The 72,089-nt window shown below is 46.1% G+C and overlaps 1 protein-coding gene across 1 annotated transcript; it reads right to left on the bottom strand.

Moving 5' to 3' along the window:
• Positions 1-37,261: 37,261 nt before the first annotated feature.
• LOC119186486 (3'-5' RNA nuclease TATDN2-like) lies at positions 37,262-44,458 on the bottom strand. The gene is made up of 5 exons (XM_075894607.1): positions 44,248-44,458; positions 40,678-40,847; positions 39,803-39,932; positions 38,471-38,683; positions 37,262-37,399 (listed from the first exon to the last, which is right to left on the bottom strand). The coding sequence occupies exons 1-5, from the start codon at positions 44,449-44,451 to the stop codon at positions 37,262-37,264; spliced, it is 855 nt and encodes a 284-aa protein (XP_075750722.1). The 5' UTR covers positions 44,452-44,458.
• Between the last annotated feature and the right edge of the window lie 27,631 nt (positions 44,459-72,089).

Below are 72,089 nucleotides of genomic sequence, written 5' to 3' on the forward strand. Positions count from 1 at the left end.
AGTCAGACATGGCAGTCAGGGTAACTTCTTACCCTATTAGAAAGGGTCAGTGCAGGGGAGACAGCAGTCATTCGGTCCCCGCATTATTTTGTGCTTTCCCTGGTTTCTTCGGTTTGCCAATCTCCCCAAGAGTGAACACAAAGGAACGCGAGGGGTCACCGGCACTAATCATTTTCTTGTTTCGCGCATTCCAGCAGGAGTGCATGAGGCGTTTAAACCAGTGGGTACGCGGATATGGCGGCCATGGTGATTTGTTCAAAAATTGCTCCCCGGGTACCTACAGTGACCTTTTTGGGAGGCACTCATTGGCGTGACCCCTCGAGAATGCACTATTGTGCCTTTAGCCTTGGTACTCCCGCGCGCAGCCCATCGTGGCGACTTTTGTTCTTTCTGTGAAAAGATTCATGGGCTTCCATATTCTTTTTTTACACGCCCTACCGCGGTGGTTCAGTGGCTAAGGTACTCGGCTGCTGACCGGCGGGTCGCGGGATGAAATCGCGGCTGCGGCGGCTGCATTTCCGATGCAGGCGGAAATGTAGGCCCGTGTGCTCAGATTTGGGTGCACGTTAAAGAACTCACGGTAGTCGAAATTTCGGGAGCCCTCCACTACGACGTCTCTCATAACTATATGGTGGTTTTGGGACGTTAAACCCCACAAATCAATTCTTTTTTACACTTCATGTGCAACGTTGCCGAAGCTAGCGAGACTTGTTGCAGTCGATGCGATCGGCAAAAAAGTAGTTCGATGTTCTTACCACCAATTGTTTAATTTTTCTTTCGTTATCGCGGCAAGAAGTAATGGAAATATTATGTGCTTTACAAACAAAAACGCCGTTCAATTTGTGTTATTATGTGGCTTGATTACTAACTTTTCACGTGACGCCATATACAGGCTCTCTGCTCTGGGCACGTCCTCATGACAGACACCTGGACTTTCGTGTCAGTGGAGGATAGGACACCGTGGGGTCGTTCAGTACTCGCGTTCTTTCGTGCTCACCCCACTCTTTTCTGTTCGCCAGTGGCGCCAAAGGGGAACACAAAGAAACGCGAGAGTGAACCGGCACTAATCAGATGTCACGGGAGCGACCACGAAACCCATGACCTTCGGGAGAGCAGCCGAGCACCGTATAAACCAGTGCTCCACCTCGGGGTAGTACAGCCTTTTTTTCTTTCTTTCTTGATACTTCTTCGAATAGTGACAGAATGCTGCTTTGTAATTAATTGTGGTGCTGTAATGTGCAACTATGCGTGTTTTAATAGCTTACATGACACACATATAAAAGAAACAAGCATATTGTCTGTCATGTTTAGACCAATATATCTTTTTATATCCTCCAGTCTTCAGATCACGTTTCATCAAGTTTTCGATTCTTGGTGAACCACTTCTCTGATATTGCCACAAAGCCCCATGTCCTTCTTGGCTACGACAACGACCGAAAGCAGTCAGGTCGGGGTAGACGACAACGCTTCTCGACGCCCGCTGCTCAGTATGAACACTGCCCTCGTTGGCCTGTTCTCTGTTCTTTACATTCTAAGGCCATCGCCGTTGATGAAAAACTCCTGATGACACCAACTTGAGTTTACTGCCCGTGCCGGTTTTCTATCCGCCCAATGTGCCTAACGTACGGAGACGTGTTTTGTTTTGTGTCTTTTGCGAAAAAAAGAAAGAAACAACAGGCCTGCCCGTTAACCGATGCAACAGTCGTAAAGCTAAGCCGAAACGCTCATGTAGACCAGCCAGCGAGAGCGCGTATCAGAGCTCTCATAACCAACACAGAGCAGGGCCAAATTACAGTGTAAAAAAGCTTCCATGTGGGAGCCGACGTCTTATCAACCACAAATAGAGCGCCGGGGTGCCAGTCAATGCCGTCTGAACTGGTTTAAGCGATAACGAGCATGAATTGTCAGAGCTACGTGCGCTCTGTCGCCACGAGTTCGCAAATCGTGAAAATTTCATTGCGTGCAGCAGACGTCGAACTTTTCGAGCTTCTACGTACCGCGAGTGTCCGTCGCTACCCGCAGTCATCCGATGTTCGAATACGGTGTGAGATGCCTTCGTTCAATAAAAATTTAAATGCAAACTTCTTTGCGTACGTATTGACTATTTACCCATGAGATATGGGTGACGTCATCTCGGGCTGTTATGCCAATGTTTTCTCGGTATTTCATATTGATACGGGAAGTAATTAAGCCACGTAATATTGTGTGCACGAACCCAATTGTTTTCTTGCGTATGGGTCCACCGTAACACTGTTCCTATAGTTGATTGTGTGCACGAACCCAACAGTTTTATTGCGTATAGGTCTACCGTAACACTGTTCCTATAATTTTTTAAGACGCCGAACACAAATGTTAGCAGTCTCCAATGGCGGCACCAAAACCAATTTTCAGTATAGTTTATATGGTAGATGCTAGGGGCGGTTAAACTGATAAAACAGGAGCTGGTCACACTCCTCTTTGCTTTTCGCAGAGCCTAAAGGTGTACATCAAGGAACCCCTGGGTTCCGCGGAGCACATTATGAGAAGCCATGCTTTAGCATTGGACGATCACCGATAAAAAAAAAATGTCGCTGCCCTCAGTTTATTCTATGGTGTAAACGCATGATTTCTTTTGTCATTTAACGATTGTTTTTTTTTTTCTTTTGGGGTGAACGAATTTGAAATGTGTGGCCAAATTTTCAATACAGTATTGAATAATTTCTTACATCCCAAAGGGTCATAAAGCATCCGGGCTTGTTATAACTGAATCCACACAAACACTCCAGCATTGAGTGGTCATGAGGTTTAGTCAAATATCTTGGGTTTTTAAGTTTTACCTTTCTTTTTCTTTTTTTTGTTCGACTTAATACCACAAAGCAGAAAAGTGGCCCACTTTATGGTTCGAGAGACTATAGACCAGTTCCCAGAGCTGTAATAAAAACCGCTTGTAATAAGCACATAAAACCAAAAATCGGTGTACCTCCTTCTTGTCTTTTGGCTTGGGAAACAGCCCTACGGCCACAGTCTTGTCCGAGTCCGGCAAACACCTTGAACGCTGATTACAAGACTGAGGAAACGAAGATTCTCGAATCCAAACTGGCATTTTTCTGGTTTAATCGTCAAGTCGGCTGACTGGATAGCCTGAAGAACCAAACGTAGTCGCTCTACATGCTGTTCAAACGTTGCTGAAAACACCACAACGTTGTTCAGGTAGACTAAGCACGACTGCAATTTGAGGCCTGAAAGGATGCTGTCCATCATGCGCCGGAATGTTGCAGGGGCACAACACAGGCCGAATGGAAGTGCTTTAAAGTCATACAGACCATCCGGGGTTACGAAAGCAGTCTTTTCACGGTCCCTTTCGTCCACTTCAATTTGCCAATAACCGATTTTTAAATCCAATGAAGAGAAATACTTTGCGTGCCGTAGCTGATCCAACGTATCATCAATACGTGGTAAAAAGTAGACATCCCGCTTGGTCACGCTGTTCAGTTTTCTGTAATCAACGCAGAATCTCAGCGTGTTGTCCTTTTTCCTCACAAGGACTACAGGCGACGCCCCCGGAGTATTGGATGGCTGTATGAAATCGTCCTCCAGCATCTCTTTCACTTCGCTCTTTATGATCTCTCGTTCCTTCGGTGATACTCTGTACGGATGTTGGTGTACTGGTCTTGTAGCTTCATCTGTTATTATTCGGTATTTAACAATCTGGGTCCGCCCTACTTTTGACGAGGTAGAGAAGCATCCGGCCAAGTCTCTTATGAGGTCTTGAATGATTTTCTTCTCGGCTGGTGATAGATTTTAGCTGATTGCAACTCTTGCCGCGACATCGGGTGCAGGTTCCGAAGCAGGGGGTCCTGACACCAGACCACATATGTCCGTCACTGTTTAAAAACCGCGCAGGAAGGCGATGTCAGTGTCCTTTGTAACATGCTGAATTTCTTTTCCGAAATTCGTGAGCAATACATCGGCACATCCACCACGTAATTGGACCATGCCTCGAGCTACACAAATACCTTTCTTGAGCAGTAGTTCAATGTTTGCATCCGCTATAACTTCAGAGTAAACGAATGCTTCATTTCTTACACTGACTATTACGCTGCATCGTGGCGGCACGGTGACATCACAATCTATAACACGTGATGCAGTGTACTCTGGCTCATTTGTGTCTATGGCCAGTTTCTTCGAAAAAAAAAGACACTAGAATTCTGCAGGTTGATTATAGCTCTGCTTGCTAGCAGAAAATCCATTCCGAGTAATAAATCTCTAGAGCATTCCGGAAGTACGACAAAGTCCGTAACGTAAGTAGCGCCTTGAATTCCGATTCTTGCGGTACATTTTCCCAGAGGTGTAATGAGATGACCCCCAGCCGTGCGTATTTGGGGTCAACTCCAAGGCGTCATAACTTCCTTTAAATCCATTGCGGCAGCGTAACTGACAACCGAATAATTAGCAGCTGTGTCAACTACAACGTTAAATTCAAATCCGTCTACGATAACACGTAAGTCTGAATAAATTTTGTCTTTACCTAACCTAGTTGTAGTGTTCCGCTCGTCGTTGCTGCACTGGGACCTTGACGATATTCAGTTGGTCGGACACCAGCGGCCTTGCCTCCACAGGTCACTGGCTTCAGTTTTCCTGATGGGGACTGATTGAACGACGGAGTGTTGAAGTTGAAGGTGGAGAATGTCAACTAAATCGTCGAGGGCTTGGTGATCAATAGCGAGTAGGCGCTGGTGATCTAGGCTGATGCTGAAAAACAGATGTTGGAAACATATAGCCGGACAAGTAATCTTCGATTTGAACGAGTCTTTCGCTATTCCGGGAGCATGGCGCGTTTAGAGAAAATTATCGGAGACCAACCCGTCGATATGGGCACATTCTGTACAGGTGTCTAGCTTCGCCGCAGTGAAAACAGAGCGGCGTCCTGTCGGGTGTGCGTCACACGTTGTTTTTCCGTGGCCTCGACTTAGCTGGATAGTTTGAGCCACGCGAAGCTGGTCAGTAGCCACGGGGAGCTGCAAACGAAGCAGTATACACGGCTGGCAGGCGCACAGCATCAGCGTAAGTCGGTACGAGGCGTTCCTGCAATTGCTGTTCAAGTCGAACAGGTTGCGCCTCGAATTTCGCTTGTAGAATGTCGCGGCGAACTTCATCTCTGATCAGGGTTGTGAGAGACGACACTGGCGTTGCGACTTGTCGACGTAGCAGCTTCTGGAGCTCTTCCTTCGCAATGGATCGCACCATTTCCCTCAATGCTTCACTGCTGCTGCCCAGGTTTGCTGAGAGGACATCCACAGGAACAATACTCGTATGATGACTGTAGTGACGGGAGCGCTGCTGCAATGCCCGCTCTATGGAAGTGGCCTCGGTGCGGAATTCAGCAGTTGTACGAGGAGGGTTGCGTACCAAACCGGCAAATAACGCCTGTTTGACACCTCGCATCAAGTGACGAAGCTTTTTTCTTCTAGGTCATCTAGGGGTCAGCGCGTTTGAAAAGGCGGGACATATTCTCAATATACATGCAAACGCTTTCGTTCGTGCGCTGGTTTCTGGACAGTAGAGTATTCTCCGCCTTCTCCCGAAGATCAGTGCTGGCATATGTAGCTACTATTTGTCGTCGAAATTCGTCCCATGTCGGTATGAACGCTTCGTGGTTTTCATACCACGTCCTCGCTGCATCCTCCAATGCAAAGTACACGTGACGCAGTTTCCTTGCTTCAGCTCAGCCGTTGGTCTTCGCAACCCGCTCGAAGTGTTCTAACAATCTTCTACATCTTCGAACGTGTCACCGTGGAAGGGCTCAGGCAAGCACGTTGGGGACAGAATGAGTTCCGACAACGTCCCTAGAGGCGTTGGTTCCGATGATGTCACATGGCAAGCCATCGTTCCGTTGTCTATGGACGCTGCTTGCGTTGCTGGAGCACTGGGGAGTGGTGCGAATCTAGGCGGCTCTCCTCGAAGGCGGTGGCTTGAACGCTGGCGTACCGGAGTCTGTTCACCAGGTTCCAATCGTGGAGGATCGGGGCTTCGCTTTTTTGCGCCAAGGAGGCTTCCAATCATACCTAGCACCGTCCACCAGAATGTAGCGGGTTCAAGAGAAAAAACACCAAAAAACTAGTTTGTTATGGGCGAACTTGTGCCCTGCAAATTATGGGCAAGAAAAATGGAAGAGTGCGCTAGAGCGTTCCAAAACAAAAACTGTTCATCAGCCAACTAGCCTTCTTCTTCGCTGCTTCAACCCAACTGACCCGTGCCCGTAAACAAGAGGCATAAGCCGTGCGGCCACAAGCAGGTGGGCGCACAAGACTGTGGACGCTGATTCTTCATATTATCGGATAGTGTAATTAGTCTCTGTGGCAATGTGGCAGCAAGATAATGAACGTCGTAACTACAAAATACATGCACGTTAGACAGTCTCGTGAGCATGGGTTGTATTCATATGAAAAGGGAGATAGGTAGTTATTTAAGTCAAGATTTTGCATTATCAGAAAGCCTTGGTTACAGCTTTTGATAGTCCGGGGAAAGAAAAAAGTTCATGAAAAGATCAGTGCGTGCAAAGTAAAGAGTGTGAAGATGTGCATGCCTAGTTTAAATTAGTCGCGAAATACGGTGCCTTGGAAAAATGTCAAATTTACGAAAACAAAGTGAGTGTGGCAATTTCAGCCTATGAAGAGCTCTTCAGTGCTGTAATGTAGGGATGTTGTTAATGGTTATTAGCATTGCTAGTCAGTCATTTATGTTTGCACAAAACCGCTTTCCTTGCTTTGTCTCAACTTCCCAACAATTTTATTTAAATGTGGGTTCCAAACAACAATAGCTTAATTCAACTTAGCTTTTATAAACAATTGTAGACCATCGGTTTGTTTCCTGATCATTCGGCTTTTGATTGGTGCTTCAAAGCTTAAAGTTCTTAAAACCAGAAGAGCTTATTTTATTAATTTGATTTACCGCATTAGGCAATGTGTTATTGTGACATTTGCATATTTACATCTGCCAACCTCATTCAAATGGCAGTTGTTAGGTGTATGCGTATGATCAGAAAAGTGTTTTTTTTATTATCTTGAAAACTCATTGGTCACTGTTTGATTCCATTGGACAGTTTTCAAGACATTTAGAAATGACACAGGTTGGATAGCAGACATTTCTGGTCATTCGTAGCAGTAACTGTGAGATAAAGTATACAGCCATGTGCAAAATGCCTTAGATATATATTTGTGATGCATCGCGTGAACTACTAATGGCATATACACTAAGAAGAGAACAGGTCCCAAAACAAACGGTAGCGCCCGCTCAAATTGTCACAATTCAGACGTCAGACGCAACGTTACTGTGGCAACGAGGTGAACATTACGTCTCAAATGGCAAGTAACACATGCGCGAGCTTCGTCTCGGTAGGAGCTTCTAGTTCATTTCATTGGAGGAGTCATCCGTCATAACCGGGTAGCTTGGCGCGAGTAAAGTGTGGTCAAGTCACCCCACGAAAATCATTGTGACGGTAAGTTTTTATTATGTATTTTGAATTTGCTAACTCGAATAACGTATACAGGACTACGTGTTATCACTGCCGTCCTTGCTGCATTATTCTTTCTGTACTTCAGTTTACATGACCGAAGAATAAAAAAAAAATGCGAGTTTGAATGGCATTGGAGGCACTCGTTAGGTAGGCATAGACAAGACTACGCATGGCCTAGATTTTGTGGTTGGTCGTGGATAGTTCACGATGGCGGCTACCTTAATTTCTGAAGGTCTACGCTGGCTACGCCCCGCAACGTGTTCCAAGTAAGACACCTCGCCGCACTCTAAGTGAAATTTAGTAGGTTTCACGGTAAGAGCGGCTTCTTTCAACCTGTTCAGATGACTCGTAAACGCTTGACATGTTCTTCCCAGTTGTTTGAGAAGATGGCGACATCGTCAAGATACGGCAGAGTGAACTCAGAGAGGCCTTTAAGAACGTGGTCTATTAAGCCTGAAAAACAAAAGGGCGAATTTTTCAATCCAAAGCTCAGCTTAAGTGGACGATACGTTCCGAATAGAGAAACAAATGTGGCATAGCGGCTAGCGCACTCCGTAAGGGGGACTTGCCAATACCGTCGCACGAGGTCTAACGTGGAAATATAGCTAGACTGTGACACAGTTTCTACCCTCTCCTCTATAGGTTTGGTATCGGGTAAATGTTGGTCTCGAGTTATGGCGTTAAGACGCCGATAATCGATGCATGGCCTTGGTTGTTTTCCCGGCACTTGAACCAATATTAGAAGGGATGCATAGTCACTCACGCCCGGTACTATGACTCCCAACTCCAGCATTGTATCGATCTCCTCTTTCATGATCTGCTTTTGCACAGGGGAACATCGATACGGCTTGCTACGGATTGGCTCCTCACAAGTCCGCTCGATATCTTCTTCAATCACCGTCTTGTTTCTGGGACGGTCCCAAAACACGTCTTTAAACTCGGAAACAATACTTCTCAGGTCCTCCTTCTTGACTTCACTTAACCTAGGCGCTAGGTTCAGCTGCTCCAAGATTACATCACTAGAGGTCACAATTTCTGCTCCCTCTTCCTCTGAAGAATTCAAAAACAGATTTATGACCACATGATGTTAAACGCATGGGTTCATCAAGTTACTGTGGTAAATTTTGTTCGGCCGTCTTCCTAATTTCACTTCAGAATTGGTATCAGAAAGCTTCGATATTACTTTGGCGGGCCCTTCCCAATGAACCTCAAGCTTGTTCTTTTTAGACGGCCGCAGCAGGATTACCTGACTACCTACTTCGAAGGTGCGCTTCTTCACCAATTTTTCGTAGTACTCCTTCGACAACACTTGTGCAGTCTTTGTGTGGCTTTCTACAAGATCTTTTGTTTTTCTAAGCCTCTGAAGAAGGTCTAGAGCATATGCAACTACGTTAGGATCCTCATCAAATCCGTCCCAGGACTCACGTAGCATTCGCAATGGTGTTCTCAAACTCCTGCCATACACATGTTCTGCAGGGCTAAAACCAGAGCTATTATGAGGAGCTGATCTCAAAGCAAACATAGCGGGACGAATACACGCTTCCCTGTCGCATTTGCGCTCGTAGCAAAGAGCTCTCAGTATCTGCTTCAGAACGGAATGCATACGCTCCACCGGATTAGATGGCGGGTGATGGATTGAGCTGTGCACTGCTTTTATCCCACAATTATCCAAAAAGGTAGAGGTAAGGCAGCTGGTGAAGACACTACCATTGTCGCATTGGATTTCAGAAGGAAATCCGACGCGTGCAAATATAGATAGCAGTGCATCCACGTCATGAGAGGAATTGAGCTCTTTAAATGGTATCGTTTCCGGAAATTTTGTGGCTACACAGAGGGCCATCAGGATGTACCGACAGCCCTGCCTTGACTCTGGCAATGGCCTGACGATATCAATTACTAGGCACCGAAAAGGTTCTGCAATAATTGGCACAAGCTTCATGGGTGCCTTCCACGTGTCCGTGGATTTCCCCGCTCTCTGACAAGTGTCGCATGAGCGTACAAAGTCTATGATATTCTTGCAGCATTTCAGCCAATAAAATTCAAGGGAAACTCTAGCCTTGGTCTTTTTTATGCCGAGATGCCCTGCCCACGCGTTTTCATGCGCCAGTTCTAATAGTTGGTGACGATAATTTTGTGGCACCAAGAGCTGCTCATACTTGCGTCCTTGCGCAGTTGTGTAGTTCCGATGCAGGAGCCCTGTTTTCTCAAAAAAGAAAACATTCTTTTTTCTTTTTTTTCCAAGTTTACGCTTTCCATTAGCGCTTTAATCGAGAGGTCCTCACGCACATCTCGAATGAGCGTTTCTCGATCAACCTTTGACAGCTCACTCCACCTTTCCGCTACAAGCGAGAGCATTGCACCCCTCTTGCTCTGGCTGAATGGCGCCATGTAATCTCCTCCGCAAACAGACACCGCGCCAGTCGCTTCGGCGAAGGGCCGCTCGAGTGACTGCTCAAATGACTCACACGGAGAATTTCCTGTCTGGGGTTCCGTCGACTCGCCGCCAAGGTAACACAGATCAGCAGCCCTTGCAGGTGGTGTTAGACCACACTGAACAAGATCAAGTGCCTGCGAAAGCTTCCGCGCTTGCGATCGCGTGAAGGCAATGTGAGCTTAGTTGGAGAAGAACAATTTACCCTGCTCTTTGAGAAGCAGCTCTGAGTTATTAGAGAAAAGATAAATAAACGATCGGGAATCGCGGCAGACACAGCCGCTTCGGTGCGAAGCTTAACGAACAGGCATTTAATGGCAACCGTAGAGATTGGTAAGCAAGCACTCTGCTCCTCGGCGGCTTGCGCAGAAGTTACAAGGGTCCCGTACTGGGGACTCCTCCTAGAGCTTGTAAATGGTGGGATCTTAAGGTCGTCTCTTTCTCTCATATGTAAATAGTCTCAGTAAATGTTTTTCACCCCCACCACCACCACCTGATTCACGCGCATTCTCCTGTGAAGTCATCCGGAGACACCAACGAAGGATGGACAACGTCCATGGCTGTCACTGAGTCTCCAAGTGCTCGACACGTTCTCCCATTCACACGAATTTCTTGGAGATATGGCTCTAACAACCGCATGTTCATTTCCGATTCTCGGATTGTTGCGAAAGCAAACTTTTGCTAACAGCTTATCGCGATGTGCCCTTCCTTTTTGCAGTTGTAGCAGATTAGAGGCTTGCGTGATTCAAACGCCCGTGTGGTAACAGTGCGTTGTTTAAAAGCCTCACTTGATTTCGCCACTTCAGTTTTCTCTTCCCCTACAGTGTTCTTCGTTAGAGACGGGTCCTTCCTGAAATTACGGTGCGGAGCGGGTTTCCGTTGGTCAGGTTTCTTGGAAAAGCCCTCTTTCCTTTCATCCTTTTCAACGCGCAGTGCCCTGCTACGCCACTTTCGGCGAGTATAATACTCCTCAGCTAACTCTGCCGCCTTGTTTAGCTGTACTTCACCAAGTTTGTCCTGCCGCCAAAGCTTGGCATCCTCCTCGATGCAGCGGTAGAATTGCTCCAATGCAACGCATTCCACCACAATATCGCGGTCGTCATAAACACCTTCGCCCTTGAGCCATTCAATTAAATCGCCTTTAAGACGAAACGCGAAGTCAACGTGTGACTGATTTCGCTTTTTAGCATACCAGAACCTTTGCCTGAAAGCCTTGGGTGACAACTTATAACGTATCCAGAGCCTTTCCTTAACCTCGTCATAGCCCTCAAACGCTTCCCTCGACAAGCACATTATCACGTCGGACACTTCGCCGGGAAAAAGAAGTAACAGTTTCGGCGCCAAAGAGACCACTCCAAAGCATTTCGCTCACAGACGTGTGTCACGAAACGAGCGCTCAAAAAGGGCGCGCCGCCAAATTTTCGCGACGAAGCGCCGGAGAGACGCCTTGAGGTCAACGATAAAGAAGAAAAGCAAGCATCCAAAGACTCCCCGGGCGCTCGTCTCTCTCCCCTCGGAAGCGTGGGTTCGCCGACGAACCTCCTCTCATCGACGGCCGAGCAAGCCCTGGAAAGTTCTCGATGGAAAGGGGCGTGGGGATGCAGGGTTGCGTCATCTGTCGCGGACGGCCCTCGAACCGTCTCGCTCTTTCCCCAGCCTCGGCAGCGCATGGCGCCGATGGAAACGATGAGAATTTTCTGGAATCTAGCACGAAGGGCATTTAACCGAGCAGCAGAGATGGGAGATGAGGAGAAGAAGGAAGTTAGCGCCAGTGTGCGTGGGGTTATTCCGCCGCGTCTGTCGGTGAAGGTTTTGTCCTTAGTGACAAAGCAGGAGAAGAAGTGTCTTTAAGTGTCTTGGTTGTTGGATGCATGCGACTGCATTGTAGTGCGTCTTGTTGTATGTGTCCGTTGTTTCGAGTGTGGCTGATTGTATTTTGTAGTACGTTATTTGATTGGTGACATATTGCATTCAACTATTGTCGAGTGTGCATACTTATGTATCATTTTGATCTGCCATAATTGAGAATATAATTTTGTTTCGTTTATCAACTCTCGGCTCTGACTTGTTCTTTGGGCCACAGCCGGCGTCCACTGGCGCGCCAAATAGAACCACTTCTAAATTGTCCACGCTTTCGTGGTGCGGTTCGGGGGGCCGATACTTCGGCCCTTGGAATTAGCCCGGCGATCGCCTCATTAATTAACGGGACCCGTGACAATTAATCTGGCGTCCGCGACAAGGACCTTTTGGTGCACAGTGTGTCCAAAGTAGTGAGAAAGAGCCTCTAGTTGTTGAAAGTGCTATCGGAACAATTTTGTGTGTTGCTCAGTGTTCTCGTTAACGAGTGCAGGGGAGTGTTCCGATAGTCTGACTTAGGCAGATACTTTTCGCACGCGGCATGACTTCATTTGCGAGACACAATAGATCTTGAAAAACTTGTAGCTCTTGGTGAAAAGATGGGTCTTTCTGGCGCCGAACTACGGAAGTGGGTAAGCCAGAAGGAGAAAAAGGCGGAGGAGAGAGAGAGGTTGGCAGGTGAGAGGGCCAAGGAAGAAAAAGCAGCTGAGTTGGAAAGAGAGAGGTTGGCAGCTGAGAGAGCCAAGGAAGAAAAAACAGCTGAGTTGGAACGAGAGAGGTTGGCAGCTGAGAGGGCCAAGGAAGAAAGAGAGCAACAATTGAAGTTGGAGTTGGAGAGAGAAAAGCTGGCAGCTGAAAGGGGAAAGAAGAAAGAGAGCAGCAATTGAGGTTGAAGCTGGAGAGAGAAAGACTGGCAGCTGAGAGGGCGAAAGAAGAAAGAGAAGCGGAGATGGCTGAAAGGGAACGGCAGCGGCAGCACGAGATGGAACTCGAGCGGCTCCATTTGCAACAGCGAAGTGAAACTCCGGTCGAAGCTAGAGTTGAAAGCAGCGAACTGGAGGACGAGGGCTTCCGCTTGAACCCAAGCAAGCTGCTCGTAGCGTTTGATGAAAGGAAGGACGACCTTGACGCATACCTTCACAGATTTGCGACGATTGCAAGGAGCCAGAACAGGCCGGAACATCAATGGGCAACTGTTTCGAGTACCTGATTGAGTGGCAAAGCGCTCAGTGTGCATTGTAGGCTGACGCCGACCGATGCAGCCAACTATGCAAAGGTGAAAGTTGCTTTACTGAAGCGATTTAGATTTACTGTGTAAGGTTTCCGGGACAGATTTCGGACAGGAAAGCCAGCTGATGGTGAGACGGCTACGCAGTATGCCACCCGACTTTGCCATTATTTCGACAGATGGATTGAACTTTCAGGGACAGCGCAGGAGTAGGATGAGCTTAGAGAGCTCATTAGAGAGCAATTTCTGACTAGTTGCCACCCAAGCCTGTCGCTGTACTTGAAAGAGAGAAAGGCTGAGTCACTTGAAGGCGTGCTTGAAATGGCCGACCAATTCTTGGAAGCGCAAGGTTGCACAAATTTGGCCAAAGTCAAGGAGTGTTCCGAAGACTCGAGAAATTCGGCCCCCGAACAAAAGAAGCGTGCACCGGAGAGTGTTCCGCGATGTTTTCTGTGTAACCGAGTGGGTCATCGCGCGAACAGCTGTCGTACTAACTTTACGAGCCCTACGGTAGTAAAATGTTTCAAGTGTGGTCAGACTGGGCACAAAGCAGACGCATGTCGTAACGGAGCGAGTCAAACTCACCAGGTATTCTGTGTGCTAGCAGCACCGAAATCCGATAGTGATGCCGTCACCGATGGATTCGTAGAGTTGAAAAATGGGGAGAAACTTCCTATTGTGGGTGCGGTAATGACAAGTCAGCCAACCGGTGTTACGAAGGGAATGCCAGCGCTGCCTGGAAAAGTTGTGGGCAAGAAGGTTACGGTGTTAAGAGAAGCCGGTAGCTCCACGGGTATTGTGCGGAGAAATTTGGTACGGGAAAGTGAGTTAACAGGCAAAACGAAACCAGTTTGCCGAATTGACAGTACGGTTCGGATGCTTACCGAAGCAGAAATTGAGGTTGAAACCCCGTACTTCAGTGGAAAGTTACTGCTCTATGCATGACGACCCCCCTGTACGATATCGTCATCGGAAACATCGACGGGGCGCGAGGGCCGAATGATTCAGAACGTTTGAGAGAAGACCCTAAGATAGAGCCCTCACCAACCCAGCGACAGCGAGATACAGTGGAGGAGCATCCCGTGACGGATCTCACTCGAGCCCAAGGTGAAGCCGCGTTGCAAGAGACAGTGAATGAGGAGATGATCGTGTTGAATGTGTTCACGTGCGGGGCAGCTGAACTTACGTCGGCACGACCTCAACTGACCGACAGTGTAAAGGAGACGGAATCGGCCAGCCAGGCCCAATGTCGTGACATGGAACAAGCGGGTGAATAACCGAACAGGATAGGTTGAACGTTAATACCCGTCAACAGTGTCGGAAGTGACAACGATGGCTGAGACGCCGCCTCAGATACCGTCGTTGGAGAGGGCTCGCCGGAACAAAACGAGGAAAAACAAGGAGAGATCGAGCGAGCACCGCAAGAAAGGGCGCAAGCGCCGCTCAAAGTACACAGGATAAGTGCTGAGGTCGAATAGGAATGTGTTGGACAGTACTGAGTGCAATATGTTGTGTTAGTGCGGTTGTTATCCTGTGCCACAACTGTATGTCGAGCGAGTCAAAATGTTTGTTACGGTGATGTGATGTATAGTATTGTACAATTGTTGTAATGACAGATCTTTGTACATCTGTATTGCTTGAAGTATGTGACGAAGTGTTGTATTCCTGTACCTGTGGCTATATTCTATGTGTTGTGAGATTGAATTGCAATGTACATTCGTATTGAGTGTCCTAGTGTCCTATTAGTATTGTGACGCGCCATGAGCGATGGACTATGTTACAGCCTTCACGTATGTGGGGACTGTTCCCACTCATTTGTGTGGTTTTGAATATTATGAGATGATATTCTTAAAGGGGGGGGGGGCAGTGTCACACAACGAGAGCTCAAAAAGGGTGCGCCGCCAAATTCTCGCGACGGAGCGCCGGAGAGATGCGTCGAGGTCAACGATAAAGAAGAAAAGCAAGCATCCAAAGACTCCCCGGGCGCTTGTCTCTCTCCCCTCGGAAGCGTGGGTTCGCCGACGAACCTCCTGTCATCGGCGGCCGAGCAAGCCCTGGAAGTTCTCAATGGAAAGGGGCGTGGTGATGCAGGGTTGCGTCATCTGTCGCGGACGGCCCTCGAACCGTCTCGCTCTTTCCCCAGCCTCGGCAGTGCATCGCGCCGACGGAAACAATGGGAATTTTCTGGAATCTTGTGCTAAGGGTATTTAACCGAGCAGCAGAGATGGGAGATGAGGAGAAGAAGGAAGTTAGCGCCAGTGTGCGTGAGGTTATTCCGCCGCGTCTGTCGGTGAAGGATTTGTCCTTAGTGACAAAGCAGGAGAAGAAGGAATCTTGCGCCAGAGTGCGTAGGGTGTTCCGCCTTGTCGGCAAAGCCTTTTGTCGTCAGTGACAAAGGAGGAGAAGGAGAGCTACAGGCAAGAGTGTGTGCCTACCGCCAGCGAGCGAAGACGCGTGGCAACAGCTGCGTGTGGGAAGCTGACGTGTTACCGGCGAAGAAGTTTGGAGCCTGGAGAGCGGTCAATTGAAGATGCGAGGTTTCCTGGAAGAAAAAACTTCGGGGGCAGCGGAACGACAACAACACTGGACTTTGAGTGAATAATTCTCGGAAGAGTATCATACAGACTTTTGTTCCAAGAACTTTGGACTAAATAAGTTTTCTACCTCTTTAGTCTTTAAGTGTCTTGGTTGTTCGATGCATGCGACTGCATTGTAGTGCGTCTTGTTGTCTGTGTCCGTTGTTTCGAGTGTGGCTGATTGTATTGTGTAGTACGTTGTTTGATTGGTGACATGTTGTATTCAACTATTGTCGAGTGTGCATACTTTTGTATCGTTTTGATCTGCCATAATTGAGAATATAATTTTGTTTCCTTTATCAACTCTCGGCTCTGACTTGTTCTTTGGGCCACAGCTAGCGCCCGCTGGCGCGCCGAATAGGACCACTTCTAAATTGTCCACGCTTTCGTGGTGCGGTTCGGGGGGCCGATACTTCGGCCCTTGAAATTAGCCCGGCGATCGCCTCCCTAATGAACGGGACACGTGACAATGTGTTCAAACTTGACGAGGTGCTTCGCCATGTCCTCGCCTACTACGAACGGTGGCAGTTGGTCCCGAATTTTATAACTGCGGACCTGAACTGTCGCAGAAGCTATGCTAGGTGCCTGCGAACACTGTAGGATTGCCAATTCTATTCGTTTCAACTCGAGACGCTCCTGTCTCTCGGCCTTCTCACGCGACGTTCGCGCCTTTCAGCTTCTTCGCGTTCGCGAACTTCTACTTCTCGCCTTTCATCCTCCTCGCGGCGTGCTTTGATATCCGCCCAGGCCTCATCGACTTCCTCAGCCGACACTCCTTCATACTTCACGATCTAAACAATCACTTGCTTTCGTTTCGCATGGCCCAAATTAAGGCCACATTTCTCACAAATTTCGATGAATTCTTTCACTTTAAGGTTCTCCATCGTTCACACTAGCCTCTTGGTGTTTGCCCCTGTGAAGAATCTACTTACCGTACCATTATAGGTCTGCGAACAAGACGAGCAAGCAATTTTTAACACTGCCGTGTTCACACCCCCCGCATTAACATTGGTTTCAAAGCGTTTCGACTTGGCTTGAAACGATCGAAGCTTACTCTAATGTTTCACACTGCCCTTCTCTAAACTACCATAACCTGTGCTAGAGTAGTCTGGTGAACTGTGTGCAAAACATCAGGCACTCACCGCATCGATGTCGCTGACGCCGGCCGATCCCACAGCTGCCAACCACTGTTACCAAGGCGAGACGCCAACACGGTCCTGAAGGCGCCACTGCTCCGAAATCCGTCGACACGGTCACCAGCCGTTATGTAGCGTGTGTTGCTCAGCTCGCGACTGCTTCTGCGCAGAGCTGACAGACGAGCGGACGAGACGACGGTGAGTTAGGGCAAGGTTTATGTACAGCATAGAAATAGAGGTCTTACAAATTTCGCACTGGGGCCGACAGCTTAGGGACTCGAACAGCCGAGATGTCGTCTCTGACACATAGGTCTACTGCTGGTGACGCGCCGCAGGGCTTTTTTTATGGGCACCGGGTGGATTCTTTAAGTAACCAAATGTCCAACCAGAAGCGCCGCTGGCCGTGATATCGGAATCCTCCATTGGGGCCCGCCACTGCACGTGGTTGCATCAAGGACGCGTGATGTTCCCACGCATTGCGGAAGACTCGCCAGACTGGAAGGCGCCGATTGCTTCAACGGGCTCGCTGCTGAGGGAGCTCGCGGTGCGTTGCGTGACAGACCGTCGCCGTCGCTTGATGCCGTCGTTGAGTTGATCGTGTCAGGCGGGCTCGATTGCTGGCCTTGACACAGATTGCCTTTTGCAGAGGCATTGACGTTCGATGTGGACCCGCAGGCGTATCAATGCCGATCACACTAACGTTTTCTTCTCAGGAAGGCAATTGCACAGCATTTTTAAACAAGCCAACACCTGGCAACAAAGATTAGATATGTGGCTTATGCATATAATATTCAATTAGACGTAAGTAAAACAAAATACTTGCTCTTTAAATCAAAGGGAACGAACACGGCTTGTCATCCTCAGCTACAGTTTCAAAAAGTAAATATTAAACAGTCAAGCACGGCGAAATTCCTGGGAGTTGTATTCCACGAGAACATGTCCTGGTCACCACATATCGATTCTCTCAGAATTAGTATTGCCCGCGCTGTAGGTGCATTAAACGGGCTGCGATATTTACTACCAACAAGCGTGAATCACCATATCTACAACGCACTTATACATTCCCGTTTAACGTCCTGTCTTCTAGTTTGGTCGATTACAAGACAGTATATTTTAGGATCACTTCAGATGCTTCAAAACCGTGCGCTATGTGGAATAGAAAATTTAGGAGATATGAGAAGTACTCAAATATAATAATCCAAAAATAAAATAATAAAGGTGCCGAAACTACACATTCTATCTTTGTTTTTCTTGAAATTATGCGGCAATTTAAGTCTGACAAACATTTTTCCCAGAGTAAGTACAGTGTGAAAACTACAAGCTAAAATTCAGAAATAGTTCCGTATTTATTCCACATAGCAGAACAAATTATGGGGAACAAAAACTTGCTGTTCGAATTCCTAATGTCCTCAATCACTAACCGTTACCATAGATCTCCTCAAATCCAAATTGAGGAAGCAAGCGTATCAAAAAAAATAACAAAAGCATTATTATTTTCAGAGGTATAATGCAAATAAAAGAATACTATGGTTCTGTATGAATGTTATGTATTGTTTTGATCTTGCCCCGCCACGGTGGTCTAGTGGCTAAGGTACTCGGCTGCTGACCCGCAGGTCGCGGGATCAAATCCCGGCTGTGGCGGCTGCATTTCCGATGGAGGCGGAGATGTTGTAGGCCCATGTACTCAGATTTGGGTGCACGTTAGAGAACCCCAGGTGGTCGAAATTTCCGGAGCCCTCCACTACGGCGTCTCTCATAATCATATGGTGGTTTTGGGACGTTAAACCCCACAAATCAGTCAATGTTTTGATCTTCTTTTTCTCTTGCCACGTGTGGATTGCGAGCCCCGCCGCGGTAGTCTAGTGGCTAAGGTACTCGGCCGCTGACCCGCAGGGCGCGGGTTTGAATCCCGGCTGCGGCGGCTGCATTTCCGATGGAGGCGGAAATGTTGTAGGCCCGTGTGCTCAGATTTGGGTGCACGTTAAAGAACCCCAGGTGGACTAAATTTCCAAAGCCCTCCACTACGGCGTCTCTGATAATCATATAGTGGTTTTGGGACGTTAAACCCCACATATCAATCAATCAATCGTGTGGATTGCGAGCCCTACATGTGTTTCCTTGTTTTTTTTTTATGTGTAGATGAGTACAATGCGATTTTCTATTTCTGCTCGAGAGTTGTGCGTGCAAATTTTCTTGGTAAAATTGTACTTATGTTTTCTTCTCTTTTTTATTGCTATATGACTAACATTGATTAGAGGTGTAGTATTTGATTTTCATGTACCCTTTTATATTCGTGAATGTATTTTACTGCTGCTGCTGCTGCTCTATGTGTGGCACGGCCCCGTCAGGCAATGTCTGCCTTTAGCCATGTCTCCTTGGACAATTCGCAATTGTTTTTAATAAAATGATAAAGAAAGAAAGAAAGTTAAAATTTGATAAGAATGCAGCGTATCGTTTATAAAACTATTTTTCATCCTTGATGCGTTGAACTGATGTTCATCTAGTGCTACTTTCCTATAATGTATTAATATTATTTTCAGAATTGTTCTGTCCTAAGACCAAAAAGTGGGGTTAAAAAGTGATTGACAAAAAAGCGCTATGCAAAAAATAAAAAATAACACAATAAAAAAGATTACGTATTAAAATTCATGTAGTCAAATAGCAGCAAGATAATGAACATACTAACTGCAGAAATTCATGCACGTGAGAGAGTCTCTTGAGCATGTTGATTTGATTGATTGATACGTGGGGTTTAACGTCCCAAAACCACCATATGATTATGAGAGACGCCGTAGTGGAGGGCTCCGGAAATTTCGACCACCTGGGGTTCTTTAACGTGCACCCAAATCTGACAACACGGGCCTACAACTTTTCCGCCTCCATCGAAAATGCAGCCGCCGCAGCCGGGATTCGATCCCGCGACCTGCGGGTCAGCAGCCGAGTACCTTAGCCACTGGACCACCATGGCGGGGCGAGTCTCGTGAACATGTGTTGTATTCATATGAAGAGAAAGATAGGCAGCTATTAAAGTCAGAATTTCCATTATCAGAAAGGCTTTGTTGCAGATTTTGATGATCCGGGTAAAGAAAGTGTTCATCACAAGATTTGTGCGTGCACCACGTAAAAGTAAAGCGTGTTAAGATGTGTATGTCTAGTTTAAATTAGTCTTGACTTTCGGTGCCTTGCACTAATGTTAAATTTACGAAAATAAAGTGAGTGACGCAATTTCAGCCTAACAACAGCTCTTCAGTACTGTAATGTAGAGATTTTGTTAATGGTTATTAGCATAGCTAGTTAGACATTTATGTTGCACGAAACCATTTCCCTTGCAGTATCTCAACTTCTCTACATTTTTATTTAATTGTGGGTTCCCAACGCAATAGCCTAATTTAACTTAGCTCTAATAAAAAATTGTAGACTGTTGGTTTGTTTTCTGATCATTCGGCTTTTGATTGGTGCCTCAAAAATTAAAGTTCCTAGAGCCAGATGAGCTGGTTAAAATAATTTGATTTACCGTGTTAGGTGATGTGTAATTGTGACATATATATATATATATATATATATATATATATATATATATATATATATATATATATATATATATATATATATATATGTGTGTGTGTGTGTGTGTGTGTGTGTTTGTATGTGTCACAATTACACATCACCTAACACGGTAAATCAAATTATTATAACAAGCTCATCTGGCTCTAAGAACTTTAATTTTTGAAGCACCAATCACTATATATATATATATATATATATATATATATATATATATATATATATATATATATATATATATATATATATATATATATATTAGAGACCCGTAGTAGAGGGCTCCGGAAATTTCGAACACCTGGGGTTCTTTAACGTGCACCAAAATCTGAGCACATGGGCCTACAAATGCAGCCGCCGCAGCCGGGATTCGATCCCGCGACCTGCGGGTCAGCAGCCGAGTGCCTTAGCCCCTAGACCATGGTGACCGGGAAAGTCAAGTAACGATTTTGTCAAGCAACGCTTGTTGTGACATGAATAAAAGGAAGGTGGTAACATAGCCGGTTGCCACGGACCCGAGCTAACGGGGGAGTTTCTACTCCCTGCAGAAGCGTACGCATTTGGGCTGGTTGGTTCATGTTCACAGAAGTTAAAAAACAGCGCTAAAAAGACGGGACAAGAAGAAAGTCCTGTTGTCCTTTCCAGTCCAGCTAGAGTGAAAGCAGCTAGAAAACTTCGTCACATCGCGCATAATGCCACAATTGCGCACTGGAATTCCACACTTAACTCCAATCATCACCCTAAGAACCTTAAGTCATTACTTCAGAAACAACTGCCATCCAAGATTTCTCGACGTGACGCTACAATGCTGTGCCGGCTGTGGACTGTGGTAGCGTTTACTAAGTCTCATTCAGCCATCGCATTGGCTTGGCAGATTCATCCATGTGTGAAATCTGCAACTGTATAGAGACTATTGAACATCTCTTGTGCTACTGTGCCCAATTTGATGAAGATCGCCGGACTCTCCAGTGTGCCCTAAATAGACTCGATGACCGGCCATTTAATGAAGCTGTGGCAAAGCCTTCGAACAGTGGGTCGTCCTCTCGAGTGCCTTCTAGTGAGTCGCCCTTTTCATAACAAGAAGAAGAGCTCGTGCAGAGAGTCGGTCCCCGCATTGACTGTCGCTGTCGTGAATCATCAACGACTGTCCGCCAATAAACGTCTTAACAATTTGGTGGAGGGTGCTGTCCCCTTCAAACATCTTTGGTTCGCATTCGATGCCCTTCGAGCTTCGATCCCGTACCGTGCCTTCTACCATGCACCAGGACGCCGCTCAGCAAACGCTCCCTCCTACACCGACGCCATATCCCGGTGTCCCCCGCATCCGCGACCCTCCTGTCTTCACCGGCGCGGATGGCACCGACGTCGAGGACTGGCTTGCCAGGTACGAACGTGTGAGCGTCCCCAATCATTGGGATGAGGCAGCTAAACTCGGTAACCTGTTCTTCTACCTTGCGGGTGTGGCCGGAATGTGGTACAATAACCACGCATCTGATTTTCTGACTTGGTCCGCTTTTAAGACCGCTGTCGTTGACGTGTTCGGCTGCCCTGCCGTTCGTAAACTGCAAGCCGAACAGCGTTTACGTGAACGAGCACAGCAGCCTGGCGAGTCCTTCACAAGTTACATCGAGGACATCCTTGACTTGTGCAAGAAAGTCGACCTGAACATGTCAGAGGCTGACAAAATCACGAATGTTCTAAAAGGCATCGCCGACGATGCCTTCACCATGCTCCTGGCCAAGAACCCTCATACTGTGGCAGAAATCATTACATTATGCCATAGTTACGACGAGCTGTGGCGGCAGCGCTTGATGACCCGTCGATCGCCACCACGTGACGCTGGTCTCTCGGCTTTGTCAGCGGTTCCTGACCACACAACCTTGCTCGCCGAAATCAAGTCATTCGTGCGTGAGGAAGTTGCCCGCCAGGTCTCTTTACTGGCTTTTGCTCCGCCGCAACATGCTCAGCAGCCATCAAGTACACTTGTACCTCCGCTCCGCCGAGCCATTCAGCAGGAAATCGCGCAGGTCGTTCCAGAATACCACCAGCCGCCTCCTGTATCTGCGCCACTCAGCTACGCCCAAGTTGTAGCCAGGCCGCCCCCACCGATTTCTGTGGATTGCCCTCTAAGTTACACCGAAACCACCGCGAGGCCCCAGGCCTTCGGAGAAACTGTGTCGCCTACATACGCCGACGTCACCCACGTGCCCCGAGTGCCGCCCACCATGCACTCATATCAGCAGCCGGCTCGCCCAACGCGTTCTGCGACATGGATGGGACCCGCGAACAGATGGCGCACTGCTGACAATCGCCCCATCGGCTTTGCTTGTGGTCGCGTCGGTCATGTAGCACGCTATTGCAATCGTGTGCAGCAACCGCAGGTCGCCTCGAACTTTCCCAGCCAATCAAGCCGCTCTTATGACCAACCGCCACCTATGTCACCGTCATCCCGCCCCGCTCCGTCTACCCGCCGTTCACCATCTCTAAGACGTCGCTCACTGTCGCCGATGCGGCCACGTCCACTCGAGGGCGACCAGGAAAACTAGTCGTCGCAGTCCACGAGGCAAGGGCTGCGACGCTGTCGAACTGCGGAAGCCCTCAGGAAAGCCCATCGAACGTGATAGACGTACTTGTGGATGGCGTTCGTGCATCTGCCCTTGTAGATACTGGAGCCGCCGTATCCGTCATGGACGCAAAACTTAGCCGATTACTGCGCAAAGTGACCACGCCACTCTCCGGGCTCTCCCTCCGTACAGCCAGCGCCCAAAGCATTCACCCTACGGCGATGTGCACAGCCCGCCTTATGATTCAGGACGTGATGGATGCGGTCGAATTCATCATAATTCCTTCATGCCCTCACGACGTCATCCTAGGATGGGATTTTCTCTCCCGCCATGACGCCGTCATTCATTGCGCACCAGCAGAAATAGAACTCACCCAATTCTCTTCTTTGACGCCGGCCGACAGTCCATCTGCTGCAAGCAAGTTACTCGTCAGAGATGACACCCAAGTGCCTGCAAACTCGACTGCGACGGTGTTGGTCTACTGCGCAAGCCTTTCTGACACCGCTGCACTCCTCTCGCGATCTCATCGTGTTTTCATCAGAAAAGGCTTGCTGGTTTCTTTCGCGACCGTGCAACTCACGGCAGCACCACTATTTTTGTAGTGAACTCATCCCCGTACAGCGTTACGTTGGTGCGAGGGGAATGTCTCGGCAGCGTGGAACCCATAGAAGACGAACAAGTTATGGAACAAGTTATGGATCAACCCGATGACATGCACTGCTCAAGTTCCAGTACGCTTAGTGCTGTTTCGACATATGCTTCATCATGCGACGATGTATTCGGTCCCCCCATTCCCGACAACCTTACGCCAGGCCAGCGTTCCCAGCTTCTGGGCCTGTTGGAAGAATTCCGGTCTTCTTTTGATGTCGCCCAACCTTCTCTCGGCCGCACATCCACCATTACGCATCGCATCGACACAGACACACAGCCACCACTGAGACAGCGTCCATATCGCGTATCTCCCACAGAACGCCATGTAATCAACGAGCATGTCGACGACATGCTTCGCCGTGATGTTATTCGACCCTCTAGCAGCCCCTGGGCGTCTCCTGTCGTTCTCGTCACGAAGAAGGCCGGTTCTGTGCGGTTCTGTGTGGACTACCGACGCCTCAACAAGATCACTCGTAAGGACGTGTACCCACTACCGCGGGTAGATGACGCTATTGACAGCCTGCAAGGAGCAGAATTCTTTTCATCCCTCGATTTGCGCTCAGGGTACTGGCAAGTACCTATGGCTGAGGACGCTCGACCGAAGACCGCTTTTGTCACCCCCGACGGCTTGTACGAATTCAACGTCATGCCGTTTGGGCTGTGCAATGCGCCCGCCACCTTTGAGCGCATGATGGATACTGTTCTGCGTGACCTGAAATGGCACACGTGCCTGTGCTACCTCGATGACGTCGTCGTTTTCGCTACGGACTTCTCGACGCATCTTCAGCGCCTACGGCATGTTTTAACGCGTCTGAGTGACGCCAGTCTGCAACTGAACCTAAAGAAGTGCAGATTTGCAGCTCGGCAGCTGACAATACTCGGCTACGTCGTGTCCAAGGACGGAATTCTCCCTGATCCAGCTAAGCTTCGGGCCGTGGCCGAGTTCCCCAAGCCGACATCCGTCAAGGAACTGCGAAGTTTCGTAGGGCTGTGTTCCTACTTTCGGCGCTTCATTCGAAACTTCGCGACTATCATATCGCCGCTGACGAAGCTCCTTGGAAGTAACGGGCCTCTCCATTCGTGGTCATCACAGTGCGACGACGCTTTCACAACGCTCCGTCGTTTGTTGACGTCGCCTCCCATACTCCGCCACTACGACCCTACGGCCCCTACAGAGGTACACACGGATGCCAGTGGTGTCGGCCTTGGCGCTGTCCTTGCGCAGCGCAAACCAGGGTTTCCGGAACATGTCGTGGCGTATGCAAGCCGTACGCTTACAAAAGCCGAGACTAATTACACCGTCACCGAGAAGGAATGTTTGGCAATCGTCTGGGCCCTTACAAAGTTCCGACCTTATTTGTATGGTCGCCCATTTGATGTCGTCACCGACCATCACGCACTATGCTGGTTGTCGTCATTGAAAGATCCCTCAGGCCGTCTCACCCGGTGGGCACTTCGCCTGCAAGACTATGATATCCGCGTGCTGTACCGCAATGGAAGGCAACATGCTGACGCCGACGCCCTGTCACGCTCTCCCTTGCCTGATGACAATGCCCACAACTCCGCGTCTCACCATGCCATTTCTTCCATTAGCATTCATACAATCGCTACTGAACAGCGCAAGGATCAATGGATCGCCTCACTGATCGACTTGTTGGCTGATCCTTCCACTCCATCCACTCGCGCGTTGCGTCGTCAAGCCCACCATTTCGCCATTCGCGACGACCTCCTCCACAGGCGCAATTACAACGGTGACGGCCGCCAGTGGCTACTAGTCATACCTCGCAGTATGCGCTCGGACATATGCGAGTTATTTCATTCCGATCCGCAATGTGCGCACTCCGGGGTATCGAAGACTTACCACCGCATTCGCCAACGGTACTTTTGGCGCGGCATGTACCGCTACGTGCAGAAATTCGTTCGCTCCTGCATAGATTGTCAGCGCCGAAAAGCTTCAACGCACCTATCACCGGTAAGTCTGCAACCTCTACCTTGCCCTGCCAGGCCCTTTGGGCGCGTTGGCATCGATTTGTATGGGCCACTTCCACTGACGTCGGCTGGCAACCGCTGGGCCATTGTCGCTGTGGACCACCTCACGCGATACGCCGAAACGGCCGCTCTCCCCGCGGCTACAGCGAGCGATGTGGCCTCCTTTCTGCTCCACCGATTCATTTTGCAACACGGTCCACCCCAGGAACTGCTCAGTGACCGAGGCCGTGTCTTCCTGTCTGAAGTCGTTGAAGCCATTCTTAAAGAGTGCAACGTTGTTCACCGCAAAACTGCCGCTTACCACCCGCAGACGAATGGCCTCACCGAACGCTTCAATCGTACGCTCGGCGACATGCTCTCCAAGTACGTCGCCGCCGATCACACAAATTGGGATTCAATTCTACCCTTTGTCACCTACGCATATAATACCGCCCCTCAGAGCACTACTGGCTTTTCACCTTTCTTTTTATTATATGGAAGGCACCCGTCGCACACCATCGACACGATACTTCCGTACAGGCCAGATCCGTCTGAGTGGGCGCCTATTTCTGCTACAGCCAAGCTTGCTGAAGAGTGTCGAGAGCTTGCAAAGACCTTTACTGCGCACAATCAAGAGCGGCAAAAAGCAATCGCGCTGACGCCAGCACTACAGCGCCCACGTTCCTCCCTGGAGCGCTCGTTTGGCTCTCGATCCCTACCACTGCAACTGGCCTATCTTCAAAACTATTGCCCAAATACGAAGGCCCCTACCGTGTCGTCAAACGCACTTCCCCTGTCAACTACTTGATTGAACCAATCGAACCATCTTCGGACATGCGCCGTCGAGGACGCGACATTGTTAACGTGGAGCGCCTCAAGGCCTACCATGACCCGCTCATTGTAACCACCTGTTAGGTCGCCAGGCGGCTCTCTTTTCGTACCCGGGGTAGTTGTGGCAAAGCCTTCGAACAGTGGGTCGTCCTCTCGAGTGCCTTCTAGTGGGTCGCCCTTTTCATAAGAAGAAGAGCAGCTCGTGCAGAGAGTCGGTCCCCGCATTGACTGTCGCTGTCGTGAATCATCAACGACTGTCCGCCAATAAACGTCTTAACAAAGCAAAGATCTTAGGAGCCTGGTCGCGATGCACATCAGCACAAAAAGCCACACGAGCCCTCCTGACATACTTGACAGCAACTTCATTGAGGGACCGCCTGTGAAACTCGGCATTTTGTGTGTGATGTGACTTGTGTCTATCCTTCTCTCTTTTTTTACTCCCAACTCCCCCTCCCCATGTGTAGAGTAGCCAACGGGACGCATAGTCTAGTTAACCTTCTTACCTTTCCTACACTCCTTCTCTCTCCCTCTCTCCCCTCCCTCTCTCTCTCTCTGTGTTTGCCTGACTTCTGATGAAGTGTGTTGCGTTAACGTCACCGGTGATGATTTCATGCACTAAAGAAGAAAAAAAAGCACCGACGTAGCTCAGTGGTAGAATACTGGGCTGGCACCCAGTGTACCCGAGTTCGAGTTTCACTATGTCATTGGTGCTAGGTTTTTTTTCCCTAAATTCACGCGATACGGTTACGGACACTAGTGGCGGCGGACAACTGCGCGGAACCCGAGTTGTGGTCTCATAACAGCTTTCACTGTAAAAGAAAAGAGGAAGCAATTCGGCACACGAGTGAAGCCAAGTATAAGTAAAGCCCACCGTGTCAGCGCAACACGTGACCGAAACGTTAGAGCGCGCGGTAGGTTTTTGTATTCTTGGTTGTGGTGCGTTCTTGAACCACATGCGTGAGCCGGCTCCTCTGCGCACAGATAAAAGCTACGGGGTGCCCCGCTCTGAAGTCGCGGTAAATCTCTTTGCTTGCTTGATCATGACGCAAAAGTTCAGGTGTTGGGCACACCCTGCTGTAACGGGTTGGCTTGCAAAGGCTAGTCACGACACGCTCCCTCATTTCTTTTTCTTCCTCCATGGCGAATGTACCACCGGGGGTCCAGGCGTCTCGGTGTGAGATAGGCTTGATCTTGTACACATTACTATGAAAAATGAGAGATAGAGCATGGTTCTCTGCCATGGATGTGTCGGGGACGTTTTGTGGACTGCTGAAAGTGATGGGAGACCCCTTGCAGTCGAAAAGAGGATAAATTAACACAACTGAAGCGTGAAACGGGTGCTTTTTATTGCTACCAAGATCATCAAACAAACCTTCCACATCACTTGATTTTGGACAGTTCATCAATACGTGGCACTGTCACGCTTAAAGAAAAATGCGGGTGAGGGTTTTGCGGATCATATAGAATGGCTTCGCGGACCCTCGTTTGAGAACCACTGGACTAGAGCATTGTAACAAAGCACGAGATCACCGGTTGGATTCGTCAGCAGCATTCACGTGCAAAACTAAAAGTAAGCACAGTGGCGGACTTCGATTTAGGCGCACGTTAATGTACCTCAAATGGATAGGAAACAATTTGTGGACTTTCCTACATTGCTCTGATGACGCATAAGGAACGGCAACAAAATAGAAAACTTTTTGACGCTCTGTTCTCTGACAAGCAGGTATTCTTCTGGACTGCTACTAAAATGCCCCTATAGGAATCTCTCCTCACACAGTCGACAGTTTGGTCGTCATTGCATCGCTGGATGAAATCCTACAGAAAATTTTGTAATGGCACATTTTCCTTCCATCTAATAATCCGGTATTTGAACACATATGATGCATACGTGTTCTCGCACGATCATGCGACATTATTGGATACCTTTTATGTCATATGAAAGCTTTCCATAGGTTTATAGATGGTCGCACTTCAACGCAGAACACTAAAGCGTGTTAACCTGAATGAATACAAACTGAATAACAGCAACATTCGACTCTTTTAGATCAAACAGCATAGATATGAAACACGTATCAACAGGCGATAACAAATCGCGTACAGAATGTCTCCATGATACCTGAATGGATTCACGATAAAGCATGTTTTAAATTAGCACTGCTTAAAGAAAGCCATCGTACCTCCTTCAGGATTTGCAGTTTCGAGCGATGCATCCCTCCAATTGTTTACGAGGGGGAGCTTGCCCAGGCGACCAAAGCTTGCCTGCTGCCTGAAAGCTCGTTGCTGCCACATGTGGTCGCACTCGTTGCTGCAACGGACAAATGTTCATCTTAAAGTGATGCAAGGAATAAGAATTCAGGAACGAAATGCGAGAATGTCTGGTCAAAAAAGAGGCACACTTCGAATAAACCGATATGTCTTAACTGGACCTAAATGGCGCGGCGCAAAGGGCTAGAATATAAGCGCTCCCCCTTTCCCGAAGTCGTGATCAAGCGATAACTGCGCATTTGTTCGATGTGAACATGCTGCGACGATAGTTTTGAAAATAATTACTGCAATAAAGATGTTACAGGCTACGAATCGACCCGCTTCTGTTCATTTTGGCTCTTCGCTTGGTCTCCCCATCTTTCTCGGCAAGTGGGCGTTGCCGAAATGACGAAAGAAGGTGTACGAAAAAATAACTTGCCACCGGGAGAATCCGAACCTGCAACATTCGAATAACGCGTCCGACATGACCACTGAGCTATAGTGGCGATCATCCCCCCCCCCCCCCCCAGTCCACTTTAGAGGGTGTAAATGTTCATTTAAACGTGTGAGTGTCCGGAAGCACCAACTGTTGCCATTACGATTAGTGTGGAAGACTTTTTAGCTTGTTTGACGTGACGTAGTACGTGATCTTATTACGAGAAGGCAGCTCACGAATAACCTGACGCATACCACCTCAAGGCATCAAGTTTGCCACAACAAGACCCTTGCTACGAATGAAAGAAAGTGTAAATTTAGGGGTTTTTTATTGTTGGACACAATATTTACGAAAACTAACGAATAATTTCACCAAGAAATGTAGAGGCCATGTTATCAGAAGTTATCTTTGCATCACTTTTTTTTCCACATTTACATTACGATTGGGTATTGTAAAAAAAAACGCAATTGTGCTATTCCTCTATGTATGTCGCCATCCCTTGCAAATAGCGCTGTGCCATGTTTTTTCTTCTTTATTTCTGTGCAGAACTTCCACTTTCTGGTGTATAAATTCTTAATGATAGTCACAACCCTGTTGGACAGTGCTTGGGTGGTAAGGTGCATTGGCAGGCTGTTGATTCTGCCTTTAGCCGTCCCGTACTTCGACATGTAATTTGTTGAAAACAAACGATCCAATTCAATTCAAGTACTTCTAATAACATCCCCTTTATTTCTTTTGGCATAACGGTCTGTTAGTTCTCAATCTGCGATTAGTTCTTTCAACTTTCGTGCTGAGTTGACAGATTTTGGTATTGAATTCAGAACTTGAAATTAATACTTGAGTATTGTACTCTGTGCCTTTGTATTGCCTTTTCTGTGTTTTTATTATGACATGACGACACTTTTGCAAAAACAGAGTAGCTGGCTCCACGCACTGACAGTACCTCGCATGCGAATCGGAACTGTGGCCAGTGACTGCGCGGCCTTTATGACGGTCGATGTGGTCAGTGCCCGCATTTCACAACTCACCGACACAGCACAATGCGTGCGTGTGACTGACGAGCCCGCACCTCGTAAGCCATACCGAGTTAAATATTGTGCAGCGGGTCACTCCTCTCCAAAATGAAGCTGCATTTTGTCAGTCTGAGCCATGAAAGTACCAACACGCCCACGCGTGGCGCAACGAAACCACACATGCACCAAACATTAAAAAAAAAAGATACGCACAAACTCGACATGCAAAAATAAAGACGCGGCCGACGTCTACCGTGCAATTCCTACGGGCGTAAGCATGAACCAGGTTGGGCACCCGCTATGGTTATTGGGGTTGCCGAGTCCCGTTTGTAGTGAAAGCAAATGAGACAGAGGCCTCGAATAACAACAATTGAACACCATCGAGCTTTTCACTCACGTCGAAAGTCCGTGCCAGCGTCAGCCGTAACAACCACTGGAACATGACCGGCATGGCGGCAGCGTCCCAGCATCAGAGCAGCCACAATCCGAGTCCCCCTACGCAGCGCGCTGGCAACCGTTCCTGAATCGTGCCGCGCAACGCAACCGCGCACTTTGTGGCGCTATCTCGATTGTTCATTGATGCTATATACAGACAGACAGTGCGCGGGGTTGCCACGAGTTTAAACCCTAATCGTCCTCAGTATTTCCCGCGTGAGGCGCAAACGCACCTTCCAATTATGCGTGCGAAACACGCAGTGTCTATTAGCATATGTGGTTAGAAGCACCCAAATAAAGGTGAATGTTAATGTCATGGACAGACAGAAAGACAGACAGACGCGGCCAGCGGAGGATTCACGGTTTACCGATAATACCCTTCGAAGTTTTGCCCCACACATCTTCAGTCAGTGCATGGATATGCTGTGATTTTTTTTCTTTTTGCACTTGCGGGCTCTGGCGTTTGGTGAGAGCACTAGTTTGTTACGTAGTCGTGACGTACTTCCTGAAGCCAGACTTTGCGGATAGTCTTCTCTTAACTTTTTCTTTCTCTGTCATCACACCCATAGTTTTGGGTAAGACGAAATTTGTGTTGAATTGATTGATTGATATGTCGGGTTTAACGTCCCAAAACCGATATTCGTATAGGAGGGTAAGATGGTACACGAATACGACTCGCTACCTCTGACGTGAAAAATGACGTCGTCAAACCCTTTCTGCCAGGCAAGTATGGAACATACCCATGCACCACGGCTCAGTATATGTGCCACAGGCGGGATTAGGAACTCGCAGTACTTCGTTTCGGTTTTATGCCTTCGATTAACGGAAAATTTATTTATTTTACATTTCTGTTCCGGAATGAAAAGCCCACATGCTCCGTAACGGTTTGTAACATTTTAATATTTCTACAAGGTAATTCGAAATAATGATGATGATATTGAATTTTCTGTGTAGGTACTTGCGCCACTCGTCAGAAAGTAGGACAGGGATACAACACTTCCCTAAAGGGGGGCTGCAACACTTTTTGAACATTGTCAAAAAATGCTGCTGATTTGTAGTAGAGGCTCTCAAGAACACACGAGTCAAATATAATAGCGCTGCACGTGGCCTGGAATTATCAATAAATATGAAAGTTAGCTAAAAATTGCTTTTTTTCTCTTGACAGATGACAGAAGACGTTCGGAAATTCTTCGTAGGAAGTCCATCTATCAGCCATTGGCTGGTTTGAACATGGCGCGCTCGGTCGTTACAGATATCGCCGCAGGAGGTGACTTGTCCACGCGTGCGCGTGCGATCACGCTGATAAAGCCACGCATTCAAAGAAAAAAAGAAAAAAAAACATGCTCAAGGTCACGAGGCGTGGGTAGCGTAGTTTCTTTGCCCCTACCATCCCTCCCTGCTTAGCTTCCAGCGTTTTCGTCGCGACGAGAGAAGATGCATTTGCGGCATGCAATAAATCTTCGTAACTCCACTCGCGCTGGAACGATTCTTGAAAATTGCGGCGTTGAATTCGTAAGAAATATGCTCTTCCAATGAATTCATTCCATGGTTACTAGAAAATTGTTTCAGGGCCCTTTTAACAGGATTGGAAATAACTGTACGGTGATTTTCTACAAATCAGCCCCACCGCGGTGGTCTATTGGCTAAGGTACTCGGCTGCTACCTTGCAGGGCGTGGGTCATTTTCCGGCCTATGGGGCTGCATTTTCGATGGAGGCGAAAAGGCTGTAGGCAAATGTGCTTGAATTTGGGGGTATGTTAAAGAGCCCGAGGTGATCTATATTTCTGGAGTCCTCCACAACGGCGCCTCTGAAAATCTTATGGCTTTGGGACGTTGAACGCCACATATCAATCATTTTCTACAAATCAGCGCAAAGCAAGTAACTAAGTTTTGTTATTTCTTCCCTAAAAAAAGAATTCCAGAAAGGCCTTGTGGAAAGGCATTACTATTGGGTCATGTATAGCGCCGCCTCCTATGACATCTTTCTGACAATTGTAGGTCGTAAATTGTTTTTCAATTGTCACAGATTGCTCTGTCTGAAAAATTTAGGCGTTCATTAACAATATTACCATTTCTTTAGATTGTGAACCTACTTATTTCTAAGCTTCTGCTAGACATGTGTTGGAAATGTTTAGTTCATGCGCGTAGTGACTTGACTGGCCTTGCGAATACCTTTGTGACAATTCAAGTTTGCTTCTTGACTTATGCAAATAAAGGAATGTGAGAGGCCTGTGTTCGCAGGATGAACCTGGGTACAAATACCTGTCCTGTTCTACCACAGTACGCATTTGATGCTGGTGAATAGAAAAATCACGAAATTGTGTATGTTTGATGTGCTTAAAAAGTAATGTAATCACTGCAAAAATAATATTTTAGAAGCTTAAGGGATGGTGTGAAGAATTAATAACACCGGTCATCCCCACATCACTGATGTGCCCATAGCTAAAAAGATATTGAAAGAGATTAGGTACAGCAAGGCTACTTCACACATACAAAAAAAAGAAACATAAAAAGTGTCCTAAAGCACATCTGCTTCGAGCGCACCTAGGAGCCTGTCCAAGATGTGTAGTAAGGTAAGCAACCGCCCATATGTCGGCGCTCAATAGAAAAACACACGTAGGTCACTGGTAAATGTGTTGCAAACGTTGTATACAGAATAACTTTCACATGTGGGAAAGATTGTGTGAACCGTACTGGCCGCTGTTGCAATGAGATGCGTCGCGAACGCAGGTACAATGAAACAAGAGCCATCAGCAGCCATCTTGGAATTCACGGCAAACCGTGGGGCTGCAGTCAGGAATTCAGTAAATGTGACGTCTTAGCTACTGACTGGAACCAATTGACGATTGAAATAATCGATGCCCGCAGGATTGCAGTGTCACAAGATAGATGCATGTCTGGTGCATCCTTCGTTTCATTATCCGACAAAAAAATTGTGCATCTTTCTAATGACAAATCATGTTAGCTACTTCTATCAAGCGCTTAACTGATGCTTGCATCGGTGTCCATATATCTTGCCCTTCGTTTTTTTTCCTGTTCATCATATTGACAAAGGTTTGAGCTGGCAGTCCGCGCTACGTGTTGATGCATGCGAATTTTTACTGTCCTTGTCCTTCCAGTTGTTTCGCCTACCTGCTGGAAAAGGCCGCCTGTTCTCAAAGTTTAGCCTCGGGTGTAGGAGAACGCGGTTCTTATAAAACGAACTTCAGCGCCGAGATTGTTCTCTGTATTCGTTGGCACGCGTGACCGTCTCACAGAAAACCACTTGCGTTAATATAAACAACTCTGTTTGCCACTTTTCTTGTTTTAACGCAATTTCAGTACATCTTTAATACAGAATTCCTGCCTGAAATTCGTCCTAGCACTGTCTGCTCAGATATACCTTAGTGCTCACGTTGCTTGACCTTGGCTTTTCTGGATAGCTATGTTCTCACGTGAACCGTAAAACAATTACCTACATTGCTTTGAGTCCAGAACGAAGTATCATATATGAAGTGTCCGTTACGTTTTCGTTAGGTAAATTTCTTTTTCGTTTTCTGTCAGTTCTGACACACTGCCACAGGTATGCTGGTATGTGCCACAGGACATTAACAGTTTTTCTACCTAGGGATGGCCAGAACAGCCATTGCAAATATTAACTCTAGAACGTTAAAAGCTGACATCGGCAGCGTTGACCCGACGAATTCAAAGAGTAAATAAATATCAATACCCCAGCTGTAACCAAACACGAGAATTCTACATGGTAATTAAGTATTCTACAACACATTCATGACAGGTTCAAACACTCTCTAGAAAAATACACCATTGTTGCGTAATTGATGTTGGTTAAACCGTAAATTGTGTGCAGTGCAGGTTGTACAATTTTATAGACAATACTTACGTACTCCCATGATACAGCCGTCAAGTCAGGATAATGTCTTTAAAGTTAAGCGCCATACACAGACATTAATTTATGTGGGATCAACCAGGAGGCGCAAGCATTACATATCCTAGAGATGATATGTAACGTTACCTACCTCCTTGGGAACATAAATCTTACATATAAGCTTGCCATATCAGTTGTTATCTAATATATACTCTAATATATACTCATATCTAATATATACTCATGTTGCTGTGGCATCGTTACGCAAGTGTCAAAATATGGTTGTCTAAGACATATATGCCCAGGTAAGAATGTTATATCAATGAATAATGTTTTGTTTATACAGTCACAAAAACTTAAGGGACCCTAAAACTTCGCCATTACGAGTGTAACGCGTTAGCGATATCCTGTTTCTAGTGCATACTTTAAACACTTAGTGCATGAAACTTTTTCGATTTTACTATGCATCCACTACGTGGCCTTAAGATAATAGATGCCGTAGCAAGTGCCTTTTGTAGTGGGGTACCAGCTTTCAACCACAGACTCATTATTATAATCACATACTCTGACGCCCGTTGGCATCAAATGCTTGAACCACGCATTATTACTGCAGTAGTAGAGCATACGCACTAACGCGTATGCGCCTTCCAAAGAGAGCTAAAAACCCCGTGCTCTGATTGCGCGAGAACCTGTGCCGCCTTTGCCAGATTTTCCGTACGCCAATTTTACGTCGCGACCTCGTTGCGACTCCTCGGTTTGAATAAACAGCATTGCACTGCAATATTTTGTGTTAAATTGTGAAGCATGTTTTTACGACGCGTGCGTTTTTGAAGCATGAAAGCTACTTTCACTGCATTTTCAAGCAGAACCGTTTTCACAAGCACATTTTTCTAGGCGCGGCTGTCATTAAAGAAAAAAAAACGCTGCTAGGCGTGGCCATGTAGTAGAACATTCGTTTGCCACGCAAACGACCCCGGTTCGATCCCCACTTACCTCTTGAATTTTTCGTTTATTTTATTTGCATGGTTCTCGATTTCTTGGTCACTCATAAGATGATCATTTTTGTGCTCTAAAGAAAAAACGCCGACGCCGGAATTTCTGCAAAACGAGCTCTTCAACGCTGTCACGTTAAAAGTGGCACTGTTAAAACGCTCTTCTCTCACAGCAACGTGCACCAAAGAGAGTAACTGAGACAAAGAAGGAAAAAGAGCTTTTACGATTTCAGTAACACATTTATTAAATTCTCCGAAATTTCATAACACACTTGTTGAGCTAAGGTGAAGGTGTTCGCACAGAGCAGGAGGTATAGCATACACCGTTGCACATACAGCATTTGCATATATGTACACGATCAAAAAGCGTACAAAATTTACGCACCCACTTGCATCTCAGCACAATTATTGAACATTTCGCTTTCACGTTCAGTATTTGTCACACCCAAAGAACGGGACACCGTCGAATTCCTCATAGCAAAACCAGACGTGCCAGTGCCCCAAATGGCACCACAAGTGCGCGCACTTTTCTATCTCAGTTCAAAGCCAGTTGGCGTAAAAATGCCAGGAATAGCTGAATTTTGTCAGAAAACACAACAAACGCATATAATCAATTCATGCTGTTACAGGCAATATACATGAGAGCACTCCTGAAGGTCTACAGGACGAATATTCCCAGCGAAACAGTGATCTACAGTATAAAACCTTGTATCAATGGATGCTCTAAAAGTCCAAATGTATCTTCATAACCACCAGAGCTTGTTGCTACTCAGCAGTCCATGGTTTTAAATATAATTCTTCTTGCAACATGTGAGCTGCAGCACCAGAATGTGTTCTACCACCTCCCGGGTGGTAATCCAGTTATTTCTGAATGACGTCATGGCTCGTTCACCTGCACGCCAATGAGTCGACATCCACCGGCAAGTTCTCGAGCTCAAGGTCCAAGTTGGTATTTCATGCAGTACTTTAGAATAACCAGAAACTTCTCGTGGCTTCAGTTGGCAGCAGCCGTCATAGTGATGCAGTGCCATCTTGTTTTGACTCCGACAAGCTTGGTTTGAAGCCGGCAGAGGATATCCTCAGCTAGGTGGTAGGTATATAGTTGTATATTGAAGTTGGCTATACGAAGCATTCGCGCGTAATTTGGGTAGCCGCACTTTTGTGACAATGGTACCAGAAATGCTATAGGCTTCGACTCCTTAGTCTGAAGCTGAGTTTAGTGCAAGTTACACTTGACAATTGAAGCAAGTGTACATAAAATACATTGTAGAGTGGCACCGGGTCCGGCACAACTGGTAAAAAAACACATTGTAGCTCTACAATGCATATATACAACGCGATGACTATAATTGTCTCTGGTATGATCGCATATTGCATTCAAACGATCTATCGCGTACATAGTACAAAATGCACCATTGCAGTATACTGTCGAAATAATTATACATTGATATTGTAGACTTTCCCAGTAGTTGGAGGTCAATAATGTTGCCCTTGCATGAAGCCAACTAGTAAATCATCTTCTATGCATCATAATAGCGTTGGAGCTTGAAGAAGAACCAACTTCCACCATTTTTTAGTGGTTACAGTGCTGAACCGAAGGGCGCGGGAGAGCAGCCCGGCCTAAGAGGTTCTGCTTTCGATGCAGACGAGAATGCTTTCGGCCCGTGTATGCAGAACCAGAGATGGCTGACATTAACCACGCCCTCCATTGCGCCATGCCTCACAATCATATCGTGGTTTCGGAATGTTAAACCCCTACAGTTACTATTCTATACAAAGCATGCCACATTCCAAAGTGAGTGACTAGAACAAAACACAAGGTCACCGGCTTGATTCATCAGTAGCCTTCAGGTGCAAAACTGAAGGCAAGCACGACGATGCACTTAGATTTAGGTGCACGTTAAAGAACCCTGAAGGGCTCGGCTGTCAACTTCACATATGGGCGGAACAGCACGCCAAAAATAATAACAAAGCCTCATTAAATGCGGTACATTCTCCTCGTGTTCTGGCGGACAGCAACGAGGACTTCCTCCAGCGGGATGCCTCGCATGGCCGAAACCTGCCTGGCCACGTGGATGGCCATCCCTGGATGGGATTGCATGAGACGGTTGGACTCCTGCGAGTCATGAATGAAGGCACATAAACAAACTGTCCCACCACCTGGCGTTATTTGCCTATAGGAAACAGCGTTGTTCCACAATAGAAATAGTATTCATCCGTAAGCTATACATAAGTTCAGACCAAGTTTCATGACGGCGCCATTTCCAGGTGGTTGAAGTGGAAAAAAAATATTGTGAAATTTACTGTTCACCAATATTGAATCTATAGATTTCGCAGGGGTAAAAGTGCTACACAAATCTGGGTCGATCTGACCTGCTGCGTCAAGCTGCGCCTAATGGGCAATTTGCACGTGCCACGCCAAATTTAGTGGAGTTTTATCATTGACCGAGCAACACGCGTGGTCTATACATAAAGGACACAGCCACGTCCACATCGAATGCACTTCACTCACATCGTATATCAGTTAATGCATGATGCTTGTGTCACGGGAACAAAATGAATACATCTTGTTAAAGCGGCCTTTGTGTGCATACGTCATTATGCGAATCTATATAGTTTTAGCAGCAAAACACTTAGTCAAACTCAAGGTGTAAGAAAAATATTTAGGTGTGGACACTCTCCACCAGCCCTGACGCGCAGCGCGTCCAGATAATGTTCGGCTCCTTTATTGTGGCAGGCTTTTCAATGCTTCATGAGACTACGGTGCCAGGAGAGCGCTTTGCGAATTTCCAGACATTACCCTAAGTACATGAAAAAAAATCTCATCCTTGACCATTGCTAATCAATATTTAGCTTTTTAATTTTTTCGGCAATGCTGCTAAACACAAGCCCTTTGTTGGTAGATTATATTGGACCACATAACAAGATAGTGCCACTCAAATAAACAAACGCATGAGCGGCCACCTTGCACGATGATGTGGGTGGTGAAGCCCTCTAAGTGAAACTTTCAATTAAGTTCCTTAGCGTGTTTCACAGACTCGTTTCAGTGTTAGACTACACCTGCAAATTTCGCTGATAGTTTTGGGCTATTTTACGAGAAACGCGGAGTATTGTTTGAAGTGACGAACAGAACTTGCGCTATTCATGGGAAATACTGTCTTCAGTTAAAAGTGAATATTTCACTTACGCTCTTTGGGAGGAAGTAGGGTGCATCCGTCTCCAACAGCAGGCGGTCCAGGGGTATCCGGCGGCCAACCTCGCCAAGCGGTCCAGCGCTGTGGAACCCCACCAGTGGAGTGAGGCCCAAGAACAAGTTTGGAAACGTGTCCATCCACTGCTGGGCCTCTGACCATCCGCCGGTGAAGCAATGCCGGTGGATGGGCCAGTCCGCCGGCATCTCCTGGTTGGTGCAACAGAATAACCAGAATGTTGGTTGGCACATTCGTAAACCTTGATCACACGTGTGGTCACCACACAAATATTAGGAATGGCGCGCACAGAAATAAGAATTGATGAAAGTTTCCAGGCACGTTAAATGTTTCTTATGAATAGCAAGCAGGAGCAGTGCGACTGCGTTATCTAAACACGCAACTGCCCTTAACGACCATACCTGCTCAACAGGTCATTCCTGTAACAGCCTTCCCAAAGAAACACCACCAAAACAGAAGATAAATGTAAGAAGTTATTCAGATTTTTTAGGCTATTTCATACAACTTGGACTAGGCAAAAAAAGACGATAAAATACTACTAGGATAGGGTGAGTTATACCACTCCCTCGTGCACACTGTGTGGTTCGGATAGCGTTCACTAAAATCAGGAATAAAAAATCTCTAGCTGGATTAATCTTAAGTGCGCATGCGAAGTTGTGCATTACACTCGAAAGAATGGAGGGAATTTATTCCTAATTTTAATCTACCTTTCTAGATGTTTGTCAGATATTTGTTGCCCTCTCTATAAAGCCATGAAAAAAGTGCGCATAGCTGCGAAAAATGGTACCTAAATAGAAGTAATCTTCATTTGGCAAGTACGAGTGCCAGGAGAGAAAATAAGAAAAGAGTAGATGGCAGTACCTTCTTTTTATGACATTCTAGGCAGTCATGAGCTACGGTGCTATACGGCTATTTCCTAGGGCTATGTGCTGTGACTGTAGAATTTTTAAATCAACAGTTACGTGTGTATTTTGCTGTGCTTCTCTATTATACTGATCGAATTGACCACTGTAATATGTTCAATAACCACTGAACACACAAAAAATAAGGCTTAATTTCCTCGCTGTTACTATACGCTTAGAGGTGCGTTAAACAACCTTCATACGTGAAAGAGGAAGTATGTACGATATTCAGCTCACTGAATCCAAAATCAGTGCAAAATTAGCAGCAGGATTTCATCTTGTCACTTAGCACCATGCGATACACTCCTTGCAGCTGGCGATAACTGATCGCGTACAGTGTGCGGCACCCCAAGTGGCTTGAGGTGAAGCATATTTTGAATTATAACTGCTGCAAGAAAGCCGCCGTACCTCTTTGAGGATCCGCAACGTGTCCTGCGAGGCATCCCTCGAGTGGATGACCAGCGGGAGCTTGCCTTTGCTTGCCAACTGTAGCTGGCGGCGGAAGACGAGCTGCTGGAGTTTGTGGCCACAATTGTTGCTGAAACGAAGAAATGTTCCATGAAGTGATGCGGGATAACAGAACACGGTACAAATTACGAGAGTCTTCGGTAACTACAGAGGTAATCTTAATGATAAGCTTAAAAGCATTCTTGTGGATACTTAATCCTTATAGGAATAATGGAACTCTTATGGGCTCTCGTAATGGTAAAAGCAGTCTTTTTAACACTGCTTGAAAAGATGATATGCTTCTGTAATCATTGGTTTAACAGCGGGCTATCAGAATTTTGAAGGCTCTATAGTCATTCCGTGAAAGCGACAGCTCTTTGTTGCACCTTGTCGAACAGAAGTAAAGCTTGAGAAAGCGGGCTAATCTGTGGTGTGTTAACTGCAGCTAACACGGACGTGACATATGCGAAACATGTGCAATTTAACAAGCAAGATGTAGCGAGTCAGGTAAACCTATCTGCAGGAAGGACAAAGTTAATCACTGCACAGCATAACTGATCACAACCAACGTATTGCACAAGGGACAGGCACAATAAACAATGAAAACGAAAGAGACGTGTAGTACATAACTTTAAATTGACCACTTCATGTGAGTACTGCTCATTTTATGTACGCCCATTGACGTCCGAATAACGCTTACGCCTTATACAACAGCTTATGGGTCAGTTCGCTAAATGTAAGATCTATAGCTCCTTCCAGAACCAACTTCAAGGAGAACACTTAGCAATTCAAGCTGCATTGCCAACATTTGATGAAACCTGGAAGAGATCACTCACTTGGAAGAATAGTCCAGACCTATCTCTCCAAGCGCGACCACCTTCGGCTGCTCCAGCGCATCAATCATCGCGTCCTCGATGTCTTCGTCATACAGCTTGGCCATGTGGGGGTGACACCCGAATGCACCCCAGATTCCCTTCTCCGCAAGAAGGCCTCGCCAGACGCTCCGCTGCGTGTACAGACGATGAAGTAGTGTCAAATTCATATTGTCAGAAGACCTGTGCGAAAGAAGCTGCAACCATCAGGATAACATCTGAAGATAGTGCGAATATTTTCAGTACGTGAGCGCAATATTTCTCATTAGGTGCAAGACAATTTTCTAACAGTGCGCATATATATTGATGCCCACTTGTAGCAATTTCTGATTATTCGTGTCATGAGTCACGACCAACCAGTCATAATTGTTACATTTTATCGTATATGGCATAACCTTATCTACATCGAATTTTTTGAAGCTGTCTATACTAATTTTATTTAGTATTAACTGTGTATTATATGCGATGCAGCTCTTAGACGAGTCTGTGTAACGCTTTCCGTCCGTGTCTCCGTGCCAACACCTCCAACACTCGACAGCACGTCGAGTGGAAACACTGTTTTGGCTCGTTTATCAGCGATAGAACTTACACGAAACCCAGCCCGCCTCCCGTGTCTTTGCGTTTTAAGGAAACGTTTAATGAAGTAAAGGCTACACCGAGTTTCGCTTTAAACCATTTTTTCAGCACCCGCGCCAAAGCCCGTTTCTGCCGAGTGAACGAAGTGCGCACCGCTGCTGCTTCGCATCACATCATGGTTTCCTTCGGGGAGATTGTTAAGAATCTTTATTAAGCTTCTGATTATAAAAGTGCAATTGAATTAGCAGCTCAAAATGGTTAATCAACTTAGCAGTGTGCATAGTCGGATTAGAAGACAGATTTCTGGTGGAAGATTTCTTCTTCGCGAAAGATGTTTTGCGAAACATGCGTATGGAAGGCGACTGTTTTAACGTTACGACATGGTGATAAAGATACTTTCGAATGCACGCACAAACACAGATTAAGCATCGGCATGTATTTTACATAACCACTTCTTCACAGTTCCCTAACGATCCAAGAGCAACATGGATATTATGAACTGCAGAAGCGGTAAGCTGATATGAAGCAGTGGTGCTCACGAGGATGGTGGCACTGGACAGTGGTAAATGAATCAACATCAGCGGATGGTGCTTTGTTAAATTGTCATTGACCTGACGTGACGGCTGTGTCATTAGAGTACATATGTAATGCACGTGAAATTTGATAGAGAGCTGCGCGCACAATCGACGTTTCACGAACACAGGGGTCTATTTGAAAAATAGTTCTCAGATCTGGCGGGGATCTGTGACAGCACACTTGATTACCTCCCAGAATGCTGAGGTTCGATTCCTGCTGAGACTCTGGGACATTTACTTTTTGCATTCGTAGTGTCAATGGTGCCAATGACAGTTTTTTCTTTTTGCAAACACGTTAAATTTCCTCATGTCTGTTCTAGCCATTTCTGAGCAGTCATAAACTGCCACTCAGGTATGGCACATTCCCGTACCCACCCATGGGTACGTGGCACACGTCTGGCGGAAAGGGTTTGAAGATGTACGCGAGTGGATTGTAAGATTATTCGTGTCATGAGTCACGACCAACCAGTCATAATTGTTACACCTTATCGTATATGGCATAACCTTATCCACATCGAAGTTTTTGAAGCTGCCTATACTAATTTTAGTTTAGGCAAAGTTAAAGGAGTGATCACGAGAGCACCGATGCGGAACCGGGAGCTAGCTAGCTCGCTAAGTATAGAGATAGATAGATAGATAGATGCACGCTCAAACTTCCTGCAGGAGCCTGAGGAATGATTTGCGTTAATTGATAAGTGGGGTTTAACGTCCCAAAACCACCTTATGATGCCGTAGATGAGGGATGCCGTAGTGGAGGGATCTGGAAATTTCGACCACCCGGGGTTCTTTAGTGTGCACCTAAATCTGAGCACACCGGCCTACAACATTTCCGCCTCCATCGGAAATGCACCCGCCGCAGCCGGCGGGATTCGATCCCACGACCTGCGGGCCAGCAGCCGAGTACCTTAGCCACTAGACCACCGCGGCGGGGTAAGATTTGCATTAAAAATTATCCAAGAATGAAGTAATTCTTTTCATGCCATGTGAAAGAGGATTCTTTTCTGGAACAACGAAGCATTCACCACCGTATGGAATTGTAAATGCGTAAGTCGACAAAAATGTGGAGCTCACCCAGAATCGCTGCAGAAGTATGTTATGCTCCGATAATGCAGTAACTTGTTTCTCTGCCGGACTCAAGTTTAGCAACATATTACTCTTTTGGACCAAATAATTTCCTGAGGATGCTTGAGATAAATACGCACGAGTCCGTAAGCATAGACTTACCTTTAATGACAACGCTGTGAGTTCAACGCCTCAGGTAATCGGAGGTCTCCAATATGCCTTTTGATCTTGTTTCTTCAAGTACAAGTTATTATTGCTTTTACTACAAAAAGGACATTTTTTTTACTTAACGAGTGACTCACACAAAATATTTTTATCAACAACTTCCAACAAAAGAGGTTGCAGGTTTATTTCCTGGCAATCATTTTCTTCTTAACCGAGGCCTCTGATAGGTAAGTATTATGATGACGCATGTATGCTCGTGTTTTGAGGCTCGTACGAATATAGTTCTGTACAAACGTAAGCTAATATCAGGCAGGCGGCAATGGTGAAGATGAGTAGGCATTATCATAGGTCGGCAATAAGATGTGGGGCTAGATGATGAAATATTTTGCGCTTGTGGCTCACCCGGACTCAAATTCAGCAATTCAGACTCACGGTGCTATACAACTCCGATTGAGTTCGTCGACCTGGGGTGTGTTCCAATACCCACCGTATACGGCTAAATAGACGGTAAATGGACGGCGGCCATCTTAAGTCACATCCCAATTCTCACGTAGGCGGCAACATAGACAGCTCCGAGAAGACCGCATCGTAAAAAAAATGCGATGCAGGCTACATTACTGTCTAAACAAGATGGCGGCTCAGCGAATAACTCGGATAGACCGACTCTCACCGGAATGATCATCTGCACACAAGCAGACGCTTTCCCAGATGCTCAATGTGAGTAACGTTCATTTGTTTTTTATTTCAACACGAAATAAGCCAGAAATTAAAACTGTTACATTTGTTTATTTTAGCTTTTTCTTATCAACGCGAGGTGGCGCATCGTCGCGTGAAAGCCGTCTAAATGCGTTCCATTTCTCGGACAGCATGGGCTCGATGTTTTATTCTAAGCAGTCTTCGTAGACTGCCGACGTGCTCTCTAAGAATTGGAACACAGCCATGCGAATTTGTATACCATTCCCCAACGAAAAGCATTACCCGAAATATGATCAGCGAAATCCCAGGTGGGATGTAATCGCCGTTCTATTATTGGTAAATCGCAGAGATTAGCGTCAATCGTTACCGTACTATTGAACCGTTTTCAGTACCCCTTTTCACCGCCTCAGACAATCCAAAGGCTTCTGGGTTACCGATGTTATCACAAAAAGCCACGTACCTTCTTAAAAGTATCCGGATCGCAGAAAACAGCCACGCATCCCTCGTAGTTGAGGGGGAACGTGGCCTGGTGCTTCCTCCGGAACTCGGAAAACGTGCCGTGGTGCCTGGTTTTTCGGAACAGGAAGTGCAGGTGACAGTGGGTGTCGATGAGGCCCACTGACGAGGACACCGAGTAAGGCCACTGCTTGGCAACGTGGTCCATGGCAGAGAGGTTGGAATCCTGCGTACAATAGAATTTTATTATGCAAGTTTAGTCATATTGTTTGCTTTTCGCAGTGATTATCGTAACTGCACTGAGTGGCATACCAGTAGGCTGACATTGCGGCTATGTTTCGTGGAGTACTATTATCCATGGTGCGTGAAATAAGAAAGTGAATTATACATAACTCGCAAGTACGTCACACCGCGAAACTGAGGCATACATCATAGGCATATGGGCCGCCTTCACCGACCACATAATACCAGACGACACCGACTCACGCTTTGCGGCTCTCGTATTGAAGCGACAACGTTTCTTCGAGCTCCTTTCGTAGAATTGCGGCGTTGGTGCCGTTGGTTGTGAGCGACAAATCATCATCTTGTGCCTGACCATAAAATCGAGAAAGATGAAAAAAAAAACAGTAGTTAAATGGCACTAATTAGCTCACCATACTTACCAACCAAAAGTGCTTCTGTGTGTGCCCATTATTGAAAATACAGCTGACAAAAAATAACTTGGAAAAAACAAGGAAGGAGTGATATGCTTATCTATTGTTTTCACGACCACTTGGCAATCGCAGTGCAGTCCGCTTGTCGGATGTTTGTTATCCCCGCGCTAGTTAAACACAAAACTCTGCTATCAGGAGATGATCGAGTCCACACGACCACTCCGTGTTTCAATGGAAGTGTCACTTGTCACTTAGTATCAGGTCACTGTAAAGAACTGCACATATGCATCTCGGAAAGCCAACAGTGCCCGTTTTGTGGATATCTCAGTCAATTCGTATCCCACACCGTGTAAAAGTTTGGAAATGCTCCTCGGCTTCGCCACTGCGCGCTGTAAAAGATCGTGCGAGAGTGGCAGCCTAGTCTTTTTCGCACTTCCGGCAGAAAGGAAGAAACTGTCTTTTGGTGAGAGAATGTGTACAGTACACGGAAACACCCAGAGTTACCCTGTTGCAGTTCTATAGCGAAAATGAGCGTACAAAATCTGCTTGGAAGTAAACTCAAAGGCTAAAGTCATTAGTCTAGGGAAAAGTCATGTTGTGCTGCACAAGAAATGTGGTCAGGCTAAGCACCTCACCATTGTGGGGTACCGGACAAACCAAAAGTGAAGTTAATCCTAAACATCCCTGAAATGAATATATATCCACTCCGAGAAATTGTGTGCGGGAATGAGTGATCGGCTCTGCGTTGCGGTCATGCATACGCGTCCTTCAAAACTTTGTATATGAACAAAGAAAAAAAAAGCACATAGTGTTGCACCTCATCAAGAGACGTTGGCATAGGATAACGGGCAGTGTATGAATTGATTTTTTGCAGACTTCTTTCGAGGACATATGCCTGAATAAAATGTCGTCTTTTCAGATCACGAAGCAGTGCTTACTTGTTTCATGTTCATTACAGAGACAGCAATTGACCGTAGAGACAAAATTATATCTTATTTTTTACCAAGATTTACTGGGCAGTGTTTCAGACTGAAGTTTCTAAAAGCATGTTTTTGAATTGGGCGATGTATACATTTTGCACACCCGTTGTGAGACACTATATCCTTGAAAATCTAGGTATATTGAGCGGTACAGCGGAGGAAGGAAATAAGTCTCCCTATTTAGTACCTTGCGTTAAACTGTCAATAAATATTTCATTGAAAAACAAGTTTTAAGAAACCGAACTGCGAAGTAAACTTCCACGATTAGTCCCCCCAAAAACGGGTGCACGTGGATTAGATGAAAAAACCAACAAGGTCAGGTAAGGAACTAAAAACTGTAGCCTGCAAGAACGAAAGAATTACGGGATGGGAGCTATCGAGAAAAAAGAAGAATCCTGAAACTGTTTGCCATAGATAACGAGGTCTCAACCCCAGTCATCCATTTTAACTCTCCTGAATAAGGCTCACGATGCATGGGTTCAAAAGTCGAGTTCGTATGAAACTTGTAAAAATACGAAAGAACCGTTGCACACTAAACCTGGCACAATGACTAAGCTGCAACACATAGTAAGTCTTTGATGCTAAAATTGTATGAGAAGCTTTCGCTCGACCAATAATTGAAAGGCGACATGGGAGAAATGCCCGTGCCGGCCGCTCTAGCATAAGGCCGTACTCCTTCCAATAGCATGCGCTGAATAGATATGGATTTAGCGGAATAACAAGATACTTCGGTGGAATGATAGTCTAATTTTACCTACAAACAGGTTCGGCGTACAGCCCAATGAGCGAAACCATAATCTTAAACTCTTTAAGGAGTTTATATGAGGTCCTTAAAAAACACGGAATTTTCAAATTGTTTTTGTTCTCACATTTTCCAAACGTTGTTTATAGGTACGAAATATTCCTATATCATCTGATTAACACAACGCTTCTGCTTCATTGCCTAGTATATTGAATTCTCGTATACGATTTGATTGCAATGTACACAAACAGCGGTTAAAAAATCCACAAAACGGGCACAAGTGTCGACATCGGGTATTCTTGGTTTAAAGAAGAGCAAATAAAAGCAGGTTTAGAGAGGAGACTATTGACAGTTAGACGGGTCGAAGGAAGATTAGAACAAATCCTGACACTCTCAGATTTATGAAGCCAATATTGGCATGTTCAAGAAAGCAAAAGTAATGAATCATTCACACGATCGAAAGCTTTTGCAAGATCTCCATTTAGAACCGCAAGATGTTTTTGACAACTGCAGTACTGAAGAAAGTGTACGCTCGACGTGCATAGTGATCTGTGTGGAGCCCACTTCGATTCCGTAGGTCGGATGGGAATCAATTAGAATCGACGTCGAAAATTTAACTGATTTGATAACACCTTGGCAAAAAATTTATAATCAACAATCGCCAGCGATATTGGCCTGTAGCTCTCAACAAAGCGCAGTTGTTTTTTTTTCATTTACAGAGCTATTCGATGTTAAAGCAGTGTGGCTTTTAAAGAAAGACCTCGGGAGCATCTCCAGGTTGTTGTAACTATAGTTTCGAAAATATTCAGAAAAATCGGAAAGACAGAGTTCTTGAAAGTTTTTTTAAAATTGATTTAAAATGCCATCAGGGCCTAGTATTTTTGATTAAGGTAATTTGTTCATTCCATGCTTGATATCTCGTAATAATATCAGTACAATCATCATCATTCAAAGACTTCAAAAAAAAACAAATCTATATTTGAGATCAATATCTTCATCAACAGAAAGGTCACTCACCAAAGCTTCATAATACCTCTAAACTGCAAAATTATATCAGCTGTATTTGTTATAAGAGCTCCGTTAGCATATAAACGAGGAACTGCCTTAGACATTCGTGAATTCTTTCACCAAGCAAAGCTTGACGAGTTCGTTCCTCAGAGCTTCGAACCCGTGCTTCAGTATAGCAGATGGCATTATAACATTGTAGTAGACACTAAGTGTTTATATGTCAATGATATATGCCCCACCAGTTCACATTCCATTTAACATAGGTTACATGGGCTTTTAAAAAGTGTCTTACGCCGTACGAACGTAAACACGTCGTGCTCACTGAGACACATGTGCTCGGTAATGGCCGACGCAAAACAGCTACTGATGTCACTTAGGGTTCACGCAAGAAAATAAGTAAACTCAACCTAGCAGTACCTTTACGGTGATAACTGCGCGTGACAGCATTATCGAAAATAATTTAGAAATGTAATCAAAAAGCTGTACCTTACCTGCTAAAGACGGGGTGCCGAAATCAGGTTAGTCGCTGCTCCACCGAGAGTCCACAAAACGTGCGTCCAGGGAACGGTTTCCGAAGGGTCGAAACGTGTACCAGTCGGTTAGGTTGGCTTCTCGCACAAGAATATTCGCAGAGAATGTCAGACGAGAGAGCTCCAGGCATATATATGGAGAGGAGGGTCGGGTGGAAGGAGGTAACCCTTTGTCACATGTCCCACAGCCCTTTCCCCTGGAGAGAGGGCCAGCCAATCGGTTGCCTGTGTTTTCCCGAGGGAAAAGAAGCCAGTTCTTCCTCGGCCTTTTGTGTAGACAGGAAACAAGGGTGGACCCCTCTCCCCCCTCCTTTAGCGTAGAGTCACGGGAATTTAACGTGGTGGGAAGACTCGTCATGGCCGATTTTCACAGCTGTTAAAGACCAAGCTGCCCTCCAACTCATTGTGCATATGCGTGAACCGTTGAAAATTCAATTACCTTAGTTCAAGGCCTTACACTCCCCTGCATTCTTCCACGTGTATCCGCTGAAAAGCTATAATGAGAGAGTGCACTGGACAAGGCTCTTGCCGGATACAAGAACTGGTGGCGGTTCTTTCTCTACATGAGAGAGAAAAAACAAGATTCACGTGCAGGTTTCAGAGATCCTTCACTTCCGAGATTTCTTCTGTGAAGACATTGTTATCAGCGTGAAATTGTCATTGTAAGCGTGTACTCTCTTTTGACAACCATGCATAATTGGGTGAAAAAGCTACCTTTCCTTCTACGTTGTTTTCGCCTTCCCAACAGTACATCTTTCTTTTTACTGTTTGCTTTTCATGACAAAGCAAATGTTTTACTAAAATAAAGAAAGAACCAATCTCATTTCCCGTGTCAAGCTAGAAAGTGAACTCGTGAATGGACACATTGCAAATTTGTGAGCGCCGACTCGCGCATGCATTAAAGACACCTGACAGTTGGGTTTTCCACAGCTCGGTTTGAAAGCAGAACTTTCGTGCACAGAGTGTTTTTCTAGTTGGAAGCAGGTTCCCCCATCCGATTTCCAGCGTGGTCATCCGCACGGGAATACGTGGCTTTTGTTCTGAAAGCAAACTACAGGAATGTCACGCCTCATTGTATACATAAATAGCCCTTTCAGTCACGGTGTGTACAAATGTACCGGCGAACATCAGTGACACGTCATGCACTGCATATTTCATCAAAGGGCTTGAAAAATAGCTCTTTGTGCAGGCCTGCTGAGCGAAAAACTGGTGATAGTTTAACTTCGCCATGCTGCGTATTGCTGCAGAAGACCGCTTTGCTGAATACACTACCACGTTCGACGATTGTTCGACGTGACGCATTCCAAGACCAACGTGAATTTTTTGCTTTACTCGAACAAATGCAACCAAAAAATTAACTGTACGTGCGCTTAGGGCCTAATAGATGAATCTTTTATGCAAGTACTGAAGCTGACTGGTGGCAGAGTATAAAATAATTATTTAAACACTAATTAAAGTTAATTACTTAAACTCACGCAAAACAACGTATTTTTTTCATTTTGAATGTTATACTGAGTGCCTTGGAATTAAGCCACAAGTAGATGACGCGTTTCGGACAGATCATCATAATTTGTGACTTATGAGAGGTACCCCCCCCCCCCCCTTGGAACAAGAGAATGGGAGACTCGAAACGAATAGGCTCATGGTTAACTTGAAAAGTGTTATACCTCACACTGAGAAACAAAGTTGCTCACGCATTCACAGTAATTATTCTGCTACCTTTTAATTACGAATAGTTGCGTTGTCATTGATATATGTATCTTAATTTGATATCTGGGGTTTTACCCCGGAAACGAGGCTGTGGTTATGAGAGACGGGGTAATGGAGGGCTCCGGAAATTCGGATGGTCTTGGCTGCTTTAACCTGCTTTGACATGGTACTCTGCATGGTTTTCTCGTGACGCCTGACTGGTTCTAAGCGCTGGGTAGTCAGACATGGCAGTCTGGGTATCTTCTTACCTTATTAGAAAGGGTCAGTTCAGGGGAGACAGCAGTCGTTTGGTCCCCGCATTATTTTGTGCTTTCCCTGATTGCTTCGGTTTGCCAATCTCCCCAAGAGTGAACACAAATGAACGCGAGGGGTCACCGGCAATAATCACTTCCTTGTTCCGCGCATTCCAGCAGAAGCGCATGACGCGCTTAAACCAGTGGGTATGCGGATATGGCGGCCATGGTGATCTGTTCAAAAATTGCTCCCGGGTACCTACAGTGCCCTTTTAAGGAGGCGCTCATTGGCGTGACCCCTCGAGAATGCACTATTGCGCCTTTAGCCTTTGTACTCCCGCGCGCAGCCCATCGTGGCGACTTTTGTTCTTTCTGTGAAAAGATTCATGGGCTTCCATATTCTTTTTTTACACGCCCCACCACGGTGGTTCAGTGGCTAAGGTACTCGGCTGCTGACCCGCGGGTCGCGGGATCAAATCGCGGCTGCGGCGGCTGCATTTCCGATGGAGGCGGAAATATAGGCCCGTGTGCTCAGATTTGGGTGCACGTTAAAAAACTCATGGTGGTCGAAATTTCGGGAGCCCTCCACTGCGACGTCTCTCATAATCATATGGTGGTTTTGGGACGTTAAACCCCACAAATCAATTCTTTTTACACTTCATGTGCAACGTTGCCGAAGCTAGCGAGACTTGTTGCAGTCGATGCGATCGGCAAAAAAGTAGTTCGATGTTCTTACCACCAATTGTTTAATTTTTCTTTCGTTATCGTGCCGAGAAGTAATTGAAATGTTAAGTACATTAAAACAAGAACACCGTCAGTCGTGTGTCATTATATGGCTGGATAGCTTAGTTTTCACTTGACGTCATATACATCTGCTCTGAGTACGTCATCACAGGGGCCACCTGGACTTTCCGTGTCAGTGGAGGATAGGACAACGCAGGGTCGTTCAGTACCCGCGTTCTTTCGGGCTCACCTCACTCTTTTCTGTTCGCCAGTCGCGACAAAGGGGAGCACAAAGAAACGCGAGAGCGAACCGGCACTAATCAGATGTCACGGGAGCGACCAGGAAACCGGTGACCTTCGGGTGAGAAGCCGAGCACCCTAACAACCGAGCACCGTACCAACCGAATCAAGCGGTACTCCACCTCGGGGAAGTACAGCTTTCATTTCTTTCTTTCTTGATACTTGTTCTAATAGTGAAAGAATGCTGCTTTCTTAATTAATTGTGGTGCTGTGATTGATTAATTGATATGTGGGGTTTAACGTCCCAAAACCACTATATGATTATGAGAGACGCCGTAGTGGAGGGCTCCGGAAATTTAGACCACCTGGGGTTCTTTAACGTGCACCCAAAAGATGAGCACACGGGCCTACAGCATTTCCGCCTCCATCGGAAATGCAGCCGCCGCCGCCGGGATTCGAACCCGCGCCCTGCGGGTCAGCAGCCGAGTACCTTAGCCACTAGACCACCGCGGCGGGGTGTGGTGCTGTGATGTGCAACAATGCGTGTTTTAAAAGCTTAAATGACACACATATAATAGAAATAAGCATATTGTCTGTCTTGTTTAGACCAATATATCTTTTTATATCCTCCAGTCTTCTGATCACGTTTCGTCAAACTTTCGATTCTTGGTGAACCACTTCTCTGATATTGCCGCAAAGCCCCATGTCCTTCTTGGCTATGACAACGACCGAAAGCGGTCAGGTCGGGGTAGACGACAACGCTTCTCGACGCCCGCTGCTCAGTATTAACACTGCCCTCGTTGGCCTGTTCTCTGTTCTTTACATTCTAAGGCCATCGCCGTTGATGAAAAACTCCCGATGACACCAACTTGAGTTTACGGCCCGTGCCACTTTTCAATGCGCCCAATGCGCTTAACGTATGGAGCCGTGTTTTGTTTTGTGTCTTTCGCGAAAAAAAAGAAAAAAACAACAGGCATGCCCGTTAACCGATGCAACAGTCGTAAAGCTAAGCCAAAACGCTCATGTAGACCAGCCAGCAAGAGCGCGTATCAGAGCTCTCATAACCGACACAGAGCAGGGCCAAATTACAGTGTATAAAAGCTTCCATGTGGGAGCCGACGGCTTATCAGCCACAAATAGAGCGCCGGGTTGCCCGTCAATGCCGTCTGAACTGGTTTAAGCGATAACGAGCGTGAGTTGCCTGAGCTACGTGCGTTCTGTCGCCACGGGTTCGCAAATCGTGAAAATTTCATGGCGTGCAGCAGACGTCGAACTTTTAGAGCTTCTACGTACCGCGAGTGTCCGTCGCTACCCGCAGTCATCCGATGTTCGAATACGGCGTGAGATGCCGTCGTTCAATAAAAATTTAAATGCAAACTTCTTTGCGTACGTATTGACTATTTACCCATGAGATATGGGTGACGTCATCTCGGGCTGTTGTACCGATGTTTTCTCGGTATTTCATATTACGACGGGAAGTAATTAAGCCACGTAATATTAAGTGCACGAACCCAACTGTTTTTTTGCGTATGGGTCTACCGTAACCCTGTTCCTATAGTTGTTTAATATGCCATACACAAATGTTAGCAGTCTCCAATGGCGGCACCAAAACCAATTTTTAGTATAGTCTATATGATAGATGCTAGGTGTGGCTCAACTGATAAAACAGGAGCTGGTCACACTCCTCTTTGCTTTTCGCAGAGCCTTAAGGTCTACATCGAGGAACCCCTGGGCTCCGCGGAGCACATTATGGGAAGCCATGCTTTAGAATTTGACGATCACCAATAAAAAAACAAAACAAATGTCGCTGCCCTCAGTTTATTCTATGGTGTAAACGCAAGATTTCTTTTGTCATCTACCAATTGTTTTTTTTTCTTTAGGGTGAACGAATTCGAAATGAGTGGCCAAATTTTCAATGGAGTATTGGATAATCTCTTGCACCCTGAAGGGTCATACGGCATCCGGGCTTGTTATAACTGAATCCACACAAACAGTCCAGCATTGAGTGGTCATGAGGTTTAGTCAAATATCTTGGTTTTTCCTTTCTTTTTCTGTCTTTTGTTCTACTTAATAACGCCAAGCGGGAAAGTGGCCCACCTTATGGTTCGAGACCCCGTCAACCAGTTCCCAGAGCATGCAGAAATATTATTAATTGAAAGAATTTAATAAACTCGTGCTGCCTGCTTCTCTGGTGTACTCTGCACGCTTAACAAAAAATGGCCTCCACAGTTTACTCTAAGGTACAGAATCTCGTGACCATGAATTTGTATGTCTTTTGTGGCCATAAATTTGTCTAATTCGCTATTTTGTGTCACTATTCTTTAAACCTCGAGAATATCAACGGCGTTCAGCGCCCGTTGGGCGGAGTGAGCCAGTGTGTCCTGCCGAAGCTCATTTTTTTTTCGTGGATTGCCGTTCAACCGCGGCTCGCGAGACAAGCCATTCAAGAAATCGATGTTCTGGCTTCCTGTTCCAAAAATCTATAGCTCTCACCTACTGTGTCTTTCCTTTCCGTCCTCTCCTAGTTTTCCCAGATTTCTCTTAAGATGGCATTCTTATCATCGTAACCTGGTCATTATCCTTGTGTACTCACTCTTGACAAATCATGATCTACGACAAGTTATCTCTCCTTTACGCTGTCTTCATTCTTCCCCATCGGTACCTACCTTTTTCTTCTCTTTTTTTTACTCTTTCCTCTTTTCTTCCGAGTCACCGATTTTGCCACGCCAGGGCCCCTGTTGGCACAGTGGCAATTTGGTCCGCTTTTGTCGGGGTTGGAAGAGGGGGTACGAAACATGCACAGGCATGAAACACGGGGTGTTTATTGAAACACACCCTGAATTCTTTAAACACCCCGTGTTTCAAGAATGCTTCATCGTTTCGAAATCCCGCTCTTCCTTGAATGACTACTTCATTTGGATGTTCATATAAAGTTTCGAATATCTGTGCAGTGCGTGCTGAATAGCTTGCGTAATTCTGTGGAATATAAAATGCTTCTTAGCAGTTCGGTGCAATGACGGTTATTTCATCATATTGACACGGATACTTGAAAATGCGATAAGAAAGCATTGTACCACTTATAAAATTGTGATTTTGCGTCCTTAATGCATTGAAATAATGTTCGTGTATTGCTAATTTCATATAAAGTATTTATCATATTTTCAGAATAGTGCTGTAGAAAGATCAAGGTGTGGGAATAAAAGCGAATTGACGAAAGAAAAGCCATACAAAAATTAAAACAATAAAAACAATACGTATTAGAATCAATGAAGTCAGTCATATAGTAACGGGTTCTAGAGAAGAAACACCAAAAGCTAGTTTGTGACGGGCGAACTTGCGCCCTGAAAATAATGGGCAAGAAAAAGGGAAGAATCTGCTACAGCGTTCCAAAACGACAACTGTTCATCCGCCAACACGTCTTCTTCTTCGCAGCTGCAACCCACACTGATTTGTGCCCGTGAACAAGAGGCATAAGTCGTGCGACCAAAAGCAGGAGTGCGCACAAGACTGTGGACGCTGATTCTTCATAATATCTGATGGTGTATTTAGTCTCTGTGGCATGCGCGATGGAGGGAGGCAAACAAAAAAAGGGAGATTTTTCATTCCTTCTCATATTAGGGCTTCATACGAATGACGTGTACGACTTCTGCGCTGTTTTGCCGCTTTGAACGGATCTGTCCATCAGCGATGACTTCGTAGTTTAGGTCACTAATTCGTCGGAGAACCTTATAGGGGCCAAAGTATCGACAAAGGAGCTTTTCTGATAGGCCACGGCGTCGGATTGGTGTCCATATTCACACTCGCTCGCCTGGGTTGCACTGAACGTTTCTGCGGCGCAGGTTGTAGTAGCTTGCGTCCTTGTTTACTGTTGATGTATTCGCTGTCGTGCCAACTGGCGTGCTTCTTGAGCCCTTTGCGGAAATTCGTTAACTTCAGATGGCTCGTAATTGTCGTTGTCTACTGGCAACATGGCATCGAGTGTCGTAGTGACAGTGCGATCGTAGACCAGCTGAAATGGGGTGACGCGTATGGTCTTCTGCACGGCCATATTGTAGGCGAAGGTTGCGTATGGCAAGATTTCATCCCACAATTTATGCTCACTGTACGTACATCGACAGCATGTCAGCGATGGTGTGCTTCAGGCGTTCTGTCAACCCGTTGGTTTAGGGTTGGTATGCAGAGGTCTTCCTGTGACTGGTGTTAGTTATTGTCACTAAGAACTGCGTTATATCATCCGTGAACGCTGCTCCTCGATCGGTAATCACGACGAGTGGGGCTCCATGGCAAAGAACAATATTCTGAACAAAACTTCGCGACTTCCGTTGCCGTTCCTCGCTCAAGGCAGCCGTTTTCAGCATATCGTGTCAAATAGTCAGTACCAACTATTATCAACCCTTTTCCTGATGCTGACATTGGAAACAGTCTGAGGAGGACCATTCCAGCCTGTTGAAATGGAGTCACAGGAGGCTTTTTAGGCTGAACAAGGCCGGCCGTCTTGAGGGGTGGTGTTTTGCGCCTTTGACACTCGCGACATGTCTTGACGTAATGCTTCACGGACGCTAGCAACTTGGGTCAGTAATACTTCTGATGAATTTTGGCGAATGTTTGACTCGCGCCCAAGTGACCCGCAGACGGTTCATCATGACAGGCGTCTAAGACTTCTTGCCTCACGGCTGATGGTACAACGAGTAAGAACTTCTTTTTGTTGTGTTCGAAATTCCTCTTGTAAAGTGCATTATCTAGGAGGCAGAATGAGGATAGCCGTCTGCTAAATACGCAAGGAACTTGTTCGTCGTGCCTTCGAGATACTTTATTAACGAGAGCAGTTCCACGTCAGCCCGTTGATGCTCGGTGTTTTCTGTGGTTTTAATCACACAAAGGAGTGGGAAGTCCTCTTCTTCTGAAAGAATCGAGTCGTGTATCGAGTGGGTTATCTGAAGCGAGCCCGTGCTATGCGCTGATGGTGCTCCAAGCAGGCTTTCACGCTTGCCCCTCACATGTATATAAGCACACTCGATTAAAGACACTGGGTCGTTCTCCAGCAACCCTAGGCTGGCGTCTTGGTTTATCGCATCGCGTGATACATAGTGTCAGAAGTAGCGAGTCACCGGTTTTGATAGGCGTCTCGGAGTGCCGGGAAAAGAACAGCGATGGAATTTGTGAAGTCACCGGACCTGCTACGTTTTACAGGGGACATCAGTAGGAACTGAAAGCTCATACAGAAATTCAACCTCTTCCTGGCCTCATTCAAAACCACCGACAAGAAGCCTCGCCCGGAGACTGCGAAAGGTGCCCTTCCTCTGATTATCACAGGCGAAGAAGCCATCGAGGTCTGCAACACCTTCACTTTTGCGGAGGGCAAAAGCAGCCTTCACTACGCTACGGTGGTCAAAAAGTTCGAGGAGTACTGCGACGCTAACAAAACGAAGTCTACGACGGCTATTCAAACTTCCCCGAAGTAGATATGCTCACAGAAACGTCGGCGAGAGCGGTCATCGAATCAATCAGGGCTATCTTTGCCCGATATGGTATCCCCATGGAGGTCTGTACAGACAATGGCCCACAATTTGCGAGCAAAGTATTTGCTGCATTTTCACGAGCGTACGAGTTCCGACAAGTTACTTCCAGCCCAGGATTTCCGCAGTGTAACAGGCTAGCAGAAAAAGGGATACAGATAGTGAAGATGATCTTAAAGAAGCATGAAAGCTAGACAAGATGTTTGGCTGGGGCTTCTCTTGAACAGGACTACACCGCTGGAAGCCGACAGCCGATCGCCTGCGGAGCTGCTCAGGGTCGGATTCTGCGCTCGACGTTGCCGTGCATCCCAAGGAAGCCCGGAACCCCGGTTTTCAAGCGCCGCCAAATGGACACCAACAAGCGCCCACTGGCTCCTCTAAGGAAAGGAGATGTCGCACGAGTGAAGAACAGTTCGTGAACTACGAAAGGAAAGGTCTTAGAGCCATTGGCTCAAACCCGGTACTGCAACGTCCTCACATGGAGGTAGGCTACTGCGACGTATCCGGCAACACATTTTACCCACTCAAGAAGCCTTTCATAAAGATCCTCCAGAGCTTTCCGAATGCGACGAAGAAAGTTCTTCATCACAAGTGACACCAGTTCCAATGCCCACAGTGCCTACTTTGCCCAGAGCTCCAACCTCTGCGTCACCTGTTCCGGCTCGGCGGAGGTCGCTACGGCAGCGTAGACCCCCGCACCATCTAACTTACAACAGAAACTTTGTGCGAGTGCCATGAAGCAGATGTGCAACCTGTGTTAACGACGGGACTGTCGTACAGATGAACCAGTGATGTAATCTACGCAAACTGCACTTCCTTGTGTTCCTTTCCAGTTACGTGTTGTCTCCTCTCAAACAAAGGGGGATGTATCAAGTGTGTTATCTGAAGCTAGCCCGCGCTATGCGCAGACGGTGCTCCGCGCAGGCTGTCACCAATTCCACTCACATGTATATAAGCACACTCGATTAAAGGCTGTGGGTCGTTCTCCAGCAGCCCGAGGCTGGCGTCTTGCATTATCGCATCGCGCGATATAGACTAGTGAATGGGATAAGTAGCCAGCATCATCATGCATTCTGCCAGACCTTTATACAACCGTAATATCATAGTCTTGGAGCCTCAGACTCCATCTCGCAAGCCATCCCGCTGGGTCTTTTAGGCTCGCCATCCAACAAAGTGAGTGGTGGTCACTGACGGCACGAAACGGCCTGCCGTAGAGGTATGGCCTGAACTTGCTGATCACTCATATGACTGCCAATCACTCCTTTTCGGTTGCAGAGTAGTTTCTTTCCACTTTTGAGAGGGTGCGGCTATCATATACTATCACTTTCTCTTCTCTATTTTGCAATTGCACCAGGACCACACCTAGGCCAAGATTGCTGGCATCTGTATGAACTTCCGTATCCACGGTTTTGTCAAAGTGGGCCAGAATAGGTGCGGCTTGCAAACGTTTCTTTAGTTCGTTGAAAGCACTGTCTTGTTCGGTGCACCAAATAAATGACACGTCCCTTTCCATGAGTCTTGTTAGAGGTTCGGCAATTTTCGCGAAGTTTTTCACAAACCACCTGTAATAAGCACATAAACCACACAATCGGCGCACCTCCTTCATGTCTTTTGGCGGGGGAAACAGCCCCACGGCCACAGTCTTGTTCGTGTCCGGGCGAACACCTTAAGCGCTGAATACATGACCAAGGAAATGAAGCTTCTCGAATCGAAACTGGCATTTTTCCGGTTTATTCGCCAAGGCGGCTCACTGGATAGCCTGAAGTACCAAACGTAGTCGCTCTACATGCTGTTCAAACGTTGCTGAAAACACAACGTCGTCCAGTAGACTAAGCATGACTGCCATTTGAGGCCTGAAAGCACGCTGTCCATCATGCGCCGGAACATTGCAGGCGCACAATAGAGGCCGAATGGGAGTGCTTTGAACTCATGCAGACCATCCGGGTTTACGAAAGCAGTCTTTTTTCATGGTCCCTTTCGTCCACTTCAATTTGCCAATAACCGATTTTTAAATCCAATGAAGAGAAATACCTTGCGTGCCGTAGCCGATCCAACGTGTCATCAATACGTGGCAAAGGGAAGACATCGCGCTTGGTCACGCTTTTCAGCTTTATATAATCAACGCAGAATCTCAACGTGGTGTCCTTTTTCCTCAAGAGGACTACAGGCGAAGCCCTCGGACTATTGGATGGCTGTATGACATCGTCCTGCAGCATCTATTTCACTTGGCTCTTTATGATCTCTCGTTCCTTCGGTGATACTCTGTACGGATGTTCGTGTACCGGTCTTGTAGCTTCATTTGTTATTATTCGGTGTTTAACAACAAGGGTACGCCGTACTTTTGACAAGGAAGAGAAACATCCGGCGAAGTCTCTTATGAAGTCTTGAATGATTTCCTTCTCGGCTGGTGATAAATTTTGGCTGATTGCAACTCTTGCCGCGACATTGGGCGCAGGTTCCGAAGCAGGTGGCCCTGACGCCATACCACATAGGTCCGTCACTGTTTCAAAACTGTGCAGGAAGGTGATAGCAGTGTCCTTTGCAACATGCTGAATTTCGTTCCCGAAATTCGTGAGCAATACATCGGCACATCCACCACGTAATTGAACCATGCCTCGAGCTGCACAAATGCTTTTCTTGAGCAGTAGTTCAATATTTGCATCCCTGTAGCTTCAGAATCAACGTATGCTACATTTCTTACACTGAACATTACGCTGGATCGTGGCGGCATGGTAACATCACAATCTATAACACGTGTTGCAGTGTATTCTTGCTCATTTGTGTCTATGGCCAGTTTCGTCTAAAAAAAAGACACTAGAATTCTGAAGGTTGATTATAGCTCCGTTTGCTAGCAGGAAATCCATACCGAGTAATAAATCTGCAGAGCATTCCAGAAGTACGACAAAGTCTGCAACGTAAGTAGCGCCTTGAATTCCGATTCTTGCGGTACATTTTCCCGGAGGTATAATGAGATGACCTCCAGCCATGCGTATTTGGGGTCCACTCCAAGGCATCAGAACTTTCTTTAAATCAATTGCGGCAGCGTAACTGGCAACCAATTAATCAGCAGCTGTGTCAACTACAACGTTAAATTCACACCAGTCTACGGTAATGCGTGAATCTGAAGAAATTTTGTCTTTACCTAACCTAGTTGTAGTGTTCCGCTCGCCGTTGCTGCACTAGGACCTTGACGGACGATCTTCAGTTGGTCGGACATCAGCGGCCTTGCCTCCATACAGGTCGCTGGCTTCAGGTTTCCTGATGGGGACTGATTGAACGACGGATTGTTGAAGTTGAAGGTGGAGAAGGTGAACTAAATCGTCGAGGGCTTGGTGATCGATAGCGAGTAGACGCTGGTGATATATGCTGATGCCAGAAACTGGCAGTTGGAAACAGATGGCCGGACAAGTAATCTTCGATTTCAACGGATCTTTCACCAATTCGGGAGCTTGACGCGTTTGGAGAAAACCCACGGAGACCAACCCGTCGATATGGCCACATTTTGTACAGGTGTCCAGCTTAGCCGCAGTGAAAACAGAGCGGCAACCTGTTAGGTGTGCGCCACACGTCGCTTTTCATGGCCTTGAATTAGCTGGATAGTGTGAGCCACGCGAAGCTAGTCGGTAGCTAAGGGGAGCTGTAAACAAAGCAATACGCAGGGCGGGCTGGCGCACAGCATCGGCGTAAGTCGCTACGGAGCGTTCCTGCAATTGATGTTAAAGTCGAACAGGTTGCGCCACGGGTTCCGCTTGTAGAATGGCGTGGCGAACTTCATCTCTGATCAGGGTAGTGAGAGACGAAACTGGCGTTGTGACTTGTGGGGTCAGCAGCTTCTGAAGCTCTTGCTTCACAATGGATCTCACCATTTCCCTCAATGCTTCGCTGCTGCTGCCCAGGATTGCTGAGAGGACATCCGCAAGAATACTTTATACTCGTATCATGATTGTAGTGACGGGAGCGCTGCTGCAATGCCCGCTCTGTGGAGGTGGCCTCGGTACGGAATTCAGCAATTGTACGAGGTGGGTTGCGTACAAAACCGGCAAATAACTCCTATTTGACGCCTCGCATCAAGTGACGAAGCTTATTCTCTTCGGTCATGTATGGGTCAGCGCGTTTGAAAAGGCGGGACATGTTCTCAATATACATGCCAACGTTTTCACTCGTGCGCTGGTTCCAGGACTGTAGAGCATTCTCCGTCTTCTCCCGACGATCGGTGCTGGCATATGTAGCTACTATTTGTCGTCGAAATTCTTCCCATGTCGGTATGAACGCTTCGTGGTTTTCATACCACGTCCTCGCTGCATTCTCCAATGCGAAGTACATGCGACGCAGTTTCCTTGCTTCATCCCAGCCGTTGGTCTTCGCAACCCGCTCGAAGTGTTCTAACCAATCTTCTACATCTTCGAACGTGTCACCGTGGAAGGGCTCAGGCAAGCACGGTGGGGACAGAATAAGTTCCGACAACGCCCCTAGAGGCGTTTGTTCCTATGATGTAACATGGCAAGCCATCGTTCCATTGTCTGTGGACGCTGCTTGCGTTGCTGGAGCACTGGGGAGGGGTGCGAATTCAGGCGGCTCTCCTCGGAGGTGGCGGCTTGAACGCTGGCGTGCCGGAGTCAGTTCGCCAGGTTCCAATCATTGAGGATCGGGGCTTCAATCTTTTGCGCCAAGGGGACTTCCAATCATACCCAGCACCATCCACCAGATTGTAACGGGTTCAAGAGAAGAAACATCAAAAACTAGTTTATTATGGGCAAACTTGTGCCCTGAAAATTATGGGCAAGAAGAATGGAAGAGTCCGCTAGAGCGTTCCAAAACAAAAACTGTTCGTCCGCCAACTAGCCTTCTTCTTTTCAGCTTCAAACTAACTGACTCGTGCCCGTGAACGGGAGGCATAAGTCGTGCGGCCACAAGCAGGAGTGCGCACAAGACTGTGGACGCAGATTCTTCATAATATCGGATAGTGTAATTAGTCTCTTTGCCAATATGGCAGCAAGATAATGAATATCGTAACTACAAACATACATGCACGTTAGAAAGTCTCGTGAGCATGTGTTCTATTCATATGAAAAGAGAGATAGGTAGTTATTTAAGTCAAGATTTTGCATTACCAGAAAGCCTTGGTTACAGCTTTTGATAGTCCGGGGAAAGAAAATAGTTCGTGAAAAGATCAGTGTGTGCAAAGTAAAGAGTGTGAAGATGTGCACGTCTAGTTTAAATTATTCTCGAAAGACCGTGCCTTGAAAAAATGTCAAATTTACGAAAATAAAGAGAGTGTGGCAACTTGAGCCTAGGAAGAGCTCTTCAGTGCTGTAATGTAGGGATGTTGTTAATGGTTATTAGCATTGCTAGTCAGTCATTTATGTTGCACAAAACAGCTTTCCTTGCTTTATCGCAACTTCCCAACCTTTTTATTTAAATGTGGGTTCCAAACAACAGCCTAATTTAACTTAGCTTTTATAAAAAATTGCAGACCTTCAGTTTGTTTCCTGATCATTCGGCTTTTGATTGGTGCTTCAAAGCCTAAAATTCTTAGAACCAGAAGAGCTTGTTTTAATAATTTGATTTACCGTGTTAGGCGATGTGTATTTGTGACATTTACGTATTCACATCCGCCAACCTCATTCAAAGGGCAGTTGTTAGGTGTATACGTATAATCAGAACAGTGGTTTTTGTTATCTTGAAAACTCATTGGTCACTGTTTGATTCCATTGGACAGTTTTCAAGTCACTTAGCAATGACACAGGTTGGATAGCAAACGTTTCTGGTCATTCGTAGCAGTAACTGTGAGAGAAAGTATACAGCCATCTGCAAAACGCCTTAGATATATATTTGTAAAGCATCGTTTGAATTAGCAATGGCATATACACTAAGAAGAGAACAGGTCCCAAAACAAACGTTAGCGTCCGCTCAAATTGTCACAATTCAGACGTCGGACACAACGTTACTATGGCAACGAGGATAACATTACGTCTGAAATGACAAGCAACACAAGCGCGAGCTTCGCCTCGGTAGGAGCTTCTAGTTCATTTCATTGGAGGAGTCATCCATCGTAACCGGGCAGGTAGGCGCGAGTAAAGTGTGGTCGTCACCCTACAAAAATCATATTGAAAGTAAGCTTTTATTATGTAATTTGAATTTGCTAACTTGAATAACGTATGCAGGACTGCGTGTTGTAATCACTGCCGCCCTTGCTGCATTATTCTTTCTGTACTTCAGTTTACATGACCCAAGAATTAAAAAAATGCGAGTTTGAATGGCATTGGAGGCACTCGTTAGGTAGGCATAGACAAGACTACGCATGACTTAGATTTTGTGGTTGGTCGTGGATAGTTCACGACGGCAGCTACCCTAATTTCCGAAGGACTACTCCGGCCACGCCCCGCAATGTGTCCCAGGTAAGACACCTTGCCGCACCCTAAGTGAAATTTCGTAGGTTTCACGGTAAGACCTGCTTATTTCAACGTGTGCAGCACGACTCGTAAATGCTCGACATGTTCTTCCCGGTTGTCTGGGAAGATGGCGACATCATCACGATACTGCAGAGCGAACTAAGAGATGCCTTTAAAAACTTGGTCTATTAAGCCTGAACAACAAAAGGGCGAATTTTTCAATCCAAAGTTCAGCTTAAGTGGACGATACGTCCCGAATTGAGAAACAAATGTGGTATAGCGGCTAGCGGACTTAGTAAGCGGGACTTGCCAACACCCTTGCACAAGGTCTAACGTGGAAATATAGCTAGACTGTGACACAGTTTCTACCCTCCCCTCTTTAGGTTTGGTATCGGGTAAGTTTGGTCTCGAGTTATGGCGTTAAGATGCCGATAATCGATGCATGGCCTTGGATGTTTTCCCGGAACTTGAATCGATATTAGAAGATATGTATAGTCACTCTCGCCCGGTACATTGACTCCCAACTCCAGCATTTTATCGATCTCCTCTTTCATCATCTGCTTTTGCACAGAAGAACATCGATACGGCTTGCTACGGATTGGCTTTTCACAAGTCAGCTCGATATCGTGTTCAATCACCGTCATGCTTCCGGGACGGTCCGAAAACACGTCTTTAAACTTGGAAACAATCTTTCTCAGGTCCTCCTTCTGGACTTCACTTAACCTAGGCTCTAGGTTCAACTGCTCCGAGATTACCTCCGATCCCCTTTCGATTACATCACTAGAGGTCACAATTTCTGCTCCCTGTTCCTCTGAAGAATTCAAAAGAAGATTTATGACCACATGACGTTAAACGTATGGGTTCATCAAGTTGCTGTGGTAAATTTTGTTCGGCCGTCTTCCTCATATCGCTTTAGAATTGGTATCAGAAAGCTTCGATATTACTTTAGCGGGCCCTTCTCAATGAACCTCAAGCTTGTTCTTTTTAGACGGCCGCAGCAGGATTACCTGACTACCTACTTCGAAGGTGCGCTTCTTCACCAATTTTTCGCAGTACTCCTTCGACAACACTTGTGCGGTCTTTATGTGGCTTTCTCCAAGATCTTTTGTTTTTCCAAGCTTCTGAAGGAAGTCTAGAGCATAAGCAACTACGTTAGGGTCCTCAACAAATCCCTCCTAGGACTCACGTAGCATTCGCAATGGTGTTCTCAAACTCCTGCCATACACAAGTTATGCAAGGCTAAAACCAGAGCTCTCATGAGGAGCTGATCTCAAAGCAAACATAGCGGGACGAATACACGCTTCCCAGTCGCATTTGTGCTCGTAGCAAAGAGCTCTCAGTATCCGTTTCAGAACGGAATGCATACGCTCTACCGGATTAGATTGCGGGTGATGGATTGAGCTGTGCACTACTTTTATTCCACATTTATCCAAAAAGGTACAGGTAAGGCAGCTGGTGAAGACACTACCATTGTCGCATTAGATTTCAGAAGGAAATCCAACGCATGCAAATATAGATAGCAGTGCATCCAGGACATGAGGGAAATTGAGCTCTTTAGGTGGTATTGCTTCCGGAAATTTTGTGGCTACACACAGGGCCATCAGGATGTACCGACCACCTTGTCTTGACTTTGGCAATGGCCCGACGATATCAATTACTAGGCGCCGAAAAGGTTCTGCGATAATTGGCACAAGCTTCATGGGTGCCTTCCACATGTCCGTGGATTTCCCCGCTCTCTGACAAGTGTCGCATGAGCGTACAAAGTCTTCGATATCCTTCCAGCATTTCACCCAATAAAATTCAAGGTAAATTCTAGCCTTGGTCTTTTTTATGCCAAGATGCCCTGCCCACGCGTTTTCATGCGCCAGTTCCAATAGTTGGCGACGACACTTTTGTGGCACCAAGAGCTGCTCATACTTGCGAACTTGCGCATTTGTGTAGCTCCGATACAGGAGCCCTGCTTTCTCAAAAAAGGAAATATTCTCTTTCTTTTTCCCCCAAGTTTACGCTTTCTATTAGCGCTTTAATCGAGAGGTCCTCACGCTGCTCTCGAATGAGCGTTTCTCGATCAACCCTTGACAGCTCACTCCAACTTTCCGCTACAGGCGAGAGAATTGCACCCCCCTCGCTCTGACTGAATGGCGCCATGTCGTCTCCTCCGCAGACAGAGACCGCGCCAGTCGCTTCGGCAGCGGCGGGCCGCTCGAGTGACCGCTCGAATGACTCACGCGGAGAATTTCCTGTCTGAGGTTCCGTCGACTCGCCGCCAAGGTCACACAGATCAGCAGCCCTTGCAGGTGGTGTTAGACCACACTGAACAAAATCAAGTTCCTGCGAAAGCTTCCGCGCTTGCGATCACGTGAAGGCGATGTGCGCTAAGTTGGAAAAGAACAATTTGCCCTGCTCTTTGAGAAGCAGCTCTTAGTTATTAGAGAAAAGATAAATTAACGATCAGGAATCGTGGCAGACACAGCCGCTTCGGTGCGAAGCTTAACGAACATTCTTTTAATGGCAACCGTAGTGATTGGTAAGCAAGCACTCTGCTCCTCGGCGACTTGCGCAGAAGCTACAAGGGTTCCGGACTAGGGACTCGTCCTAGAGCTTGTAAAGAGTCGGCCTTTAAGGTCGTTTCTCTCTCTCATATGTAAATAGTTTCAGTAAATGTTTTTCGCCACCACCACCACCACCTGATCCACGCGCATTCTCCTGTACAGTCATTCGGAGACACCAACGAAGGATGGACGACGTTCATAGTTGGCACTCAGTCTCCAAGTACTCGACACGTTCTCCCGTTCACACTAATTTCTTGGAGATACGGCTCTAACAACCGCATGTTCTTTTCAGATTCTCGGATTGTTGCGAAAGCAAACGTTCGCTTACAGTTTATCGCGATGTGCCCTTCCTTTTTGCAGTTGTAGCAGATTAGCGGCTTCCGTGATTCAAACGTCCGTGTGGTATCGGTGCGTTGTTTAAGAACCTCACTCGATTTCTCCCCTTCAGTTTGCCCTTCGCCTACAGGGTCCTTCATAAGAGACGGGTCTTTCCTGAAATTACGGTGCAGAGCGGGTTTCCATTGGTCAGGTTTCTTTGAAAACTCTCTTTCCTTTCATCTCTTTCAACGCGCACTGCCCTGCTAGGCAACTTTCGGCGAGTATAATACTCCTCAGCTAACTCTTCCGCCTTGTTTAGCAGTACTTTACCAGGTTTGTCCTGCAGCCAAAGCTTGACATCCTCCTCGATGCAGCGGTAAAATGGCTCCAATGCAATGCATTCTACCACTTTATCGCGATCGTCATAAACACCTTCGCCCTTGAGCCATTCACCTAAATTGGCTTTAAGACGAAACGCGAAGTCAACGTGTGACTAATTCCCCTTTTTAGCATACCGGAACGTTTGCCAGAAAGCATCGGGTGAACACTTATAACGTCTCATGAGCGTTTCCTAACCTCGTCATAGCTCTCAAACGCTTCCTTCCCTGGACAAGTACGTTATCACGTCGGACATTTCACCGGGAGAAGAGATAACAGGTTATGCGCCCATGGAGACCACTCCAAAGCATTTCGCTGACAGACGTGTTCAAACTTGATGAGTGGCTTCGCCATGTCCTCGCCTATTACGAACGGTGGCAGTTGGTCCCGAATTCTGTAACCGCTGACCTGAACTGTCGCAGAAGCTACGCTAGACGTCTGCGAACACTTTAGGATTGCCGATTCTATTCGTTTCAACTCGAGGCGCTCCTGTCTCTCGGCCTCCTTACGCTCGCAACGTTCGCGCCTTTCAGCCTTCTCGTGGCATTCTTTGATATTCGCCCAGGCCTCACCGATTTCCTCAGCCGACACTCCTTCTTCCTTCACGATCTCAAGGATCACTTGTTTTCGTTTTGCACAGCCCAAAGTAAGGCCAAATTCATCAAAAATTTCGATGAGTTCACTTTAATTGATTGATTGATTTGTGGGGTTTAACGTCCCAAAACCACCATATGATTATGAGAGACGCCGTAGTGGAGGGCTCCGGAAATTTCGACCAACTGGGGTTCTTTAACGTGCACCCAAATCTGAGCACACAGGCCTACAACATTTCCGCCTCCATCGAAAATGCACCAGCCGCAGCCAGGATTTGAACCCACGACCTGCGGGTATAGAGTTCACTTTAAGGTTCTCCATTATTCACACTAGCCTCTTGCTTTTGCCCCTGTTAAGAATCCACTTGCCGTACCTACTATAAGTCTACGAGCATGACGCGCAAGCAATTTTTAACACTGCCGTGTTTACACCCTCCGCATTAACTTTGGTTTCAAAGCGTTTCGACTTGGCTTGAAACGATCAAAGCTCACTCTAATGTTTCACACTGCCCTTTTCTAAACTACTTTAACCTGTGCTAGAGTAGTCTGGTGAACTGAGTGCAAAACATCAGGAACTCACCGCATCGATGTCGCTGACGCCGGCCGATCCCGCAGCTGCCAACCACTGTTACCAAGGCGAGACACCAACACGGTCCCGAAGGCGCCACTGTTCCGAAATCCGCCGACACGGTCACCAGCCGTTATGTAGCGCGTGTTACTCAGCTCGCGACTGCTTCTGCGCAGAGCTGATAGACGAGCGGACGAGACGACGGTTAGTTAAGGCAAGGTTTAGGTACAGCATAGAAATAGAGGTCTTACAAATTTGGCACTGGGGCCGACAGCTTAGGGACTCGAACAGCCGAGATGTCGTCTCTGACACATAGGTCTACCGCTGGTGACGCGCCGCAGGGCTTTTTTTATAGGCACCGGGTGGATCCTTTGAGTAACCAAATGTCCAACCAGAAGCGCCGCTGGCCGTGATATCGGAATCCTCCAATGAGGCCCGCCGCTGCACGTGGTTGCATCAAGGACGAGAGATGTTGCCACGCATTGCCTAAGACTCGCCAGACTGAAAGGCGCCGATTGCTTCAACGGGCTCACGGGCTGAGGTAGCTCGCGGTGCGTTGCGTGACAGACCGTCGCCGCCACTCGATGCCGTCGTGTAGTTGATCGTGTCAGGCGGGCTCGATTGCTGGCCTTGACACAGATTGCTTTTTGCAGAGGCATTGACGTTCGATGTGGACCCGCAGGCGTATCAATACCGATCACACTAACGTTTTTTTCTCAGGAAGGCAATTGCACAGCATTTTTAAACAAGCCAACACCTGGCTACAAAGATTAGATATGTGGCTTATGCATATAATATTCAATTAGACGTAAGTAAAACAAAATACTGGCTCTTTAAATCAAAGGGAACGAACACGGCTTGTCATCCTCAGCTACAGTTTCAAAAAGTAAATATTAAACAGTCAAGCACGGCGACGTTCCTGGGAGTTGTATTCCACGAGAACATGTCCTGGTCACCACATATCGATTCTTTCAAAATTAGTATTGCCCGCGCTGTAGGTGCATTAAACGGGCTGCGATATTTACTACCAACAAGCGTGAATCACCATATCTACAACGCACTTATACATTCCCGTTTAACGTCCTGTCTTCTAGTTTGGTCGACTACAAGACAGTATATTTTCGGATCACTTCAGATGCTTCAAAACCGTGCGCTATGTGGAATAGAAAAGTTAGGAGATATGAGAAGTACTGAAATATAATAATCCAAAAATAAAATAATGAAGGTGCCAAAACTACACATTCTATCTTTTTCTTGAAGTTATGCGGCAATTTAAGTCTGACAAACATTTTTTCCAGAGTAAGTACAGTGTGAAAACTACAAGCTAAAATTCAGAAATAGTTCCATTTTTTTCCACATAGCAGAACAAATTATGGGGAACAAAAACTTGCTGTTCCTATTCCTAATGTCCTCAATCACTAACCGTTACCATAGATCTCCTCAAATCCGAAATGAGGAAGCAAGCGTATCAAAAAATAACAAAAGCATTATTATTTTCAGAGGTATAATGCAAATAAAAGAATACTATGGTTCTGTATGAATGGAATGTATTGTTTTGATTTTCTTTTTTTCTTGCCACGTGTGGATCGCGAGCCCTACATGTGTTTCCTTGTTTTTTTTATGTGTAGATGAGTACAATGCGATTTTCTATTTCTGCTCGAGAGTTGTGCGTGCAAATTTTTTTGGTAAAATTGTACTTATGTTTTCTTCTCTTTTTTATTGCTATATGACTAAAATTGATTAGAGGTGTAGTATTTGATTTTCATGTACCCTTTTATATTCGTGAAAGTATTTTACTGCTGCTGCTGCTGTATGTGTGGCACGGCCCCGTCAGGCAATGTCTGCCTTTAGCCATGTCTCCTTGGACAATTCGTAATTGTTTTTAATAAAATGATAAAGAAAGAAAGAAAGTTAAAATGTGATAAGAATGCAGCGTATCGTTTATAAAACTAATTTTCATCCTTGATGCGTTGAACTGATGTTCATCTAGTGCTACTTTCATATAATGTATTAATATAATTTTCAGAATTGTTCTGTCCAAAGACCAAGCTGTGGGGTTAAAAAGTGATTGACAAAAAAACGCTATGCAAAAAAATAAAAAAATAAAACAATAAAAAATATTACGTGTTAAAATTCATGTAGTCAAATAGCAGCAAGATAATGAACATACTAACTGCAGAAATTCATGCACGTGAGACAGTCTCTTGAGCATGTTCATTTGATTGATTGATATGTGGGGTTTAACGTCCCAAAACCACCATATGATTATGAGAGACGCAGAAGTGAAGGGCTCTGGAAATTTCGACCACCTGGGGTCCTTTAACATGCACCCAAATCTGACAACACGGGCCTACAACTTTTCCGCCTCCATCAGAAATGCAGCCGCCGCAGCCGGGATTCGATCCCGCGACCTGCGGGTCAGCAGCCGAGTACCTTAGCCACTGGACCACCCCGGCGGGGCGAGTCTCGTGAGCATGTGTTGTATTCATATGAAGAGAAAGATAGGCAGTTATTAAAGTCAGAATTTCTATTATCAGAAAGCCTTTGTTGCAGATTTTGATGATCCGGGTAAAGAAAGTGTTCATCACAAGATTTGTGCGTGCACCACGTAAAAGTAAAGAGTGTTAAGATGTGTATGTCTACTTTAATTTAGTCTTGACTTTCGGTGCCTTGCACTAATGTTAAATTTACGAAAATAAAGTGAGTGACGCAATTTCAGCCTAGCAACAGCTCTTCAGTACTGTAATGTAGAGATTTTGTTATTGGTATTAGCATTGCTAGTTAGACATTTGCGTTGCACGAAACCATTTCCCTTGCAGTATCTCAACTTCTCAACATTTTTATTTATTTGTGGGTTCCCAACGCAATAGCCTAATTTAACTTAGCTCTAATAAAAATTGTAGACCGTCGGTTTGTTTTCTGATCACTCGTCTTTTGATTGGTGCCTCAAAAATTAAAGTTCTTAGAGCCGGATGAGCTGCTTATAATAATTTGATTTACCGTGTTAGGTGATGTGTCATTGTGACTTTATATATATATATATAAAGTCACAATTACACATCACCTAACACGGTAAATCAAATTATTTTAACAAGCTCATCTGGTAATTTTTGAGGCACAAATCACAATATATATATATATATATATATATATATATATATATATATATATATATATATATATATATATATATATATATATATATATATATATATATATATATATATATATATATATATATATATATATATATGAGGGACGCCGTAGTGGAGCGCTCCGGAAATTTAGTCCACCTGGGGTTCTTTAACGTGCACCCTAATCTGAGCACATGGGCCTACAACATTTCCGCCTCCGTCGGAAATGCAGCCGCCGCAGCCGGGATTCGATCCCGCCACCTGCAAGTCACCAGCCGAGTGCCTTAGTCACTAGATGGTGACTGGGAAAGTCAAGTAACGATTTTACCAGACATTGATAAGCATAAGCAATTAATATGAAATTTTACAAAGGTATACAAGGAAAAAGTAAAACGCAATACATATTTGTAATGGTACCTTTTGACGCATGTTGTATCACTCAAGGCTGCTTCTTCACAAGGCGTGTCATGAACCAGGTGCCTTGCCCATTGTGGGAAACTCCTTACATGTCAGTCAGGCAAGGAGGCTGTTACAGAAAAAAAAGTGGTTCGATCAAAGGAACGGTTTCTTTGTAACACTAAAGCGAAGGAACACTTGTTGTGTGAAACTTTTTTACACTGAATGTGTGGCAAAAATAAGCTAGAGAGACAACGTGGAAAGTGCGACAGCGGTAAACTAACTCACGTGCTTTTCGCACTGATATACGGGATACCTACGAAAACAAATGCGAGGTATAATGATGTATTTGCATTTTTCACGCCAGTGGCCTGTTTAGCGTTACCTGACAATAAACTTCGAACATGCACTATGGAGTCTTGAACTTGCTTCTTCATATAACGCAGGTTTTCTTAGCAACAGATTGTGTCATGGTAAAAGCCTTTATTATTTTAGTGGTGTGAGCCTTGGTGTGACGCCTGCACAATGTTGTATTCAAACCTTGTATGTGCAATGACAAGCTAAGCAAACAAAGTCCTTACACTGCAAAAAAAAAAGATATTCCGCAAGATAGTTAATATTGAACCGTATTCAACAACGCGTGCAGCTTTCCAGGAATTTTTTATAATACGAGCTGACGATCTTCACTAATTTCGCTTATTGCAAACACATCATTTCTTGAATGAAGTGCTCTCGAACTTCCGTAGATAGCTTGTTGTCATGCCTAGAGCGTTGCCTCGTTACATACCCCACAAGAAAAAAAAATTGGCAAATTGGCAGATCCCACGTACAGTAGGAATCGATGGTCGTCGAGGCACGAATAAGGAAGGTTGATATATCCCATTAAAATCAGCACAGCGTTACAAGGCGGACCTAAATAATGCCATACATGACTTATATGTCATGATTATCATGTTTGCGCCTAGTGTTTATGTTCGTTGTCAATTCAGGTCACGTAATACCAAATTTGGAGCACGTGAAGCTAGTGAAATGGCCGCGAGTGCATAATAAGCGTGGCATGTAGCCGTGATCTTATATGACATGCATGTCATTGTTATGTTTGATATGATCTGTGGAGTTGAACGTCCCGAAACCACCATACGATCACGGCAGACGCCGTAATGGAGGGCGTCGGAAATTT

This window comes from Rhipicephalus microplus, chromosome 5, assembly GCF_043290135.1.
Source record: "Rhipicephalus microplus isolate Deutch F79 chromosome 5, USDA_Rmic, whole genome shotgun sequence".
Classification (NCBI taxonomy): Eukaryota; Metazoa; Arthropoda; class Arachnida; order Ixodida; family Ixodidae; genus Rhipicephalus; species Rhipicephalus microplus.

Bases quoted from the DNA above. Each gene is read 5' to 3' on its own strand.
- LOC119186486 (XM_075894607.1), bottom strand. From the start codon at position 44,451: ATGGACCACGTTGCCAAGCAGTGGCCTTACTCGGTGTCCTCGTCAGTG. The intron at 39,933-40,677 runs GTGAGTGATCTC...TCTTCGTTTCAG, and splicing joins GGTCTGGACTATTCTTCCAA to CAACAATTGTGGCCACAAAC. The intron at 38,684-39,802 runs GTACGGCGGCTT...TGCACCAACCAG, and splicing joins CGTTGCGGATCCTCAAAGAG to GAGATGCCGGCGGACTGGCC.